Genomic DNA, 71,917 nt, shown 5'->3' with positions numbered 1-71,917 from the left:
GACAAATATTTGTAGTATTTGAGGGATTATGAATAGATTAAATGGAATTTAGTTATCAGAAATAGGATTTGATACGGTTCTTGTACCCAGGTTTTAACTTTTGATGCCTGAAAAGCTCTTTGTTTAGGAAACAGTGCTGTGGAAGCTTGGGGCAAACCTACGGAGCAAGGCTGGCCAGGAGGTACATCAGGTGTGTTCCTGTGGCTGGGAGTACAAAACCAGGTTGGGTCATGGGTTGTACCTCTGGTGTGGTCCTGAACAAGAACATAAAAGATCTCCTGTGCTTTGATTAAGTAGTCCCCAGATGTTGAGCCAAATAGTAGATCTGGTTGGATTATTTTCCTTTATTTCTAATCTTACAAAAAGACTAAATAATATTATGGGCTGGAATGTGATACTGCAAACAAAAAACATGGGAATGAAATGTAGTGTGTGGCATACCAAATTCATGTGTAGAAGATCTTTGGCTATCCGTCCTCCAGCCAGCTGCATTTAGTCTCACTAATATAGCACTTCCTCTCTTTAGCTTGTTTTGAAGTTATCTTTGGAGCATTTTGTACTGTTGTTAGCATTCATCATAGCCGAGTAAGTTATAAGCAGGCTAGGTGCATGTTTCTTCCTCATCCATCCTTGTTTGAGTGGAGTACTGGAATGAGACTGTTCCCAAGGCAGGATAGGAGTGAATAGCAAACCCCCGGGAGGGGAATCAAGACCAGAAAATAAGCTCTAATATTAGGGTTTTAGTTGAGACCAGAAACGTGCTTTTTGAATGGAATCTCTATCTCACCTGCTTAAATGTTGTTTTGGTTCGTATAATCAAGCAGTTACAGAGCATATGAACTGAATATTTCATTTGACTAAGACTGAGCTGAAAAGCATAAGCTAGCAATGCACCAAATACGTTCAAGCTGTTTAAGGCATTTGGGCTGTGGCAGCAAATTAAAGCTAATGTGAAATAAAACCCCCTGAATGGCATATGGTGCGGGGGGGGGGCTAGGTCCTCAGCACCCTTTCACCCTAAAGATGGGCCCTTGATCCACTACCATTACCCATTAACATAGCCATTTCTGTGTCTTTAATTTCCTATTAGAGCAGAAAACTACCAGCAGAAGATCGAACTACAAAAACCCCTTCTCTGTTGCCCATGTTAGATACAGCATCATTTGGCCTTCATTAATTGGTGGTTTATTGCTTTATAGCCCAAGATTTAGGGAGTGTGCAATAGGTTCTTGACTACAAACAAGTAAAACCAATGAAAAGTAAATATGTCATATGTTCTTATGTTCCTTTTTCTGACAAAACACCTATTTCTTTGTTTCCTTTGCTAGCTAAATAACAATGCAGCAATTATTAGGAAACACTGGTTACTGCAATTTTACAGCATGTCTTGTAGAAAATTTTTTTCAGCTTATAAGGACAGGAATCCTCGAAAAAAATTTCTTTAATTTGGAAGAGCATTTTCTAGCCCATTGAACAGAAGATTTAAACTGCCTTGTACGTTATGAGCAAAAGGGTGCAAACCTAGTTTACCTCTGTCTCTTTAGAGATGGGTAGGTGGCTCTAACAAATGTGTGATGACAGGGTCTTTCTAAAGCCCTCTTTTGTCACTGAACACACCAAACAAAACTCTGGAGCTCTTTATTTTTCACCGAAGATGGGACAATTTGCCTGCCTAATGGCCAGTTAAGACAGTGAATACCTGGCTAAATATACTGCCTTGTTACATGCAAAAGCTACGATTTGGGACAATCATCGTTAAACAATTCAAGCATTATTGTAGCAGATGCTTCCTGAAAGGGAAACATTGAAGAGAACATCTAACGAGGTAAACTCTTCTGGTCAAATTCTTGTAAACCTGCAGCACTCCTGACTCTTTAAAGACCTCTAATCTTCCCAATGCTTCTTTTTCTCAAACTTAAAAAAGATTTTTCTAAAGTTAAAACTGTGGGGGTTTTTTGTAATGCAATACAAATCTGTTCTTGTCTTATCCGCTGAACCTAGAGAACAGATTACCCCTTTAGAAATCTATAGAGGACTCTTACTGGATTAGACTGCTAATAACTGGTACAGATTTTAGGTAGTCTTTTTTGCCGTTTATAGCATCTGGGCCAATAGGATCCACAGGTTAACTATCTGCTTAGGGAAAATTTATCTGCTCTTTATTTTGAACTTACAAACTTATTTCACTTGAGGGCTCCTCTCTCTTACATCATGAGAGAAAAGGAAGAATTGTTCCCTTTATTAATGCAAAGCTTTTTATGGATTTTTTTTTTAAATGGACTTACCATCTACCTATTGTTTAAATTCACTTGTTTTAAATAACTAGTTTTTCCATTCTTTTTCATAGGTCTTTTTTCATGCCTTTGAACATTCTTTTTAATTTCCCCTGAAGACTCTGAACAGGCCGTGTTGTTTTTTTTTCTTGAAGTGAAGTATCTCCAACAGGAAATAAAGTTCCAGGGAAGCTTTACCAGCATTGCCTAGTGAACATCTCCCCCTCTCTGGGATTATGAAATACAGGGATTAATGTAATGCTTATTTCTTTCTCAAAAAAATTCTAAAGATCCAGCTTTTCAATGGAAGATTTCAGTAGTCAAAGAACTAGCAATGGGGAAAACACCTGTTTTGGAGAACCAGTTCAAATCTATTTTAGATACTTGGAAGGATCAATTAGATATGATTTAATGTGTTAAAACACCTGCTTGGTGTATTATACCTGTCTTAGGGCTGAGGACTTTCTATTCTGGCAGAATGAAACCTGTCTTTCCATAAATTAGCATGTGACTTTACACATTTCATGCCAATAGTATTCTAGTTCTATAGGGCCAGCAGGGACTTACAGAAAGGGAAAAGTAGATGGGACTCAGCTGAAAGTTCAGTCAAAGCCCTAGAATATCTAAACTATTCGAGGCATCTAAAATAGCATTAGATTTCCCTCTATTTTAGGCAAATCATGTTCAATATAAAGGATATACTTGAAACTAAAGCTATAGTATGTACTTTCTCACTAGTGTGCATGCCAGAAGTCCACAGAAAATATTGAGGTGTATTTTCATCATAAGGAAAAAAAAAAGAAAAAGATGTGACATCTGACTTTGGACTTTAGTATCCACTTTATTTCTTTGCTGAGTTTTTTTCCTTCTGCTTAAAAGTGATGTTTTAGCAGGTTGTAACAGTAGAAGTCATGTTTCAGCAAGATAACAAGTGTGATATGCTTAAAGAATAGCGTTATCTTATTTGACCAGGTATTGTCATGTATTGAATAGCATTTTAAACCAACTATACAAACCAAGAACGTTTCTAATTAGAATATTAAAGATAGCTTGTGTGGAACAATGAATGTCATAAAAATAGGAGAGTTTTATGTAGGGAAGCTGGGAGTTTTTACCATATAAATGCCAAGATCCATGTATCCCTTCTTTCCAGTTGTTCTAAGTATGATAGGATATTGTTTTGTGTTTTATTTTCTGCTTAACTGCTACCTCAATGTATGCTTGGATTTCCAACAAAGAGAGATTTCCTTTGTGGTATACTAAATTAGTGGTGAACTAAATTAGTTTAGAAATTGATACTCCGAAGAAAAGGTTTTCCCAAAAATTTCAATCTGCTGACCCATCACTTTAAGGTAGATTTCAATTATATTAGCTTATAGCCTTCTTCAAGATACAGATTAGAAGGTGGTGGCCCAGGCTTTCCTCAGGTTACAGCATGACCTGAGATGTGGTGGGCCATGTCTTAACCACGGGGAAAAGTGCTTTTTTATTGTATTGCATTGAGCTGATTTGAAGAAAAATGAATGAAAAAGGGTTTTTTGTCTTTTAACTTGTTGAAACACACCAAAGAGACTTTATATCTGCTTTTGCGTATTAGCAGTCACAGAACATACTGGCTCCATTTCTACTGCTGTTACTGTGATAAGTAGTCTTTGAAACAGGAGTCTTTGTCAACTGTTAGCAACAAAGAAAACACTGCAGTGCCAGTTTCTGGTTTCTGGAAAAATCCTAATATTTCTTTGTAAAACCACATGTTTCAAAGCAATCTGGCTGAAATCTACAGGGCACCAATCCAAAAATATTTTTAATACTGCTCGGAGGGGTCCTATATCCAGAGTGAGCTATGTGTCTATCTGTCTCCTTAGTAAAGGAACCCTGCATCCCAGGGGAAGAAGGAAAAAAAAAAAAAAAACCAAACCCCACACCCGGAACCAAAAACAACCAACCACAACTCTTATTTCCACTCTGTGTGCTATGTTGCATGCCTGCTATAAGGATTTAGATGGGCAAAGTCTTGATCGCTACTATTTATTATTGCCTGTGTGTATTTGGTGTGGCATTGCAACTCCTAATCCCTCTCATTAGATTAAAAGATATGGAGTGAAATGCTGTCTCAATAAAATCAGTAAGGTGAAACTCTCTCACTGAAATGATGAGGTTTATTATGAACTCCTGGGGGGACCAAGGCTTCATTACTGAGGCTTCTGATTTCCACTGGAGGAGCTCACTGTAGTTAGCCTGTTTAAACAGAAGATTAAGAGCAGTACTAATGTCTATTACTATCTACGTGAACAAATTCCTGCTACCATAAGGGATTTCTAATATAGCAGGTGTGATAAGGAAAGGATGGAAGTCTGAGCAGGACAAATTAAACCTGGAAGTATGTAGACATGACTAATGGCAATGTGAGTTGTTATCAAGCAAGTTATCAAAGATAGGCATTTTTTAATTGCCTGTAATGTAAGTCATCGGGAGCACCTAGAATCTGTAGTTCTGTCACCAATACTGCATTTTTTGCTGACCTATGAGAGAACAAAAAAAACCGCCCATGGCCTTGAGAAGATGAGCACTACATGCAGCAGAAAGGTGACTGTGGGCAGACTCTAATCTTCCATTAGTGTCACCTCCCTCCCTCCCTGGTCATGCATGCAGAGCAGGTGGAGAGTGAGCCTAGAGACAGCTGCAGAAAGAAGCTGTGAAGGCACTCAGTAAATGGTGGCTACCTAGAGCCAAAAACTTCATTTTGACTCTCAGTTACTTGGGGAGGATGTTATGGGTTCGGTTGTGCTGACTTTATCCTACTTTGCCTAAAGCTGCATCTTTTAATAATGCTTTTTACTCTTGATGCTGTAGCTGTTGGGTAAAAATCAGATGATCACAGTAAGTGATTTTCCTGATGGAATTAAAGGGCGTGATATGAGTAATGAGTATACATGGATGGTTGACTTTTGTCCTCAATCTATTCAAATGCCAACAGAACTAAGTTGAGCTGACATTGGTGACAGATGATAATATAGTCTATTCTTTTGTATTATACAGGAACTGAATACAGACCTTACTTGGAGACAGTATCTTGGAATTAATTTTTGAAGTTAAACATTATCAGGCAATTCAAATACTGTACTGGTGATTCAACAGATAGTCAGATCCAGATAAATGTGCTAATATCCTATAATATGTATGAAAAAAAGCGTATCCAATGAAAACTCTTTAATGATATTCTAAAATATTATTTCCATGCAGATCTAGTAAATTGGATAAAACCTTGTTGTCCTTTAAGGAAAAACAGAAGCCAAGAGTTATTCTCAAGGCTTACATTAAGGGGGTAAAAATAAGGCCAAATATGTCTTAGTCCTAAAATTATATTTCGGAATTGTTTATATGTACGTGTTCCCTGGATATCAAATGAAAGTATTTCCTTTGGAAATGAGATCTTAACACTTTATATTCTTTTGAATGTGACCTCTTTCCAATGGTCTACTCAATCTTCTGTTGACTTCAGCAGTTTAGGATTTGGTCCACATCAAACAGTTTGTAAGAACAGAGCACCTTCAAAATACTCCATTTCATGCTATTATTGCTGTGTTGAAGGTCTCAATTTCCATACAGGCTTAAAAGAAATTGGATAAAATAAATGTTCGATAATACAGAAATGTACGCAATTGCCTACTAGGGGAATCAAACAACTGGATCTGATGTCATGTTCTCAGCTAGTAATTGGATATAATTTATCTTTCTTACAGTTCTGTGAGGGAAATAATGTTGCATATGACTTTGCGCGTTTTATGAGCAATGAGTGGCAATGGCATAATTGGGCTATCAGCTCACAGAGATTGCAGCAGAATTCTGTGTACACATGCTCTAGCAAAGATATTTAGTTACAAGCAGTACAATAATAACAGCTATTCAGAGTGCTTCATGCTTACAAAGCCCTAGTTAATTAGTCAATACCTAGTTAATAATTTAATTAAATGTAATTGTCAGCAGCAGTATCATTAGAAGATAATTAGTACTTCAGTGACACTTCGAACATTTTTGCCCTTCCTCCTTTTAAGGGTTGAGTCAAAGGAAATACTTAACTGTGATTGTAATATGTATTAGACTTACACAGTTATTAAAACAGTTATATTTGCTGGGGGTTTTTATTCTGCTTAATGTTGTTGGTATTTTCTCTTCATTTTTTCTGTATATTTATTCAGGTCCTATACCCAAACATGTGGAAATATTAATGAATGTGTATATTTATATGTTGAAATTGCTGTCAGGATCAAAGATGATGTTCCTGAAATTTTGAAGTAGGTTAATGCTTATTAAAGCTATGGTCTTTGTAGTTTGTCTCATCAACAGCTTCGGCACAGGCAGCAACATTACATATATACTGCTCAGCAAGTCAGTCTGTGTCTGAGAGGAGACTATTTTAGGTATAGTAACTCTGCATAAACTATCTATAGAGTAGTCTTAAAGATCTTTCACAAGATATGCAAGTTATTTCCTGGTGCAGTAAAGAGATTAAGTTGGATTACAATCAAAACAATAAAACTTTTGTATTCTAAAACATGGAGTGAATGCAATTCTTAATAACCATGTGATGCTTTTGCTTCTTGTGTTCCATTTGGAATAGACATGATTATGTGAGTTACAAAGTTTTTAATGTATAAACAATAAAAACACAATGAAGCAAACCACTGAGTTTTGGTTTCCAGCAGCATGTAATGCCTTACGTTCAGCTTCTTACAAAAGTGGAATACAGGCTTGTGTCTACACAGTGTTACTCATTTGCTGTCAATATATCTGATACGGAGCGTTTCGCATTGTTTATTTAGGAGTTCAACTCTCATGCCAAGCCAAAGGAGACAGAAGAGGCTCATGATCTGAATTCTGTCTCCTTTCTCAGTACATAGGAAGCAGAAAAGTCAGGCTCCTAACTCAGGAGCTGGTAAAGTTAGAAGCTTAAACTACAAACCAAAAGTAATATCCTTATAATTCACTTTCCATCACCATTCAATTTGTTGTGGAAAGCATGTGCTGCTGCTGCAGAAAATGTCAGTCAAGCTCAGCTTAGCAAAGTGGTCATGGCACATCACGTGAATACAGTAGGGGGAACTGAACTGTGATTGCTATCAGATGAAGCACTTCACGAACTAGGTTAGAAAAACTTGCCTTCCGGGTGCACAGTGATGGGGAAAAAGGTGAACCACCAGAAGAAACTGTCCTACTCTTACCCAGAGCTCTCGGGGAACGGGGGTGGGCAGGGAGCCCCAAGTAGACATCCCAAGTTCATTTTGTGCTTTCTACTGAGAATGGGTGTGGTGTGGTGAAAGAGCAGTGCTGCTGCTCCAGGATGTGAGGCTGCACTGGGGAGTCTTAGCGATAACATCTTACACTGTGTAAGAAGCCACACAGAGGTCTAAAGTAGAAAAGAGTCATCTTATCTGTGGCTTATGGGTTATTGGAGCAATCAAGAGGACTACTTGTAACAAAGCAAATCTTTTTTTTTTTTTTTTTAGTCCTGTCATGGTTCTTGAACACATTCCTGAGTCCCACCTGAGGTCAGAAGGAAGTATCCATTCACAGAGAAAGCATGAAAGTTCCAAGACCTGCAGGATAACTGAAGCCCCACAAAGCACTCTTTAAATAAAAATAAATCCTAATTTACACATAGCCATGGATTCACATAACTGAGTTATGTACGGTGGAAAGGAGAGAAGATCAATGGTCCCAGTACCAGCTTATTCTTTCTAATCCAACTGGAATTAATCCAGTTCACTCTCTTGATTACTAGCCATTGAAACAAACTCTTTATATTCACTACTTACTGCCTTACTTAAGTAAAAACTCTTGGTTTTGCTAACTAAAAGTACTTGGCTAACTAAAGTAGAATCCTGTCATCTGTGCTTGTTCTTTGAGTACTATCTTAATTCGTTCCTGACAGAGTTATGTTCAATGCTGCATTTGACCCTGTTAATGGCAATTTATAGGGCTTTTGAAATATGAGGACAGTGTCTTCAAACAGTGTCTTCAAACTGCCTTCAAAGTATGAAAATTCTCATTCAGCAGGCTTGTTCTGCCTTTCTCTGCTTTTATGTACAGGAGAATTACGATCATCACCTTGGACTGTCTTGATAGCAGTTGAGGGAGGTACTGCTTTGATTTTATTACCAAAGATTATTACGAGCAGCAAAACTTGAGAAATATATGCTAAATACATTGCTTAATTATACATAATAATTCTGTAAAATGACTGAGCATCTTCTAGTGCATGAAAGTTAAATACAGACCTTAATTAAGCAAACCAGGAGCTAAAGGTGACATCTGGCAGGGGCAATGACATCACCCACCAGGGTGCCATCCCACAGCACCCAAACAAGAAGAGCTGAGCAGGTCCCAGTGATGGTAACGGAGTTCAGTTAACAGCCTAGTAATTAGCAGTCAGGTCTATAGTAATGAGGCAGGTTGAAAGTCAAGGCAAGGTAGCAAGGCCAGGCTGTGATCTGCAAGGCTGGATGCAGCCAACCTACCAGAGCGCTCAGGCAAGGGCAGGGACCTGAGCCCATGTCCAGCTCCTTGCCTGGGGGGGGGCGGGGGCAGAAGGTGCAGAGAATTTTCTCACCGCTTACCTATTTTCACAAAATCTCTACAGCTGTGGCATATTAGTGCTTGTCTTGGATACTGGCAGCTAAAGACTGAGGAGAGAAGTGGAAGGGATTGCAAAGGAGAATTATGGAGGAAGGTGGACACAGGCTGGTGAGAGCAATTGGACCTGGTCTAACTGTGTTGGTGTGTTCAGTGCCCTGAGGACAGCATGCTGTTAAGGTTGGGAGCTAAGGTAAGAAGACTGTTATCTAGCACCAAAGTATCTAGCAGCTGGGAAAATCCTGCTGAAGTTAAAAATAAATTCATGTTTAACACAAAATAAGGAGTCACGCTACTGTTTTTTTAAGGAGTAACAAAAAATTCCTCTCTACAGTAGAGTTTTTGTGTATGCAAGTATGTGATTGCCATCCCATAAGAGCTGTATCCCACAGTTTAGGCTCTGGGATTAAGAAAGATCTCTGCTATCTTGCCATTACCAAATGTGAGGACTAAGAACAGGCCTGCCTTGGCTAATAAGAATATTCTGCTACATCTATCCTCATTTTTAGACACATTCACTAATTTTGTGTCTTAATTTCACGCTACTAGTTTTGCAATGTCTCACAAATTACTTTCAATACTCTGAAAACCTACTGGTTTTCCTGATTTTATTGCTGTGACTCCTGAACCCTCCACTGAACAAAGGCAAGCAAGATTGATACAATCAGTTTGCAAAGACAAGCCCCCGTGTAATTTTTGCAAAGGTCAACCAATTCAAGAATTTGTTGCAAAGCATAGCTGTGATCTCTGTGAAGACAAGGCCTTGAATTTTTGAAGGTCTAATTCTCACACAGCTTCTGAATCCAAAGAGTTAACTGCTGTCACCTGTAGGATCATATTTTATCCGTGGCCTTCCTTTCTAGTGATTTTCCATTTGTGCTGGAGATTATCTCACTGCACTATGTACGTTTCAGGGCTTTAAGTCAACAGATGAATCATTTCATCAGCCTTCACTTCATTTTGGAGGATTGTTTTGAAATTAAGACAGACCTAATATTATTTTAACCTTGTTATTGTTTGCATGTGTGGAGAAACAGCTTGATAGCATGAATCTTCAAGTTTAAAAAAGCACAAACTGTCTCGGATAACATTTGAAACATTTTTCTTGCAATATCTGCCGTGTAAGATCTTGCGTTATAAAAACACGTAGTGCTTGGGTTTGGTTTTTAGGTATCACTGACATAAGACAGGGTGTGAACTATCACAATAGATGAGTTATTACTGCAGATCACCTATTCAAACTAACGTATAGCCACTGATATGGGGTTCGTAGTTGCTGTGGTCAGACTACTCGGAGTCAAAAAGCAGAGTTGCTGGCCTAGGGGGAAACTGCTGGAAATGCACTGCGTATTCTCCAGGGGCAGTAATTCTAATGCAAGTGTTATTAAGTGTTTGAGGTGCACACGTACTATCTGTTTGATCGTCGTGTAATCTGATGCTATTCCTCTGAGCCAGGAATTCTTAGCTTGGTGCCTTAGAAAAGAGCATGGGTGAGAACTAAAAGGCTGAGGCAAAATCTCTTTGGGAGTGATGCTGCCAAGCTAGGGGAACTGATAGAAAAGTGTGGAGAGGATGCTGACTCCCTGTATAATATTAGATATTTGTCCTTTGCAATTCACGCCTTGCAAGTTCTTTTGCTCATCAGTGATTGTTAGATGAGCGTACAAAATTGTGTCTGTGGACACTTTTTGTTGTCTGCCCGCAGCAAAGAAGTAACAGTTCGGTCTTTCAGATGCAACCTTTGCAGCTATGATCTTTTCCATTCTCAAACTGAAGCTTCGTTATCAGAGCACACTATTATAGAAGTTATATTTCAAATCTGTCTGTGATATTGAATGGCTCCCAGAGGAAAGGGAACCTTCAGCTCATAAACCAGGTATGTGTCATTTTCTGTTCTTTGTGGCTGTATACATTTTTTTTCACACGGTCACTGAAAAGTATTTTGGTATGTGGTAGGTAAAATGCAATATCTCACTCACAGCTTTGTTAACTGGCACTACCTAAATTGTGATGAACAAAACCAGGTAGTTGAAGTTGATGCAGCTGAAAAGTAATCTGGAAGAAGAATAATTCTGTTTTAGCCACATCAGATAACATGGTCAGATACGGAGAAGTATGAAAACCCTTAACTAGGGGTGGGCTGGATGTAGACTGGGTTATGCTTCTATGCCTAGCCCTTCTCATTCCAAATGGCCACAACTGAAAACAGTAGGAGGCTGATTAGCTAACTGGCTCTTGTTCCCCACTTCCCTCTCTGACGAGAATGAACACACAGGAATGTCTGGTATTTCTTACAGAAAATATACTACCCTACATTAAGAAGCCCATTTTGATTCAGTATCAAAGAGGACAGAATTAACAAGTTTCTTGTGATTTAACTATGCTTGTTAGTTTGTTGTTTTGTTTTGTTTTTTAAATAAAAGACATTTCTTGTTAACTCATATTTGAAGGCTGTTTCAGAACCTTCATGCATGATTAGAAAATTCCAACCAGAACTCCAGTAGCAGTTTATGCCTATTTTGTGCACACCAGTATTATTTTTTAGCCTTAGTAGATCTTTTCCCTTCAGGATGCATCTGTGCTGAAACTTTTGTGATGGGTGGTTCTGTCCACACACAGCTTTTCTTGTGCTGGATGGAACTAGCCAAGCTCCAGACTTCTCTTCCAAGAGAATGGGGGTCTCTATTTACCTAGTCATGTTATTATCCTTTATCCATACCTGGTTTGGTTTTTAATATACGGGACCAGAATTGTATGTGGTATTTCAGATGAGGCCTCAACACTGCTTTGTACTGTAATTCCCCTCCTTCTGTATCCCTCTGTATTTGTAGGTAGTCCCAGCAGGGACTATCTTGCCTGATACATCCTAGGATTCCTTTTGCCTTTTCGACAAGAATGCTGTATTCATACGACAAAGTTTATAAAAGCAGAATAATGCCCTATCAGGGTGCAATTATAAAAATAGAGGTGTAGAAACTAAAAGCTAATCTATGTGTGATCTACACATGCAGCACTAGTAGGTACACAGCTGGGCTTGTGTACGAAAAAACCACTGGGAATTACGCAGAGTCCTCTGCTGAGGAAATCCAGGTCCTCGGTCCCTGAAGGGCTGGGGAGCTCACTGAGAGAGCGGAAAGGCTCGATGGTGGCAGAACTCCCTCTTTCTCCCAGACCACTACGTCGATGTGCAGCAGCACGTGTTCGGAATACTCAATGTAGAAATAGGGTCTAATTCTTTATGGAGCACCAAGCTAAGAAATTAAAGATGGCTATGTTAATGTTTTAACACACTTTTGAATATATATATGCAATGCAATACATTGTTCTCGCTAAGAATTTCTACTTGTGTGCTTGCAGGCCTTGTGGGTTTCCACCAAGGACAACAAAAATAATCCGATGCCAGATGATATCAGTGATCTGCTCTTCTCTTATAAGCGGTATCCAAGAACTAGAGGCTTCCAAAAATAGGTGAACATATTCTAATATTCCCTAAAAATATACACAGTGCAATAATAAAGTTTGGAGGAAAAAAATTCCCTCCTGACTTTGGCCAATTGAGTTTATACTCTACAAGAATAAGATTTAATTGCCCTTATCTTAATTATCCTTAACTTGGTACGTGCAGTAACTGCAGGTATTATTATCAGTCATAAAATTATTCAGCCAAAAAATTCACCTAAACTGCCCAAAGCACTATTTTCCATATGCCTATCTCAGTTAAAAATGCTTTTCTTTAATTTATTCCAAATTCATTGGACATAAGTTTTATTGGAGTGAATTCCATGTTTTTCTGATAAGGGACATAAAAGTAGTGATTAGTTTTTGAAACAGGTTTCCATAGGCTATGTCTGTGGAAACAGCTTATCATATTTTTGAAATGCCTGTACTGCTTTCACTCACCTTGTATCCACACAGAAACATCTTTTGCTCACATAAAACTGGAATTAACTTCAGGGTTTTGTAAAATGGGGTCAAAGACATAAGAAGTTCATCTCCACAGCTACTTCTGGGCCTGTTTCAGCTGCTTGTTGTTGAGCCTAAGCTTCTCTATCATGCAGTTTTTGTATTATTTCTTTTTTTTTTCTTTCCTAAAATTAAGATTGTGTTTCTCGATACAGTATTCAAAAAACCCAAACCCTGTACATTTCATTTTCTAACATTTTCTGATCTTGTTTATGCTTTCAGCAACTGCATCAAGAGTGTGCTTTGTTCTTGTATTTGTGTTCTGCTCTGTGATCCTTCCCATATGAAACTCAGATTTTGCCAGATTCTTTTGCCAGGTAAAACCTCTTATTTGCGAGCTTTTCTTTCTAAGAGAAGCCTCACTCTTTTTATGGAAACATCTAATGAATTATGAGGATCGGATTTGAACAGCTAGCTGAGGAAAGAATGCTGAAAAACACCACAAAGATAAAAAAGGGAAAGTTGAAATATACCAGAGAAGAGCAGAAACCCAGAATATTTCTGGAAGCAATTAAAGAGTTTGCTTTATAAAACAGTAAGCAAGGGAGATGTTATTGTAAGAGAAAATATTTTCTGCCAGAGGTTTGGTTTCTGGCATCAACTTTCATATACAAACATGAACACTTTTCTTAGTGGAAAAGTTTTCCTCCTTGGTAGAGGAAAAATAAATTCCTGACTGGCAGAAAGTGAACTACAAATAAGCTATGACCTTAAATTCATCAGAGGGTTTTGAAGGTGATTTTTTTTTTTTTTTTAAGGGTTCTGAAGGTTCAAACATCTGGGTTTATTCTACTTTCTTCATGACAGGTCTATGTGTGGTACTGGCTTATAAGATAGGCGCTGGTTGAGGCTGTGGCAGAGTTGGTTTGGGGACGCTTTAGGGATCACATAGAAGTTGACCTTGAACCAATGACTTTATGCGACTTAAAGCAAAGCAAGACAATGATTTATGGAACTAGAAGTGACCATCAGAGAAGAGCGATCCCATGAGTTCCACTTGTCCACCGCTAAGGATCTATGCATGGTATTGCAGGTGTTTTTATAAATACATAATTCTGGGCAATTAGTCCATGCGAATGTAGGATCAGTTGATCTACCTTTCAAACACTCCTTCAGTATTTCTGCTTTTGTATACTTGTTTTTTTCTACTGCTTAAAGCTTCCTGTTCCCAAAGACAGTGGGAAACAAATACTTGTAAAGATGAGCAAGGAGTTCAATGTTTGTGGTGGCATAAGGGTTTGGAAATGTTTTTGTTGTTCACTCATCGTAAAAAGACCAGGGACAGCTTTTGGCATGGCTCTTAGTGATACATTTGATTACATGATCAATAACTGCATAGTAATGACTTCCCACTGTTTCTTTCCAACGTAGGTAGTTGCTGTTGGTGCCAGAAAGATTATTGCTGGTAAAAAACGGAAAAAAAACCAACAAAAAACAAAAAAAAACCCTCAAAAAAAACCCCAAAAGGAAAGATGATTATCGGGAAAACCTATTAGCATATAAACCACTCTAAGAGAAACTAAAAAAAATCCCTCACTGTTCCCTACTTTTTTGCATTACAATATTGTAACAGTCATTCAGAAAAGCTACTAACTGGCTGCTTTGCTTACTCTAAGCATTCCTTTAATTCTGTAGATAAAATAAATACATTGCTGCAAATCATGAGAAACTGAGGGGGTTTTCTTATTACAGAAGAGGGAGTTGGATTAGAAAGTCATTCCCTTGAGAAGTAACATCTCCAAAATAATCTTGCAATGCAAAAAAAAAAAAAAAAAGACAAAATGAGTGATAATTAACAGAGCTAGTTGACATGGTGTTCTTTAAAAGTTAAAGATGTACATCAGTTGGAGACAGGATATCAAATATCAGTAGGGAGAGCAGCAGGAAACTTTTTCCACTGGATGAAAGGGGTAAAAAGAAGAAAAACAAGTCTCAGTTGCAGTAACAGCTGACTAAGCTCCTGACATACTCCAAGCACAGCCAATTGTAATGAATACTAGGGAAAACAGTATCTTCTAAACAAAAATGCTGTTCACTTAGAAACTTAAAGTCAAGATAAAAATGTAAATCTCAGAATAACATTGAGGCAGAAGATACATGGATCACGGAAGTGAAACAAAATGCTGCAGTTGCGACCTGCTTGCAAAAGATTTTCTGCTGTACTCTGAGTGAACCTCAGCCTTTAGGGATTGTGGGCAGGGAGGCCCAGCTGACATAGAAATGCAAAATTCCAGTGTGTGAGAAAGAAACAGAGGCATTACGCACCTCTGGTGCTTTGGAGAGAGGAGGTGAAGCCCGAATGAATATTCTTTCCCTTTCACATGTTAAAAGCCTTGCGGATTCCAACAAACCAGAAAAGTTGCCACATGTTCAAGTGTAAAGACTGCAGAGTTGAATCCGCTGCACAAACCAAAATATTTTAAGGCAAGATAAGAAAGCAACAGAATTTAGGAAAGCTGGTAATGATTAAGAATATGTGTTTGCTTACACTGCAGTGAGGCTTCCAGTTCTCTTTCAACATGTTTTGATAAAACTTAAACTCTGAATTCCACTTGCACTGGGAGCTCCTAAGAAAGAGACAATGTTCTTGTAGTAGTAACTCTTGCTACCTTTCTCCTTGATTACCCTCCTGCTTGCTTACTGCTTGTCGTCCAAGCTGGCAGGAGACAGGGAAGCAATTCTACTCCCCTGCAGTCCTCTGTGCTTCGGTGGTTGTTGAGCCCTACAACCCCATGGAGGGGAAGATAGAGACTTTGGCAAAGTTTGGCCCTTTACCTTTGGTATATTTGCTATCATTTTATTGTATTCTATTTATTTTTTTATTGTATTATCGTTTGACTTTTCCAAGGGGAATACATAACTTTATTATCCCTAAACTTGAAGTGTAATTTAATTAATGTGTCAAGTTCTCTCTTAGCAAAAATACAAATGAAGCTGACTAATTCAGTAATTTCCCATGCTTAGCAACAGTTGCAAACAGAGAAGTCTGTAAAAGATATTTACGGCCTATGATTAAATATCAGGCTGTTCTGAGCCATTCTTATGCCCACTGTACTTCTTTGGCAAGCCCCCTAAGATTCCCTGTCTTGGGAGTAAATAAAACCTGTATGACAAATAATGAAATAAACAGTAATGAAAAAAAAATAAAATCTGTAGGACTTTCAAAAGCAGCCTGAGATGGTGACGTACAGCTTGTAGGTTCAAAATGGAAACATGAGCCTGCCCCTCTGAAAGTCAGATTTTCTTTTCCCCTACCCCCTCGAGAGCAGGTTGTTTTGTTCCAGAGTGGAACCAGGGGGCTGCTGCCAGGTTCTGAGGCACTCATGGGCTTTGATGGCCCTGTCCAGCCTCCCCAGGACCCCATTTCAGCCCTGCCCTGACGCCCCAGGGGGATACCTACCCCCCCCCCCATATCCCCCTGTCCCTCTGGGCACCTCTGGCTGCATCTCACCCCAAGAGGCGGGTGGAATGTGCACCCTCACTGGGTGAGGAGTGACGGTAGCAAGGGAGCAGCGCTCCGCTCTGAACTTTAATCCAAGCTCATGTGACCGTACAGACGTTCATCGCCTGTTTCACTTCATTTGGCTCCTAATGAAGTAAACGGTGGTGGTTTTCCTGGTGACGGCAACGGAAGCTGAACAAGCTGCTCAAAGGTCTGCTCCTCTGGCGTAAGTGATTTTAACCAGGTTGGTATACAACAAAAGAAGGAGAAGACCACAAGGAAACAGGAATCGGCTTAAAAAAACCCAACCAACCAACCAAAAAAAAAAAAAAAAGAGGCAGTGAAAAAAAAAAGAAGAAACAAGCAAAAAGAAGTGTGTCTATTTTAGAACAAAAAGAAGAGCTCTGGAAAGGAAAATTACCTTCCATGGCCTAATTTGAGGTGCTGTTGCTTGTTTCTTGGATGCAGTGCAAGTCGTTCATTAAGGAGTTACGTACTTCCACTCTACCAGCAGGAAAGGACTAAAGCATGAAAACACTACATGAGAAACAAGGCAAGGAGATCGAAAGAAAGCAGAGGCAAAGTCTGAGCAGGGGATACTAAACTAGGTTATGCTAGTCAATTTTAATCCAGAGAAACTGGGACTACGCACCTGTCAAAAGAGAAGGGACCCCTCCCTCCTATCCAGCTGAGAAGTGGCAAATACAAAGACCAAACAAGCTACTTCATTGGCAGCAAGCGAATGGATAAATCTTAGCTTGACTATCCTTTCTTTCAGTGAGAAATAAGTGATTCTTTCCACCTGTTCAGTAATTCCCAGTTACAGGACTTAAAACTATCTTTGGGATTTAAAGTCCCAGTGAAATTCTAAAGTCTCTCCTCCTCAAGTTATTAAGGGAGGACTGACACAAACTCCGGTCACATTAACCTTAATTCTTACAGAATTAAGGCTACAAACAAGAATGGAAGTAAGGCTTAATGAAAAGATGCTCACAGGGACACCAAAAGAGTATCCAGCTTGGAGTCTATGGGGCACGTGGGCCTCGGCATGCAAGCTCCAATACTTACGAAAAGGATGCAGTTGGTGTTGCCCCACAGTCCTCCTGCTTATCTGTCAACTTGATGTAAAGGAACTGGATACAAGCACAAGAGAGCAGCATAATTTCTGTGTAATTTCTATGGGGTTTTTTTCAGTCCTTGACTTCTTGAAACTGCCAAGAAGGTTGCTGGGAATGGTGGTTTTGTGAGGAAGACGCTTAAGCCAGTTTAGTAGTTTCTTCTCTCATTGGCACAACATCACAACAACTCCTTGCTCTTTCCTTCCCAGTGTCTCTCTCATTTCCCCTCTTTGCCACCCTTCTTTGCCTTTCCTCCTTCTTTATTATCGATTCAGGTTGAATGTGAATTGGCAGTCTTTTATGTGTGATAACCATACTCTCAGTCTCTCAAGATAATTCTGTACACAGTTTTTAATTGTTTTAATTTAGCTCAGCTAACTCCCTCCACGCTTTTTATGCTGTAAAATTGATTAGAGATTTCACTGGAGAATATAGAATGGCATTCTGATAGTACCTTAAAAATAGGAAGAAGTATTCTAGGCTTTTTTTACAAGCTTACATAACATTTAAATGCACATTTGATACTGTCTTTGTTCACAGAGAATGTTTCAAATTGCTGAGGTTTATAACTTTTCTTCATAGGAGGATGTTTGGTTAGTCAATAAAATGTTAGAAAGCTTAAATTTCTAGAAGATATAAAAGCCATTCAACTTCTCTTATATTGCTGCAGGTGAATTTATTCTTGCATGCAAGCCATCCTAAATCTGCCTAAGTAGACTCTTTCTGGGTACTTACACAGTATGTGTATTTGTTGCCCTTGAGAAAAACACCAGGTTATGGTAAATCATTGGATGCAAGTACAGTTCAAGTTTAGTCAAGGATCAGTCAACTGGTAATTACTCTTCACATTTTAAAATACAGATGTGTCTGTGAAAATAAATGTAGGTGCTGGCCTTAATTACGATTTTGTACTGCTTTATTTAACCTGTATTTTTGAGTAGTGTAATTAGTACAAAGATTTTCTCTTCTTTCTTTATACCCAGTGGCAATAATGTTTTATAAATAGCCCTAAACAAATGTACAGTTTAGCTCCACCAGCGTGGAGACATAGCAGAATTCCTTGCTAAGCTGCTCATTTTCATTTAGCACCTGCTTAATGGTAAGCCTGACTTAAGCAGGTTTTGTCTCTTCACTGAACTGAGATTAATTAACATGCACGTTTAAGTGTTTTGCTTAGTTTGCTCAGATTTCCTGCAGGACGCGTGACCGGGTAACGACTCAGGGCAGTTCAGCCTGCAGTTCATGGACTGAGCCAGGGACAGCACAGCAGGAAGAGACCTGCGCCTTCCTCTGAACCGAGGTAACCAAGCCTATTGGCACAGATGTCCCGACTTCCACTAGAAACTTCTGAGGTTTCCGGGTGAAACCCTGAAAAGCTGAAAGAGCTGGAAACCACTGAGCTATTTCACATCTAATCACATCTGTTATCACATTACATTATGTACTGCACCACTCCTATGTTGGGAAAAAAATAGGGGTTAGATAGGCAGGAACTATGTTATCACATGGAATGTGTCAAATGAGAGTCACTAATTGGTAGGCTACTAGAAAATTAAGCCATAAAACTGCAGTGAGTATTGAGGCTTTTAGTCTGCCACCGTATGTAGCTTTGAAAAAGCTATAACCTATTATTCTGTCAAGCAACTTGCACAAGAGAAGGGTTTTTACCATTTCAACAACATACCAAGCAGTATCCATCTTAGACAAATTTGTAAACTGTCAAGATTTTTATAAAATAATCTATTTCAAGCTAGTCTTCACCAAGATTAAAATGAAATCTGTTTATAGACTACAATAAACATAAGACAGAACTATCAACTTTGTGTGTTGGGAGTTGTTGCTGGTAAATCGATATGGATGCTAGGGCACCAGGCACTTTAAAAATCGATATAATAAATAAATAAATATAAGAGTTGAATTACAGTTTAACACTGTGTGCACAGAGACGTGATTCATCTTGACACAAATAATACATGGTGGATAATCAACAGAGATGACATTCTTTAAAGCACTGAAGAAAGCCTGCGATCGAAGGACTGGACTGGAAGTAAAAATTATTTCCAGGCCTCCTGACTGACTGGTCTGATGGCAGGTTTAACCTTCTGGTGACTCAAGTTTTGTATTTGTGAGATTAGGACAATAGAAAGTATTTTGAGACTCTCTGCTATGCAAAATGTTATTAAAATTAATTATGGCTAGAAGGGGTACATTTCCCATTTACAGTAACATTTATGCACTGCGTTACTCTGCAGCAATTACTGAATTACTGGGTTTGGAAAGCAGCCAGGAGAACTGCACCTGGGAAGTTAAAACTGGTTCTGAACCTGATGTTGCTCTTTCCTTTGTGCTTTTTTTTTTTTTTTTTTTAAAGAGCTTATAAAGCATCCAGCACTGACCTAAAGGTAAGGTGAAAAATGTAGGAATAAATGAAATGGCACAACCTGGTTTCTGATTAGCAGAAGAAGGAAAAGAGAATGGGAGAACAGTGAGGATAAACAGGTCAGACGGGCTATATGTACTCAGTACCCAGACTGCCTGGTAGCACACAGGCCTGGGAGAGAACTAAAGCACCCTGGTTTTGTCAGTTCCATGTTGTGTACATCTATGGATAGCCTTTAGAATTACTTTAATTTAGTATGATGTACCTACAAAACTATCAGGCATTAAAAGAAAACACATTCTCTTTATTCCTGAGCCTTTACTTCATGTAACATCAGGTCTTCCTAAGAACAAATCTATAGCTGACCTGAACACTTTGTAGCCTGTGAGGAACCCACTAGAGTTCTTATTTATTAATGAATTTCACAGTTTGTAGGGTACAGGTGTCAGGTGCAGAGAAAAGCAAAAGGAAAATAAATTTTTCAAAAAGGAAAAAAATACTATTCTTGGAAACTTGAGAAAGAGTCCCAGTCTTCAGAAGATGTTTTCTGGGGTTTCCTTTGAACATAGTAAATATTTGCAGGAAACAAAAGGTAAAAAGGAAAGGAAACTGAGTGAGTAGCTAGCTATAACTTTTATTGAACTGTTTTAAAACAAGAACTAAGAATTCCCAATACACCATGAGGATAAGCAAAAAGGGTGTGCCTTTATACCGTGACCAGAAAGATGAAGGTGCTATTGCCTAACTGTTCTTGATCCTTTCATCTATTTGATAAATATTTAGCTGGCAGAAGTTCAGTTCCCTTAATTCCCAAACAATCTAAGCACCATAACTGCTCCAACTTCCCCCCTTTATATTTAAAATATATTCACAGCAAACTTCTGGAAATTTAGTCAGATTTGGGTAAGTTAGCCAGGCTTCTCAGAGTTAACAACTGAAAGCTTCTGGTAGGACTGTTATGTTCAGCATTGGCAAGATTGAATCTCTGTTTAGACCAGTTCTTGTTGAAATTAACATACGGAAGCTGGAGCATTCAACCTTTGATATTTCATTTCAACCAAAATGTCACTTTGCCCTTAATCCATAAATAAGTCTTAGTTTATCATCTACCAAAGTGCCTGAGCAGAAGCAGAGGGCACCATGTATGACATGCTTCATCAGACAGAGTGATACCATGCTGCTATGGTGATACCAACTTATAGGACTGAACAATGTATAAAGGTGAGTGTGTTTAAAGAAATAAAAGTTTAACTTTCAAAATGTCGTTACTTTTAAAGAAGAAAAAGGGGAGTGGGCTAATGGAAGAAATGGCTAGGTCCAGTCAGGTGAGATGGAGAAAGAAGATTTTAAGTGGTAAGTCAGTGTATATAAAAGATAGATGCAAAATCACAGGAAAGAGGGTTATAAAGCTTGAAACAGTTTTGGGGGTTTTTTAGGTAACAGATTTAAACAAAGGCAAACAAAAAAAACATATTACCACTAGAAATGTACTCAAGCTATAATATTTAGATCTGGAAATTTTATGACATTTGAAATTTGATTCAGACCCCTATATTCTTACTGTTTTAATCCTTGATAGAAAAAAAGCTATTAATATACATAATAAATACATTTACACTAATAACACCAACCTATAATCATTACATTTTCATTTAAAATACCACAGAAGGAAATTTTGTGTATTGAACTCTCACAAAGATAGATTCCTGGCTCTAAAGATTTTAAACACTTGGTCTGAACCAGAGTTTAGATGGAAGAGAATACTAAGATTAAGGATCATGAGGAATGAGAGAAAAAAGATTTAAAAAGGAAATTACTTGAAAATTTTTGCAGACTATTCTAAATGTTTAATCGTGTCTGAGGGGAAAGGTGAGTTAACAAGAAATACTGGGATAAGGTGAGGTGTTCAACAGAAATAATAGAAATGATGATGCACTTACACAGTGAAGTCATGCACAACCCTTCGGTGACAAGAGGGCAGCAATTCTGGGTAAAAGAGACTCACAAGTAGATGGTCGTGGATGACACAATGGAAAGGTTACTAATGCACTACACTTTTGGAGAGGAACGCGTATGAAATTAATGAGAACTAAACCTGTAGAACTAGCTGTTTCCCCCATGGCGTTGTTCATTTTGAGAGTAAATTATGCCCCTTTCCCCTGACCCGGGTCTATTTAGAATAACAACTCTTCAGGGAAGAGACTGACCATTATTCTGTTTGCGTAGTTCTTGTGTCTTCAGCTGACTTAAACTTGCTTCATAACAGAGGAACTTCTTGAGTCTTCAGTGTTTCCTGTGTGGGAAGATCACAGAATGTGACAGGAAGTAGGTACCTGTAGGAATACTAGGGCTAGCCTCAAAATATTTCTAAAAAAGACAGGATCATTTGTTCCTTTTTTTTCTTTTTCTTTTTTTCCTTTGATTGGTAAAATGCCCTAGTGTAATCTGGCCTTCTCCCCCTCCTTCCCCCCCTGCCCCCCCCCCCCCCCGAAAATAACTTCAAGGCAGCAAGGTTTTCAGCCAGGGGAAAGAAAAAGAACGTAACTGTTCTGTACTGCTTATGCAAAGGATGATCTTTATGAAGATGTTTGAATCAGGGCGGGCGCGCAGCGTGGTATTTTCCGGGTGCCCTGAGGGACCACAAACGGTATCGAACTGCAACTGGCTCAAACTGGAAAGTAGAGCAAAGCATAGACCCTGCAGGGGAATGGGGGAAACAAAAGCGGAGTGTATGTGTGTGTGTGTGTGGGGGGGGGGGGTGTTGCGATGGCTGGCACAGAAATTAAAGACAAAAATTAACCGCAGCAGATAACTCAAAGCCTGATTAAAATCAGTCATTTGCCCGGTGATTGACTGGGCGGCGCCGCGGCAGCTGCCGGCCGCATTCCTTCACGCCCCGCTCGCCCGGGGAGCGGGTGGCGGCCGGGGGCCTCCCTCTGGCACCGACTGCCTTCAAGGCTCCCTCTCCACAGCCGCCAGGAGCTTTTGTTAATCACCTCCCCGGCGGCCTCACGACCGTGGGCTCCGGCGGGGAGCAGGCGGGAGGCGCGGCAGGGCGCTGAGAAAGGCGGCGGAGGCCAGGCAGTCACCTGCCCGCGGGGGAGGCGGAGGGCAGGGCGCCGCTCGGCCCCGCCCGCTTTCCCAGGCTGCACCGCGCCGCAGCCGTGGGTAGGTGGAGCCGCTTTATCGAGAGCCGAAGTGGAAATTTCCCCCTCAGTTGCCGGCTCCGTCGCGGAGGAGACGCTAGTGAAAGCTGTCCGCTCCTGTCGCCCCGTCCGACCGACCGACCGACTGCCGCCATGTCCAACTATATCCACGTCCCGCCCGGCTCTCCGGAGGTGCCCAAGCTGGACATCACTGTCAGCGAGCGGGAGGGGCCCGGCTACCGCCAGGGCGCCCTGCAGCTCCTGCGTCGCCTGCGGCCTCATTGGAGACCCGAGGAGGTGACGCTGCAGGTACGGGGGAGGCCGGGCGTGTCGCGGGGCCTTGCGCCCCGGGTCCCTGGCGGGGGATGCGGCAGCCCGAACTTGGGGAGGGAAGGGAGGGAGGGAGGGTGAGAGGAAGGAAGGGGGGGGGGAGGGCGGGCGGCCATTGTGCGGGGGAGCTGCCGCCTCGCTTCCTTCCCCCTCCCCCTCCTTTCTCGCTCTCCAAACGCAGCCCCCTGCGCTGAGCCCCATTTGCCAGGCAGCCTGGCGGCGGGGCGTGTCGGCGCGGCAGCATCCCCTGCCCCCTCCCGGCCCTCTCCCGGCCCTCCTCCTTCCCCATCGCTCGTTTTCCTCCTTTCGTGCCCTCCCCGCTGAAACTTGGCTCCCCCCGCTAGCGGAGGGGAAAGCTCTTCCACCCGCTCTCGGCTGGCGGCCCCTCCGCCCTGCCGCACGCACGACGCCCGCTGCTAGCCCCGGGACCGAGGGTTGCGATGCCGGTGAGGGAGGGGAAGGAGAGGGCCCCGTCAGGTTCGTCCTCGCCGGATCCGTGCCGAGCAGGATGTGTTCATAAAGCGTTGGGGGACTTCCCCCATCCCCGGGGCAGAGGAGGGGAAAGGCAGCCGGAGGCGGCTGGCTGCTGCCGCCTGTGCTGCCGTTGCGCGGAGGGGGGCGGCCGCTGAGGTAACGGCCGTCGGGCCGCCGCGCGGGGCTGGGGCGCACCCCTGGGCGCCATGGGCGGCGGAACCCTTGTCAGGCTCTGCCCACGCCGTACGTGTAGTAAATAAATATAAATACATGCCTTGGATCAGGGTTTGATTTTAGACTGACGCTATCTCGGTAAGTATCAGCCCCTTAACGTCCTTGCTTGCATCTGTTAGCCTTGACCGTGTGCACAAGTATCGCTGCTTCGTCTGTGGTATTCTCTAGGTGAGCGTTCATTCATATTTATGACGAGTCATCTGCTTGAGGATTGGCTGCTTTTGTGCTTCTAGAATATACTTAACCTGGCCCCATACAAGTCTTTGGTCAATTTACCTGGCTAAAATAGCAGTTCACTTGCAGCCTGTGTTTAGTTGAGCGTTTTAGTATGTGCTTTTAAACTGTTATTCAGCAGCTGGAAGTGACTCATTTAGTGAAGTTCCTCTGAAGCTGCTGGAACTAATTTGTGTAGAAAAACTGAGCACATAAATTCACTGATGTTTTCTGAAGATTCTTGATAGAAAAACCTCATTAGCTTTATTTTTGTACTAAGTGGATTGGCATATTTCAAGTCTCTTTTTCTAAGTAATTTCCTTGAGGGCTGTAGCCATAAGTTAGGCACAGTCCCGACATCTTGAGGTGCAATGAAAATAGCTTTGCAACATGTAATGCTAAACAGTGTTGTCAGAGTTCATAGAAGCATAGAATATCTTGAGTTGAAAGGGATGCATGAAGATCATCAAGTCCAACTCCCGGCTCCTTGCAGTTCTACATAAAATTATCATGGTTGGTTTTGTTCTTTTAGCTCTCTGATAAGGGTACTTCTCAACAGAATATTTTTCTTTCATATAGGAAAGCTAATAAATGAAAAAGAAACATTTTTTTATTGAGGAGGGATGACTAACCTTTTGGGAAAGTTCTAGTAGTTTTAAGGAAAAAATACTGCTTCCTTCCTCTGACACCCTCTTCAGAAGAAGCTACTAATAGAAATACCCACCTGTACCATTGTGGAATAAGGACTCATTTGACTGGTCATGCAATAGTAAAGTAATAGACTGCTGTCTGTGGTTAGAGGTTTCTGACTAAAAATTGTCTGAATTTTGTTTCAACCAAGTTACTTTAAGACCAAAACTTTTCAACTAATTTTTTTTTTCCTTTGAACAGCAGAAGAACATCCTATTCATGAAGCTCTTTAGTCTCTGTTTTAATTGCCGTGTGTATGTAACATGCAAGAATTGCATGTAGTTTGAAACGTTGTATTACCACCATTGGTCATGCAATCTGTTAGTTACGCATGCCTCGTACAGTAAGATGCTGAAATGAGAGATGACTGTTAAGGGGATGGAGTGAACAGAAGGTCTGCCTTGGAGTTCCCTCATTAGAGGGGCATATATTTAGGAGAGAGATGAAAATGAGAATCAGTATTGCATGGAAAAGATGTTTGACTAATCTGAAACAGCAGCATCATAACAAAGTAGACAAATAACATTGATAGGTGGAACAAACTACTATTCCTCTGTTGAACTCTGCTGTTAGTTACTTTTGCTCTTAGTACTTCTTGGGTCAAAACAATTAGTAAGAAGTTGAAGAGGCCAAGGTTTAGCTTTAAAAAGTTAATCTAACTTCTCTTGCAAAAATTTACTGTTTTGTGTCAAGTTGTTAGTCAGCTAAACAGTTTTGAAACAGTGTAGTTAGAAAATTTTAATGCTCAATTCTCACTTTCTGTAAGATTTATAATTAGCTAAAATCATGAATATATTTTCACATTTTGAATTTTTTTGCATCAGAGCGTGGAACATGTGTGGAACGGAGGATGAAAATAACTTACACCTTCAGTGCTTAAATAATTCTTTTATTAGACTATCAGAAAGCCTATAGAATCCATAAGTGTTGCCAATTATTTGCTGAATCACAAGCAGGTCTACTGTGATGCATCTCCTCTATCTGAAGTTACATGTGAATATTATTACTACCAAAAAAGTACAAATATTCATGTTTTTGCATTGGTGAGGAGAAACATTTTTCCTGTCTATACACTGTTCTTCATGTGGATATCTTGTGCAGTTGTCATCTGAGGGTGTACTAGGAGCTGGGTAGAATTAAGTGTCATTTTCTAAGTCTTAAATTCTCGAGGTTTTCTTTCTCTGGTTTACAGTAATACAAAGCAATGTCATTTAAAACAAATCTGTGCTTTTTGCAGTAGTCACCTTTGATTCTGTAACAGCTGATTTTAGTAATAAAATCATAGAGTAGTTCAGGTTGGAAGGGATCTCTGGAGGCTTCCCAACCTGCAGCTGAAAAGCTCACTGCTTTCACTAAATTCAGAAACTGGTTGTGTTGGACATGAGAAACAGGGTTTTTTTATTTCATAAGCAAAAATGCTCTTCAAAACTCAATCAACCCTGTTTTGAGTTGGTAAACAGTTCGAATTGTGACCGTGGACGTTCCAATTTTTATATTCACTACAGTTCTTTATTAGTGAAAGATAAAAACTTAATTGCTTTCACCCTTTATTGTCCTAAAGAGGTTGTGTCACCCTTCCTAATGTAAAAATACAATCACAGTTCGGAGTCTGTTGCCCATCTTAATTTTTTTTCTTATTTTTCCTCTTTTGTGGAGATTAATTTGTGTTAGTATTTGCAGGAGAAGGATCAGTGTTTGATTACAGTATGGGAAGGTTAGTTACCGCTTCAGTAAGTGCAGATTCAGGATTCTTTTATCCCATGACCTGTTCTACACTGTGTAGGTTTGGTCATAACGAAGGATTCAGTAGGTTAATACATAGTTTCCTGTCTGCACTGTAGTGTTACGGTGCAGGAAAAGCAATCTATTTCTTCCCATTCTGAAGTAATGTTTAACATTGAGAATAAAAGCTCTTGTTCTTATTGGTGAAAAGGCTTAATATTAATAGTGTTAACTTACACCATTATTTGGGTAGACCAACATGATATGTGCACAGAAAATCAACTGCAAAATTATCCAGGGATCTAAAATGGTATCCTGGCAAGCAGTGCTTTTGTCCTGACCCCAAACCTGAGCAGAGAGGGGGGAAAAAAAGATCAGTTTTGCAAAGGGATCAAATTCTTCAATAAGATTTTACTTCCCATTCCCCCGGCCCCCATCATGCAGGTTCCTATCAGAAACTTCATTCCAGATCATCTCCAAATAAGTGTAATGAAGTTTTTAGGTGGTTTTTTTAATTCTCTGGAATAATTAGACCTTCCTTGTTTACTGGTACTGTGTCTTTGTTGGCAAGATACATGTATTTTTGCATTTATCAACACTTTGCATGACTTTACTACTGCAGCATTTTATAATTCTTTGCAAAAACTTACTCCTGTAGCTATGAAATGTGAACACACAAGACACAGCCATGCTTTTAAAGAACTGTACATTTATCAGCAAAACACACCCCCTCCAGTCTTTTTTAATGTACCAGGTTAGCTTTTCTCCCTGTCTCTTTGCTTTTTCTTCCTGACTTGCTCCCAGTAGCTTTTCAGGCAGTATTTTCTGGCTGTTCTAATTTCTTTGCTTGTGTCAATTCTGGTATTTTTTTTAAAACAAGCTATAATTAGATTCAGATTTCTGAACTAGTTAAAATATTTCACAATTTATTTAAACAGACTGTGGGATTTAAAGCATTGAAATAATTGAATGGAAACTGAAAATGTTAATCTCTGGGAAACAAACTAACTTTTTATTTTGTATCTCAGTGTCATTATATTTGTCAAGAGAGATTTTTATTGCTAGGTGTGTTTTACAACATCATGCTTTTCAGCAGTTGTGAAAGTAGTTGTCACATGAAGAGGAAGGACTGAGTTCACAGATTAATGTCCTGAAGTGCTAATATCTCTAAATGGAATTGATGAGCAAAGGAAAGAATAGGAAAAGTTACGAGTTGCAGAATGGGCTGCATTGCTGATGTGTAAACTGTAATTTGCAATATGCCTTGGAACACAATGTCACAGTAAGTGGGAAATGTAGGCAGTTGGTTTCTCCATTTTTGTTAAGCTTCTAATGAAACTTGATAATCTCAATCCCTTGTTGTAAAGGGGTTTTTGTAGTATCAGTGGGTGGGGTAGCAATTGTGCCTGTGGTGACATTTTATGTAATTGATATATTAGTAGTGCATGATGTAATCCGATTGTGCATGCTATAGGCGTGTTTGTATTGATGACTGGTTCTAATTACGGAGAATGGATATTTACTTAGACACAGCTTGGATCTGGCTCTGTAATGGCATATAACTTATGCTATAGATTCACTGGAAAGGAAGGGAATGTGGCTATCTACGATGTTTTAGTTTCTGGGTTTTTTTCCCCTTACTGTTATATGGCCATTCTATGTCAATATCTTCTGGGGGGAAGATGGGGGGAGCTCAAGTTAGAAAAGAAACATAGATTTGATGCTATTAGCTTAATTTTTTTTTTTATTTATCTGTAACTGTTTTCATCAGTATCACAAAATCTGTAGAAAGATCTAAAACAATTCACTACTTTAGAAGTCTTAACTAGTTACCTGATGTTGACTGTTTTCAGCTAGGAGAGTATTCTTCAGAAACAAGATAAATATGTAATTTCTCTTCAAGGGTTTCTTCTGACTTAAAAAGCTTTCTCATCTTGTCACACGTTTAGATCAGAAACAACTCTTGCAAGGGGTGACATATAGCATTTTATAATAGACTACTGAATGTCACTTTAAATGGTCTTTATATTGAGAATATGGAGGATGTGAAACTTATGTTAAAACCCAACAACAAAAAAACCCCACCCTATTAAACTTCCCCCTGAGTTCTTCCTTGAAGCTGCAATGTTGATAGTTTAGTTGCAAAAAAAAAGTTTAATACTGTATAGCATAGGTAGTGGTGGTGTTGCTTTCTCCATGCTGCTGTCATGGATGAGCACCCCAAGAGTTCAGTGGAAAACTGCTAATTCAGCCTACGGCCAAGCTTAGTGTAGAACGGTGCCATTAACTTACTGGCTCCCTGCTAGCCTGGGTCACTTTTAACACCAAATGGTCTTGTTGATGATCATCTGACCACCAAAACCATGTAGACAATGGCTTTCACCTGCTGAGTGCAGTGATCTAGAGGATATGGCTTCAGAGCCTGGAGACCTTTGAATGATGTTTCTTGTAAGCCCTGTTGAATATATAAGAATTTACCTAACGCTCGCATTTTCTATTAGTTGTGCTTTGTCCTCCTTTTAGGAATAGCTACAGAAAGAGATGGAGAAATAACTAGCCTTGTTTCAAGAAATGAAACATATATACTTTTCCAGAAGAAACAAAGTAATATCTGACAATACAAACTTGAAGTTTTTGTGAGCATTAAAAAAGAATGTATTAAAAGTCTAGTCCCTTCTGGAGACCTTAGTGTGCAATATGGGGTTCAGTAGCAGAATAGGGGAATTCCTACTTGTGTATGCTGAAACTATACATCACTGTTTCTACAGCAGTACAATACTGCTTTCTATATTTCTCCTCCTATGGATGTAATAACAGTCCAAAAGGAAAAATCTGCTTTGTTTTATAGCTGAGTGATAAGTGCTTTCTACTTTGATGCTGTGACACTATTTCTGCCTGTTCGTGCTTATGTGTGAGTGTAACTTTTTTCTTGTTCTTCTCATTCTTTTGAACATCTGGAACAATAGGATCAGATAGAAACTTTTCTTGAACCACCTACTTATGAGATGGGAACACATCCATCATATGCCCTTTTCAGGAATGCTGATAATAGTGCTTTTTAGGGTAAACTCTCTCTCAAAGATACTTCATGTCTTGGTTGAGTTTTCTCTGCTGTTTGTGGACTCATTTGGCCTGTATTGTTTCTACCATGTGCTGCTTTCTGAGACTGCATTTGAGTGACTCAAGCTTATTTGTAGCATTCTCACCTTCACTCTGCATTTCAGTAAACAGTTTATATTTGTTCCCAAGAGCTTAGAAAGCCTTGACTTCAAGCTAGATCTCTGACTGGATTGTGGGACAGTATAAATACCATTTCCAGAAATGTTTTTAGTTTTGTGTCACTTGACCTGAAAGTGCTTACTACAATGTGATACGCATGTATCATGATAATTTTAATTTAATTATAATATTTAGAGTACTGGAATCTTGGTGCTGGATTTTTTTGTGTTGCATTGTGTTCTTGACTTCTGTTGGCTCTCTGTATTTCTTGACTTCTAGAATTTTCTACCTGCTATTGATAACATTTTGTAGATTCTTCAGTTGTCTTCCATGTGGCCTTGAGAGTTTGCTGATTATCTGGTCCATGTCATCAGGGTCCATTCTCTGTTTATGCTGGTCAACTGATGCTTTTGTTATAGGATTCCTGTTTTGCTCTGCTGTATCTCAGGTTATGTTTCAGGCAAGGCATTCTAAGCTGATTCTTTTAATGCTACAGTAAAGGCATTCTGAATAACAGAATACAGTAACTTATGTTCTTTCACTGGGAGAAAACATCAGATGTTTTCTTATGTTGGAATATGGAAATTGTTAGTCTGGATAATGTTACTAGAAAAGCACACTCTTCTGCCTTTTTTAAGAAGCAATAACTAAAATGCTCCTGGGTGTAAATAATTACTTATAGCAGCATGTTACAAATAGATGCTAATAACTAGAGTTCCTAAATTATCAGTTGAGGGAGTCCAATTTCCTTGTTGTTGATTCCTTTTTATTAACACTAATGAGTGTGCAGTATGAGAAAAGCTGTACAATGGCCAGAAGTTTTTGTTTAACAGCATCAGCAAATCAAATTCTTACTGATCTTTGTATCAGTACTACTTAATGTCCTGGTTTTTGGCGGTATCACTATTTCTGATGACCTTAAGAGTCTTGTCTTTTATATAGTACAATTTTGTATGGAGAAAAAAGCAAGCTTCATTAGAGGGTTGTTTTATAAGTAGTAGAAAACAGTAGCACAGGTTCCAGTGATTTGAAATGGTGCCATTATATGTTGGGAATTAGTGCCTATTTTGCTGCCTTTGCCATTCAATAAAGACAATAGGCTTCCTTCAGAGGCGACAGTGGATTTTATACTTGCTGGTTTTGATCCTTAATTCAATAGAACTTTCACTTTCCTTTTGGCCCTGCAATGCCAGGATAAGAGCTTTTTCTAATGTTACATTTCAGAAGTTTTCATTTACATATGGCACACAAGATACTTTAACCTGATTGACAGCTCAACACAAATAATTTCTGCAAAGTGCTCTTTAAACTCTTAAATGAATTAGTTCTGGTTTTATGCAAAAATGTATGAGAATCAGTATTTCTACATTGATTTGCCATATTAGAGTGCTGTGTTCTGTGCTTGGCTCCCCAGTATGAGAAAGACACAGGCTCACTGGAGCAAGCCCAGCAAAGGGCCGTGAAGATGACTAAAGGACTGAAGCATCTTTATATGAGGGGGAGGCTGGGAGGGCTGGGGCTGTTTGGACTGGAGAAAAGAGGGCTTGCAGGGGTCTTACCAATATGTGTAAATACCTAGGGGGGAGTGTGTGTGTGAAGAAGAGGTATCTAGACTCTTCTCAGTGCACAGTGACAGGCAAGGCAATGGGCAGAAAATAAAATGCATGTGAAATTCCATTTTTTACATTTTTTACTGTGAGGGTGGTCAAACACTGGAGAAGGTTGCCCAAACAGGTTTTAGTCTCCAGAATTCCTGGAGATTTCACAGTCCTGGGCAACTGGCTCTAGTTGGCCCTGCTTGAGCAGGGGGGTTGAACTAGATGATCACAGAAGGTCCCTTCTGATCTAAATAGTTCTGTCACAATACACTTAGAAGGGGGAAGATTATGAATGAATACATTATATTAAAAGGTGTAATTTGTGATTTACAAACCATACTTGAAATAGCTAAGTACTCCCTGTTGAAATTAGGTAACACTGTTCAAGTACATAATCCTTCTCTTGATACAGCATGTGTGTTGTTGCAACAGTGTGCTTATGTACATAGAGGACACTTAAAACATCTGTGTAAGTGTCAAGCAAAAGAATAGGGTAGTGTTAGAGTACAGATGTATTAATTTTAATGTGAAAACCAGTATCTGTGTTGCTAAATGGTATAGTTTTCTTAGTTGCACTGATTAACATTGTAACATTTAGTTGCTGTGAAGAATTCTTCATTACTTTAATTCTGGGTTATTAAAATAGTAGCTAGTAATAAAATGTGTCCATAAATTGTAAAGCCTCAATTTTGAGTCAATCAAGGAGGCTTTGGAAGCAGGTTTATTTGAATTTATGGTTGCCCCTTGTAGATGAAAGGTATGTGATTTGCTGAACCTACTTCTGCAATATCAAATGTCTAGGAAAATGGAGTGCCTTCATATCCTCTGCTATTCTGCATCTCTCCTCAGGAACCATGAGCTATTTCTTGAGTTTGTTCACCTCGAAGTGTAGGGGTGCTGAGGAAAGCAAGGCATAATAGCTGAAATACAGCATCTTCCACTGTGGAAGTCTTTTTTTCCTAAATGAGGAGACTTGACCCAACTTCAGATTTTTCTTTTAATTTAGGAATTAAAAAAAGGTTCCTGATGTTTGATTTCTCCAAATTCCTCAGATTTTGAAATAAGCTGTCACTTGTGTTTGTATGATACTACTTTACTTTTCAAAATAAAGGCTACCTCTTGGAGGAGGGTGGGGGAAGTCAAAGTTTCTGAATTGTGTTTGGCTTTAAAAAAACCCACACCACCACACAAACCAACCAAAAAAAACCCAACAAAAAACCCACTCACTCAAGGTGTCCAACGTTCTAAGGAATGATGCCTGTAGAGAAGTTGCCTGTCGTTGACAAATATTTTAATAAAAGAAAAAAGTATGCTTTATTTAAACATTAATGTTTAATATAAGGTCTGAAATGCAATGGCCCTCTCCATTTGTCAGTGGTTTTGTTCTGGGTCTGACTTATGGTTTGAGGGAGAAGAAATGCAGGAGGGTACGTGAATAAGGAATTCAAACTGTTGTCATTGAACACTTAGTATTCTAATTCTGATAAGTAGGTTTCAATTTTCACCTGATTTTCTGACTTCTATTACAATTATGAATTAAATTCTATCCGGAGTCTTCAGGCTGCCTTTGAAAGCTGCTTGCAGCTTCAAGGACCTACATAGTTTAAAAAAGTTCTAATAAAGGTGATCAGACCATATCTCCATTTGTCTCTTGTGCATATGCACAAAGGAGTTGAGTAAATGAGAATTTTAAAGATGAAAGCACTTCTTAAAGAAAAGTGTTAAGTTAAACTTGAAGGATGTCCACCCAAGGGAAAACTGTGTATGTCTGACTGTATGTTAGCCAACTAGAAGCTACTTCTTGCTGCTTGCTTGTTTTAGTGTAAGGTCCTGAAAGGAGATTTTGTGCTTTGTGGGAGGGTTTATACTTTTTAAATTAAGTTTTAAACAGGATTTTGGGGGCAACAGAGTGGGAAAAGAGGCATGACTGTAAAGACTAAAAAATTATACTTGAATATAAATTACAGTTGCTGTGACTTTGAATTGTTTACTTATGCTTAAGACTGCAGGAGACTATTTGCTAGTTAGGAAAACATTGGTGTTCTTGCTTGTGATGTTGCTTGTCACCTGAGAATGTCAATGGCTTGTCCTTCAGCCACTTATCTAACAGAGTTAATATGAGTAGTGCTCATCTGGCAGTTCTTAAGCATTGAGTCTGAGTTGACAGAGTTCAAAGAGTTTGAAAGTGCCAAACATCTGTTTTCTGAGCTGTAAAACTGTCCCAGATTGTAGGAGGAGATTAAGAACTGCTGTGTTACTTTTGCAGGCATCGAGTGAGATTTCAGATGCTTAACTACATGCAACTGGGTACACGCAGTAACTCAGGATCTAATCTGCTTGTCAGGTAGCATATGCAAGAGTTCAGCCTGTATAATCACTATTTTAGGCCTTGTCATCAAATGTGAAAGGAGAAGCACCAGTTAATGAGTAGGGGTTTTCTGGTCTGCGGCCTGCCCCCTATCCCACTCCCCCTTCCATAGCTGGGAACTTGTAGTATCCATACCTCCATCATTATTTGAAAGGCAGTAAGTATGTTGGCATTAGATGTAAACATGATGCTCAAATAATGCTCTTGCTTATTTTTATAGAAAGTTACTGGCTTCATCTTCAGTATGTTCAGGCATCAGTGACTAGACTGGTCAAAGTCTAGTAAATTGCAGGGCTTTAAAAATTGCATTTATATACATCTTCATGATAAGGACTTAAAATGCTTTTTTAATCTTTTAGGTGACATGTACCAGTTATGAAGTAAAAAAAGGATAGTGGGTATTGTCGGAAACTTTTAAATTTGGAATGGTACTAAGACTGAAGTCTAGGGTCTTGAATCTTAAGTACTGTCTCAAAATTGTAGAGGAGCCAAAGTGACTTTAGGAATTATTCTCAATCAGTAAAACGCCAAGGCTAGTGGGAAGATAACCACCGAACTTGAAACTGTTTCTGACCTGAATTTTGCTTTTTAAAAAGAGTAGTTTAGAACTCCATGAGTATCTTTTACTAGTTGTGCTCTGATCAGCAAATAGTGAAATTCCGAAGTGCATCAAAATAATTTTTGTTTTCATGCTGCCTGTATTCATGACTGTTTTCATACTGATTTAGGATTACTCCCTTGTTGGGGCTTTAGTTTCAGCAATTTTAATCCATCAGTTTGGTTATGTGGAAACTCATTTTACAATATTGAGCTTTCAGTTACGGCCTTTTACAGGTAGTATTTCTGTAGTTCACTGTAGCATGTTCTCACATTTCCCTCTTCATGTGTTACCGGTAAAACTTCTTGCAATTTTCTTTAAAATTTTTCTGTATCTTAAAGCTTTCTTCTGTTAATTCTCAATCTAGTAAACATTTGTGTTTTGTGAACGAAAGAATAACCCTGTGTGCTTTACTGCATGTTGAAAACGCAGGTTTGAGTTGCTTATGCATTACTTTTACTTTTCAGCTGTTCACCGATGGAATCACCAATAAATTAATTGGCTGCTATGTGGGTGACATAACAGATGATGTCGTTCTAGTTAGAATCTACGGAAATAAGACCGAGCTCTTAGTAGATCGAGATGAGGAAGTGAAGAGTTTCCGTGTATTGCAGGCCCACGGCTGTGCACCTCAACTATACTGTACTTTCAATAATGGTCTGTGCTACGAGTTCATGCAGGGAGAAGCACTGGATCCAGAGCATGTATGCAATCCAGATATTTTCAGGTAAGCATCTTTTTTTTTTATTATTATTACTTCATTACTCAAGTTCTATGATGCATTTATGGTGTTCTGTCAGGCCTGAACGATCTCAAGCTTAGTTTAGGAGCAGGCAGAAAAGAAGTATTTCTATAAGCCTGCACTAAGTTGATGCTCACACTCTTGACAGCTCACTGTCCTCTATCTTAGTTATCATGGTATTTCAGTGTTGAACAAATGATCCTTGCTGCCTCACCAGAAGACTATATACTCCTCATTAAAGGTCTGCTTATTGTATTTAACACTCAGCATGTTACCGTTAGGGAGATCATTTGACATGATGGTGTTGTAGGAGGCTGGACCTGATTAAAGCAAGTACTCCTAGCTCTGTTTCTAGTACATTCCTTTTGTGAATAGCTTCAAGAGTCTTCCACTGAGACACAGGGGTTTTTGAACTATTAGTAGTGAATAGAAAGTGCTGATGTCTTAAGATCGTAACTTTTCACGTATACACTGAAATGTATTTGCCTAACAATGGCAGTTAATTTGAGTCAACTCCTTCTAAAGATAAGCAAGTTGAAGAGTAGACTGTAAATACAGGTCAAGTATGCATGCTGTAACTGAACTCTAGTCCCTTCTGCCTCCCCTACCTCAAGTAGCACTGCTAATAACCTTTTGAATCTTGAAAGATGCTACCCTATAGCTGTGCTGCTCTCGTTTAAACCCTCTTCAGATTCCCTTGCTGCATTTTTTACAATTACTCTGTTAAATATATTGTAGTTTTCTTTCCTTTTTGCTAGGAAAAATATGATACTATCAGATATACATTAAATGTAACATTAACTTAAACTTTTTTTTTAGACTCATTGCCAGACAGCTTGCTAAAATCCATACTATTCATGCACACAATGGATGGATCCCTAAATCTAATCTGTGGCTGAAGATGGGGAAATACTTCTCTCTCATACCCACGGAATTTGCAGATGAGGAAGTAAATAAAAGGTAGGTAATTTATTATGTGCTTTCCTGACTTCCTCTTCTTTCTGGTTGAGGGGTAGAAGAATATTTAAAAAAATTAGGTTTGTGTTACCACATAATGTTATGTTTGTAGAATTTTGAGTTTTGTCATACTCTTGTATACTGAAGTAGCTATGTATATGTCAAATATGAGTCTTTTAATTCATTTGGTATATTGTGTATATAAACATAGCCCTTTGGACACTTAAATGATGGTAGTCCTCTTTACTCTTTTTAAAGAATCAAGGTCAAGCCACAAACTACTTCAGGTAGTCGTCCCAACAGTTTTAAAGAGAACCATCAGTCTCAAACTGAGACCTGTATTCTGGGGTGAATACTAAAAGCGTATTTCCTGGGGTTGCAGGAGTACTGTTTGGTTTTTCATCCTAACCTGCACCTCTTAGCTGTCTTATATTTGTTCAGTTTATAAATTTCTCCAAAATCAGGTGATGCAAAAGTAAAGTTAATGAAAGGCTCTTCTGGGTGTTGGGAAGAATTTCTACAGTGTTTTCCAGAGGAGGAAAGGGTATTCACACAGTCATTCTAGACCTGTGCTATCATGAAGTATGAATAATGGGCTCACCTGGGTTTAAAGGTTTAATTACATTTTGTTTTTAGCATCCCAGTATAGCTCTTGAGTTGTAAAGCAAATTGTGGTGTTTTTTCTTAGGAGCTTAACAAAGTAAGATATTTCCAAAGGGTTCTAGCAACAGTCGCTGGAAGATTGGGATGAGAGGAACTGCAAAACTAGGAGCAATGTTTAACCTAAATTTTCTATGCTGTAATCTAAGGCTTCAATTAAAGACAATGTTTCTCGGGAGTGGAGATCAAACTTTTAACTTAAAACTGTAATTTAGAAGTGTTTGTACAATATCATCACGCTTATATCACTCCGGAAGCAGATTCTAGCTTAAAAACATTCATAGAATCATAGAATGGTTTGGATTGGAAGGGACCTCAAAGATCATCTAGTTATAACCCCTGCCATTCTTCATGGAACTTCTTGGAAGTCACTGATGCTAACAGCCCTTCTTGCTGCATTGTAATTAAAGAATGTTCTAGCAAGTTTGTTTGAATTTTTTTTCTTCTACAACATAAAATTCCTAAGAAAACAGAATACTTCAGTAGTTAATGGAAAATCTAGAAGATAAAATGACTACTTAAGCAAATTTACTGTGACTACAATGAAAAATGAGTGTTTTGTTTACTCTGTACAGATATGTACAGCCCTTAGTACTTACTGTTGTGTATCCTTCTTAAAAGAAGTAATGTGAGTAAAAAGTGAATGAAATTTCATGCTATAATCCTTTTAATCTTTACTCCTTTAAAAATGCACAGGATTGTATTCAAGGTCTACCCCTGATTTTTGGACTACTGTCATGTTTACAGCACAGAAAATGAACTGGGTTTAGGGAAGGACAGAGGGAAATAAAGGTCGTAATTTGAGTGCTGTAGTGCCAGGGGAAAGAGTGCCCTGGTTAGGGAGAGGGTGTATTGAATTACTTGCAATAGGAAGGTAGAAGAAAGTAAGGTTTTTCATTACAAACCTGTGGTATGGAACACACAGTACTAAATATTAACCCTCAAACTTCTTGTACCTGAAAAGGTTTTTAAGTGACATTCCAAGTCCTCAAGTTCTTCAGGAAGAGATGGCCTGGATGAAGGAAAGATTGTCAAATTTAGGATCACCAGTGGTACTCTGTCACAATGACCTGTTGTGTAAGAATATTATTTACAACAAGAAACGAGGTAGGTATTGAACTAAACAGTAAGTAGTGAGTGGCTTTGTTTATGCTGTAGTTGCATTTGCTACATCAGTGGTGTCATTTTACTAACTTCAAGTGAACTGAGTTTGAGCTTTTAAGACCCAGTGTAATGGTAGTGATAATCTCTGCAGATACCAAGTTGCTTAATTATCATCTGTATGTTACTGTATATAGAAGAATGTTGGTGTTCCTTGCTTTTCTTTAATGAATTTGTTAATCCCTATAGCCTGCCTGTATGACTAGGCTTCAAAGTATGTAATTGTTCGTGTTAGTTCGATTGCAGTTGTATAAAGCTTTTAGGAAGAGAAAAAAAAGAAATGCAAGTATAGAAAATAACCTTGAAGACATTATCTCCTATATGTGTATTGTTCTGGCTCGTGATTGCAGGAGGATGCTTTCATGATGAAGTATCTTAGTGTTACTTAATAATATATTCAGTGACTCTTATCTTCTGCATGAGGTACACAGGCATCCTGAAGATTTCTTTTGTAAATACAGCCTTTATTTAAACAGTTGTAGGCAGCATACGTCTTGGCAAAGGTGAATTAATTTTTTGGTTTTATTGTAATATGTTTATCTCATAATTCATGTTATTAAAGAATGCCTTTATTAAAATCTATAAAGTTTCTGTATAAACCCACAGTTTCTCTTACTCTTGATTTTAGTGGTTTGAGGTTCAGTTACTAAATGAATGAACTAAACAAGGTATTAAACAAAAAAGGCAAACTTGCAACACTAAAATGGCTATCGTGCAGTAAAAATGCACAGCTTTCCTCACATTTCAAATATCTGAGGTCAGCTGAGTGCAACAATTTAATTAGATTAGATCAAGAATTTCTTTTGAAGTGAGAATGACATTTCTTCTAGTAGCTTCATATTTGTCTGTGACAGCTTGATAAGACTGTTGGTATGTAAGCCACAGATGTGTGAAGTAAATGACTGTGAATGGAACTGAAGTCTTCTCCATCAGTCATCATTGGTCTTTGACCTCTTAAGCTTTTGTGCCTTAAGTTCTAAATAAAAACTACTAAAAACTAACAAAAACATGCTGGAATTGGTTCCGGTATGGAAACTGGCTGTTTCTGTGTCAGATATGCACTGAATGCATGTGAACTGAGAAAATAAAGTCTTTCAGTGGTTTGTATACAAGTTTCCCTCTGAGTAATACCACTTTTGAAAGGAGTTGCTAGTACTTCTAGTTATATAGGGGAAAAAAAAAAGCATGGAAGATATGCAAAAGAATCAGCTTGTGGTCTTAAACACATTGGAGTTGTGATATTGTAGTACCAAAAATAAATCCGTATTAGCTGTGTGGGTTTTTTCAGTGCTGAAACCACCTTGAGTTTTTGCATTCCAGAACAGACCCATTGAGGTAAAAGTAATTTTTACAGTTGCTTTTCATAGTAGAACTATGCTGCAAAAAAAAAAAAAATCAGAGGAATTCCTTTAAAAGGTTCACTATCACAGTCAATAGGCTTGAAGTTCCTACATTTAAAACAAATGCTATATGCTTTTCTTTTTGTAAACAGAATGGAGGAAAAAACAATGCCAGCAGTGCATCACTTATGAGCAATCCTACAATAACAAGTGTGTGAGTGCTTAGTGTTTGGGGACAGGGTTGGGAGGAGGGAGGTATGTAAAGTACTTTGGCTTCAAACTAGCTGTCAACGGGGGGGGAAAAAGACTTGGAAATATGAAACTTATTAAATATATTAAAGTTGTGTTTGAATGTGCACGTGTACTATGTTGTAAAACTTCTGCAATCGGGGTACTGCAGGTACCATTTTCATAGTAACCAAACCTCAATGCCATCTGTGGAAAGAATATTTGTCATTTGAAAGCTGTTTGTTACAGTGTACTTCTTACAAAGCACAAAATATCAATCTATTAGTACAATCTTAAGATGAGGTACATGATTTTAGAAGTGGAAGCTCAAATTTAACTGTAAATGAACATGTATTGCTGGAATCCTGTTTAGCAGAGCAAAAGCTTTTATTGATATGCAAACGATTTTGCAGGAGCACAAAATAGAATCTTTAAAGATGCACTTTGTTAGGAATGGTGTCAAACTATATGAAGATAGTTGCCAGCTTTGGTGATGCTGTGCTCTTACTAAATTTACTCTTCCATCTAGAAAGGCTTCTGTGTATCAAAAAAGACTGTGGTGACCCTAAACTGAAATTAATAGAATTGGTCTTCTGGCTTAACTGCCTTTTTTCTTCTCAGTAAAGTTTGCGCAGAGCTGTTAGTGTTTAGCTTTTCAGAAGGTGGCACAAGTGAAACAACTCATTTATTGGTTTTAGCCACACTGTTTATCATGTTGGTGAATGCTTAGTTTGCGCATTTACTAGGCACTGGGTGGGTATGTGTTTAAGCTACAGACTATCAACAGATATACTAGGACTCCTGTCCAATGCAGTTAGAATGATTATGGCTTGTCCCAGTGCTTTGCTTTAGGCTTGTCCTCTGCAATAAATTCATATTAAGTTTTCAGACTTGAAAGAAAAATCGTAGTTGTGCCACGTACTCTTCTTAAGAAGAATCAGTCTCATGTCTTTACATTTTATTTATGAGACTGGAATAGCATGTTGAGTGCTAGCTTCATTTAGTGGAGTTTCACTCATCTGATTTGAATTTGTTCATGCTGTGGCTGAGAGAACTCTGCCTCTTGCTGTTTTGTTAATGTCCATTTTCAATCACTCAGGATATAAAAAATTGCAAGTGTTATTTTTACATAACTTATTATCAGTGTCATCTACTCTTTGAAGGACATAACTCGGAGCTTCATGTTGCTTTTAATTACATTTTGGACATCAAGATAGTCAAAATATGCTTGATGCTCGGTACTGCTTATTTATAGACCTTGTGTTCTGATGCTCTTAAAGTTTGGGGTGGTTTTTTTCCCCAATGTGACCTGGGAGTTGCCAAAAATACCTGATGTTTTAAGAGTATTCAAATATTTGCTATTCAGTAAGACCAAATATCAGTATTCTTTTGCCTGTATCTGTGTATGCTCTTTTTGAATGTATTAAATCACCTGCCAGGAAGTTAAATATGTAGGTAGATAGCAGGTTTTGTTCTGTTTATTCCCTCTGCCTACCCAATGTTTTCTATGATCTTTGGTAGGAGTCTGTGGGTGCTCAGTGCTTCTGAAGACTGAGGTATGTTTAAGGCTTCTGGTTTTGATCTAAAAACCTATTTTGTTTTGCAAAGCTATCCTGGGTATTTATAGCTAAAATTACTCTTTGGGTATATGACCCGTTTGTGAATTTTCAAGTATGTTTATAGCATACATCACTGTCTTTACTAAAGCTGTCTTCTAGGGCCTCAGTGGCTCACCTGATGAGCAGGATGGGATGGAACTCTGGATACGTCATTCTGCTGTGATAACTCCAGCTAGGACTTGCACGTCCAAAGTGCTTACCTTATTAAACCATTAAAAGTGAAGAGCAGCTAGAAAGAGAGGTGTCATCACCCTCCTACCTTTCGGTCCCCTGAGGAGATCCAGCAGATGCTCTATTATTGACTACTACTTGATCTATTTAAGAAATTAATTTCCGGTGTATGGACCACAACATGTATTCCATTTTGTGTCTTTATGTGTTTTTTGTAGATTACACTGCATGTTGTCTATGCTAGGAGACCCCTGGAAGAAAGGAATGTGTTTCAACTTGAGACATCAAGAGTATTGAGTATTTCCATTCCGTTGATAACAGTAGCTTCTCCAGAGAGATGATAGAGCTTAGTTTTAAATCACGTCTCACTTCAATAAGATACAAATGCACTTAGACTAGTCTCTCTGGTCTGCCTGCTCCCATTGATATCAGTGGGTTGTACAAATTCTTTGCACTTCTGAGAAGCCTCAAAACAAAAGTTAGCTGCTTAACTACTAGTGTAAGCCATATCTTTCAGAAGTGGCTTTCTCATATGAGCTGCAGTAAATCTTAAAAGTAACTTCTAATACTATGGATATTTAAACAATTAATACAAAGCCTCTTCTGTTTCTAAAACAAGGTAGCTGGGACATGTATGTGTTATGCATTTATGAAGTGGCAAACTTAAAAGTTTTTGCTGTCTTCCACTTTCAGAGAAAGAACTGGGTGTTTATTTTGAGCCTTCAGGCAAAAATTAAATTTAAGGTTGAGTTCCACAGTAGCATGAGTCTGAAAGATTGGTAAAAATGCAGGACTCTTTCACTTTGAACTTTAATTAAATGTGAGATTGCCAAATTTTCTTCATCTGCTACAGATTAGGTATGCCGTTGTTGCTGCCTTGTGGTGTCATGCACAGTGCTACTTGTGCACCGACTGAAGGTTTATCGCATCTCTTGTTCACATGCATTTCCCCATAGTAGAATGTCTAATGACAGCCTCACCTGTATCTTGTTAGATTCAATTTCATACTGTATGAACTATTACCTATATTTGGAAGTAAGTTTTAGATGTTAGCTTTGCTTAAAAATGCATAATAGCATGTAGGTATGTTTAAGATGAAATATACATATGAAAGATAGAGAATTACTTCTTACATTGATATTTGCAAGCAGACTTTTACCTGCTATGTTTGTATTTTATGTGAGGGAGGAAGAAAAAACCCATCTCTAAATACAAGCAATATTAAATGTTTGGGGTGCAGGGAGGTTCAGGAGATCAGTTATGTAGCAGAATACTAACCAGGGTTGGGCTGTGCATTTTTGACTGGCTTGTAATTTACAGGCGTTTCTCCTTAAAAGTAGTACTAGAGAACCAGTGGGAAGCGCAAGTGTATGAATCTGCTGGTCAAGCAGTGACAGAAGTTAATCTGTGACAATATTATAAGACCTTGGCTGCAGCTGCTGTAAAATTTCTTAACCTCTCAGAGCTCTAGAGAACCTCAGTTTTTTCCGTTGCCAACAAGATTTTCCTAGGAGGAGCTTGCCATTTTCATGTTGGTTTGTTGGAGCCTGAAAGAAAGGTTTAACCTCATAACCTTGGTAAACAGTGCTCTTTTGGTGAAAGTAAGGGTAAGCTTTGATTTGGAGGATTGTGACTAAGTGATTTTGTTTGTGTTGTGGGGTTTAATTTCCATTAGAAGACAAGAAGATTTATCTGTCTGGAAAAGATTAATGTGTTAGTATTTCAAATACAGTAAAGATGAACTGCATAGGAAGGAACACTTCTAACAAAGCTGTTCTTGACAGGTCAGTTGGTCAGGATATTTATCTGGTGAAATTATTGTTTTTGATATGTGTGATATCCATAACTCTTAAGGAGGCAGTATATTAGACACTTAAAATGCTTAGTCTAGGAAATATATAACACACTTCAACATTATTATCTATTTACTTTTTTATTTTTACCTGGAATTCTGATAGTTAGCATCTGTATGATGTTTTAAGTCATGCTAAGATGATTGTTCATTGTAATAGAAAGAATATGTTTTTATTGTGTAAACATGCAGCTAGTCATCAAAAGAATGGGTATGGAGAAGAAGGATGCAACTGAAAATTACTCATTTCAGCATAGTAGTGGGAAATGAAGGTTTTACATCTTAATATTCTAGTACAGACAGCTCTTAAGTTAACTCATTGCTTCCTTTTCTGATGTTTTTAGAATACAAGAGCTCTAGTTTTACCTAATCCATCTTGTTAATGTTTTTAACTGTTTGATGTGGTGTAGAGATTCTTGAGCAGCCTCAATGCTGTATTAACTTCAGTGAAGCTTCTTCCCCAGCTTCACTATAAGTAAATGTAATTTGGAAGCACTTGGGGCTGTTTGCTGCTTTATCAGTCCTTGTTTACATAACACTGCATAGTGTCATAGTTTTGAGTATTGTCTGATGGTTTCTTGAGACTAGTTTAAGCCAGCTAAAAAAAGCAACAATTAAGAATAGTCTTGCTTTGTAAGTGTGGTCGGAGGAAGCAGGAAATATCAACATGTTAAAGGAAATACCAACATGTTGCAATGTGTTAGTCCACTGTGGTTGCACACTTGTGTGAGAATAAACAGGACTGTCAGGGAAAAATTGATCTGCTATTTCTGCATAAAGCTTAAATAAAGGATCCTCTACTGTGTTTTTTTGTTTTGAAGGTAAGGGATGCCCTCATGTGGTAGAAGTTGAAATTTTGCTATTCAGAGTTTAAAAATAGAGAATTGTAAGTTCTAAGTAATTAAGAGCTTTCTTGAATATTCAAGGGAATCTTGTATCATAAAAATCACAGCCTTACCCTGGAATCTCTGAGTGCACAGAACTGGGCACAAAGATGGGTGTGTGGTTTTGTTGTGTTTTTCCCAAAAAGCTTCAAAGGACACCAAAGAATTAGGGCTGTGACTTCATTTGGTATGGACTCTGATGTTGCTGCTTTTGTGTCTCACATAGGTGATGTGCAGTTCATAGACTATGAGTACTCTGGATACAACTACCTGGCTTATGACATTGGAAATCATTTCAATGAATTTGCAGGTAAGAACTGGATTTCTGAGGTAAACTAGTTTTATAAAAAAAACCCTTATTTTGCACATACCTAGATGCCATCAGATGAACAGCTATATACATGTATCAAAATGTCTTGATGGCTCATCTTGACAGGCCAGTTATGCCCTTCCTTTGTAGTTCTACTAACCTGGAAGTGGGAACATCATGTCCTAAGTCTTGTTAGAGTTAGATAAATACAGAACTCTCAGCTCTCACAGTATCCTTTTGTGAAATAACACAGCAGAGACAGCCTGCTGTAATGAAATACTGCGAGTGTATCTTTTACAGCATAGGTATATATTGAGAATATGCTGTGTGGTTCCACAGTTCCAAATGGCAGGCTTATGTGGGGTTTTTGGTGACTTTGAATGTGTGTTCTAAGTACTTGCCCTTGAGTCATGTCCTAAAATGAGAAGTAAAGGCTAAGTGTATGTGGTAGGAAAAAGGTGTGATTTTGGAACAGTATGTCGGTAGGCTGATTCATTGAGTTCATTGATGTTCTATCTACATTGAGTTCAAGTTTTTTCAGTGAATGCCCATACAGTTTACTCCAGAAGAGAGAAATAACCTTGAGCGTATGCTGTGTTATTTCAAAAGATGGGGCAACAGGAAAAACCTACATAATGATTAATACAGATGGAAAGCACAGTATGGTAAAATTAGGACCCTTAATCTGCCAGTTGCTGTTTCACTAACTGAATCTTAAGTCTAGAAAACTTAAAAAAAAAACAAACCCAACAAACAGACAAACACCCCCCCCAAACACAAACAAAAAACCACCACCACCATGAAAACCAAATACCAACAGAGTATATACTTAGTAATTTAAGTATTTAGAAAGCAGGTAAAATTCCTTACAAAATAAATTTGAAACCTTTTGATTTTTCATCTGGGACTTCTTCTCAGAGTCTGACTACATTTTTCAGGAGTTAAGTACAATAAGAAGAATAAAAAGAAAAATGTGTCTTTTTCCCCTATAAAGAGCAGTTGTGCTTCACCACTGCTATTCTGTTTTGGTTTTTTAAGCTAAATTTTAGTGGATCTGACACAGGAATGACTTTAGGTGCTAGGGGATTGCACTGTTCATAAAATAAGTCTTGAGAATTCCCAAATCCTCTGGGAATGATAGCTAGTGGGAGTGAACTCCCACTCCTGGCAGACTCCATATGGCCTGTGACTCAGCATCTCCAGTATAGGAAGAAAAATAAGACAAAAAGAATGGTTATGGAGATAAGACTTAAATTCCATAGTAACTTGTGGAAGAGGGAGGTAGACTTTTAATAAATTTCTCAAATATGGGCTTAGATGGTGAGAATGTGAATACATCTGGATTCAGCTTTGGCTATTGTGTACAAGTCCCTTTTCCTATGAAATGTAATGTTTGATATGTTTGGGAGGGCTTTTGTTTGATAATGCAGATATTTTTTTCTTGAGGCTTCTCTCAAAGCCAAACTTGTTGAATCTCAAAATGCAAGTAGAATATGCATGTGGCTGAAAACATAGACAGTACAAATATTTCTACATTGAATACTGATTCATGTGTGTGAGAAATTCTTGCCAACGTGTAACTGATTAAGTCAGGTCAAAGTAAAACCAGTGATGTTTGTCCACATCAAGTTGTGCACGTGTGTTGGGGGGGGGGGGAAGTAGTCCAGTAACGTGGGTCTTTTCAGACACCGTAATGTTCTAATAGGTATTTTTTTCTTTTTCTAGGAGTAAATGAGGTAGATTACAGCCTTTATCCTAACAGAAAATTACAGGAACAATGGCTGAGATCTTACCTTGAAGCCTACAAAGAATATAAAGGATTTGGTGCAGAAGTCAGTGAAAAAGAAGTTGAAATTCTATATGTCCAAGTCAATCAGTTTGCACTGGTAAATAACAAACTGTTGATTAGAGTATATTAAATTCTATAGAGAAGTCTGCTACTCTATAGCCAATGTAGTTGCAAGGTTCTTACTCTGAGTGCTGTGGCATGTAAAGAAAAACTTCCTTAGCCTAACTTTCTGTTAGACTGCGTGTTAAAAATTCTCTGTAGAATATTCCTAGTGAAAGCATCAGTGAGCATTCAGAAAACAAGGAGAGGAGCTTTTAGTGAGTGTTTCTATTGGCTGTTTATTGCTCTGACAAGTTCCCAAGTTGGCTAGAGCTTATGGTGGGTCTGTGAACTTTTTCTTGTAATGGTAAGATGACAGAAGAGAAGGGTAGCGCTTCATAAAGATGTATGAATCTTCTGACTTTAAAAGCCTTTTTAAAATAAGATGATAAAATTTGTTGGAATAAAACTAGGATACTTTAATTTTTAAAAAAATCTTTTTTAAACGGATAATTAGGTCACTTGAGTCTTTCAATACTACCTTAACTCTTTCCTTGCCTGCAGCATCTTGGCAAGCAGGGAGTAGCTTTCAGATTTGGTTTTGGTCACCTTAGTGGTTTAAATTGTAGTAAAGTGCACATGTAGTCTCCTCTGGTTCCCTGGTGGTTCTGCCTTTCTGTAGAGTGTGAGAGCTGGCTGTGTGAGTCTGCTTCTCCTGTATCTTGCATGTTATAAGCCATCTCCTGTCTGTCAGTCTGTCTTTCGCGGACTCTGGATGTACATGCTTTACTCCATTGTTCTTTCCCTTTGAAAGGATGGAGGGTGGTCCGTTTTGATCTGGGTTTGGTGCCTTCTCCTTCAGGAGAAAAAAACCACATCAATGTAATTCATGAAGGTAGAATAAGAAGTCAAACAGGTGTGGCATTATGTCTTTAAATGTCCCAATTATTTATACTGTTAGAAGGCATTTGAAGATATCTTTTTTCTTTTTTTCCCCAAGCTTTATCTCTGTGTGATTTCTGAAGATACTTTACAGCTTCACACTATTTTTATTATGTTTTCCAACTAGCCCTGATCTTGCTTTGCGTAGAGGACGTGATGGGAAATGTTGGAGCAAAAGTGCCTTTTACCCAATAGCTTGATAACTTTGCTTTCTCCTGAAGAATAACATGCCAAGCTATTCATAGGAGGACTAAGGCTAAGCAGCCAGTTTGGCCTTATTTCAGTCCTCGGACTAATCCAAACATACCTCTGTTACTGTAATACTTTCAGTTTTCTGGTTAAAGCTAGTGGTTGCAGTGAGGAAATACAGTTTGCATTCTAGGAAGATGATTATTATGCAAGCCCTTAAAAATACTGGTTTGTTTGCTGTTACCTTTTTAAAATCTATTACCAACTGTTACTGTTAAATTCAGCTGTCCTATTCGTTTAGGAAAGTTAGATCTGCAATTAATTAGGCTGGTGGTCTGATTTAAAATATATAGCATTGTTTTGTCAGTTTTAAACCATGATCATACTAATGGTTAAGAAGATAGAGTTCTGTTTAGAGAAGAGCTCAAGACCTGCCTATGGACCACACATGATGCACAAATACTGCCAAACACTTTTGTGTCAGTTAATGTGGGAAGCTTTGTTAGAGAAAACACGAACTAAAGTTAGTGGTTGCTGATGTAAAATGCCAAACTGCTGACTATCAGGAGAAGTTATCTAAACTCGAGGTACGAGATTAATTCACATGTACACACAGTAGTTGCCATTTTACAGTGTTTTCAGGCATATATGCATGCATGCATCTTCTAGACTTCTGGTAAAGTGTTACATGCAAGCTTCAGGAAGCAATTTTGGTAATTACCTTAAGCAGTTATTTACTGAACAGAAGTCTGAAGTATATCACTTGTAACATGGGTGGTCCAGAAATGTCTTCCACAAGGAGACTATCAAGCTCATGGCCATTACGTGTATTTGTTCATTTTAAGTATACTAACAATCGTATCATTAATGTAATCCATAGTTTCAATCCAAAACTGGACATAGGCCTCCAGGCTACTTATCTGGACTTGTAATGGAAGTAAGTTTGGAACAGATGCGAAATTTGTGTAAATGCTGTTGAGTTAGAGGTTCTCTTCTATAGCTACAGATGATATCTTTGTCCAAGTCAGTAGTGAAAGTGAGTTGTAGTTATAATCAAAGATTCTAAAGGAATTTAAGATTTGCACTGGAGTTGAATACATGTAGAACTATAAATATTTGAGTAGCAGAAGTAGAAATGAGTTAGTTGTATTTATGTGCATTGTACAGCAGTTTACTTAATAGGTGCCCTATTTCATAAATGCATTATTTTTCTTGAAAACAACACAGAGAGGAGTCAGGAGGCCAATAGATTTACTCTTCCAGTTCAGTTGCCAGTAGTTAATTCTACAGTACTTGTTTACCAATCTCTTTGGTAAAAAGGTATCAAATAACTTTGTAAAAAGATTGGATTTTGAGAGTTGTCTCGTAGATAACTTTTTTGTCTCAATGTGAGAATGTTTACATGTTGGATTTTATATAATGTTAATCTCTTACTAATAATTTTTTTCTTTCAGGCTTCCCACTTCTTTTGGGGGTTGTGGGCTCTAATTCAAGCCAAATATTCCACCATTGATTTTGATTTTCTAGGGTAAGTGTGCTTGCTACAATATAATCATAGAATACTTGAGGCTGGAAGGGACCTGTGGGGCCATCTAGTCACAACACCCCAGCTATCAGAAACTGTAAGGTGTGAGCAACAGACCTGATCTGTGATCATACTATGACTCTTTTTAAGAGAAAACAAGGCGGCAAAAGCTGTCTGTGCTTTTTGTTGCTGACAGTTCTCTAAATGAGCATGTGCCCCTGGGCTAAAACACGTGGTATAACAAGGCAAGGAACATAACTAGAGGAGTAAATGGTTTTGGGCATTTGAGGCATAAAAGCCTAGGTTGATCAGTGTGGTGTACTATCCATCAGACACAGGACCTGCATTTCCAACTGCAAGAGTCAAGAGATGGGGCTCTTTTGTACAAAAGAGCTTGCTTCTTACTGCATGGAGTTTTGGTCTTGGAAATTCCTAATCTTCTTAAAGAGTCTTTGTAATGCCAAAGAATTTTAAGTTCTGTTTCCTGAGACACTGGGCAATGGTGTTCTGTTTCAGGTAGATGTGTCTTTGGCATTTTCTTAAAAGTCTTTCATGGCAACGAGCAGAGGAACTCGTCTCTCCACTGGGGACTGGGTGAGGTGATAAAATTAATCATTTTGCTTGGTAAAAGATCCCATGTTAGAATTCCTTGCACTGACTAAGCCAGTTTACTAGGCTTAGTTGTGTCATTTTGTAAATGAGACAAATGTGAATTTCTTCTTGTGACGAATTATTCTCAAGTAGAAGTACTTGTTAGTAACCACTAGATGGCACAAAAACCCAGGTAAAAACCCAGATGGTAGAACCCAAAAACTTTTCAGTTTTGAAACAAATGTCATTCTTGAAATGATCAAGATGAGATTTCTCTGGAATTGTAGTTGTCATTTGTTGGATAGACTATTAAGAACTGTTAAACACAAAACCACCACCTTTGATAATCCCAGAACAGCATCTGGTTTGCAGACTGTAGAAAGCTGGGAGTGGGGGGTGGTGAGGGAATACCATAATATGGTTGCTGTGTTCTTAATTTCTTCCTTTGGCAGCTGCTAAGGGTCAGTGTCGGAAACAGGGTACTGGGGTAGATGTACTTTTGACTAGTCCTACCTAGCATGGCTGTTTTCATATAAGGTGCTATCTGGTCGTAACTTCAAGTGTCTCTCTCTCCCTTTGAATAGGTATGCAATTGTTCGGTTTAACCAGTATTTCAGAATGAAGCTGGAGGTCATGACATTAACTCTTCCTGAGTAATGAAGAGGAAGAAACTTACCAAGTGGATAGACAACCCCTGAATCTTTTCTGAGAACAGATACTGGAAAAAAGCTAAACATTTGTTGAAGTTCTGTAATGCTCACTTGGTGGTTCTTGCTTTATAAATAATGCCTCTAAACAGTCCTTCAATGTTAAATTTAATATGAAGAGCATACCTACTGCTGTTGATATAAAACGGATTAGAAACTTGCTAAATCTATAAAAAGTTGTAGAAATGGCAATTTAATCCTTCTCTGTAATTTAACATATGTTGTATGTGAATTATTTATTATAAGTTTAACATGATTCCATTGCTGCTTTCATCAGTTTTTGTAAAAGTTGGGTGCAGACAGTGAAGTTGTTCCAAAGGATTTGTTTAACAGCTTATTTTATCGAAGTTGCGTTAACTTATATTAAAGACAAAGTGGTCAGAGAATACTAACCTTTTAGAGGTATACAAACAAAATGAGTGATAATAGACTTGTGAGATCACCAGTGTGCTGTAACTAGGGAAAAAGGTTAGGATGATCCATATTTTTTTCCCCCCTCTCTTTTAAAAAAAGAAAAAAGTAGCTTTCCATATGATGGTACTTTTCTCTTGTATGAGAATCAACCAGCTTGCTGAAATGATAAATAAAATTTTGATTTTTCTTTCTTGATTCATTAAGCTGTAGAAATGTGAAAGTTCTATGTCCGTCATTCTTTGACAATATGTACCATCATAGTGTTAGGTGGACAATGTACCATCTCTAACTTCTGAGGGAAAGCTGCTTGTTTATTAAGTGTACTTTGAAAGCAAAAGACCACTATTCCAAATCTGTATTCCTTTTTGAAACTTGATTCTAAATTTGAACACTATTTAGGTGTCTGTATTTGATGTGCTTCAGCAGTATCTAGTGGAATGGACTATTGAACTGCAGATTAGTGAACAGAGATCCTGTTGCACTGGGGAGCAAGACACTTAAGTTTACAGTTCGTGTATTATTGACATCTTTCTGCTTTGTCATCTTCTAACCTTAGATTCTAGTCTTAAATGCTTGGTCCTATAGTTGCAGATTCTGGTATGTCTGGGTTTGTTTTTTTTATTCTGTGGCAGCAAATTACTTTGAAAAGCCTCCAGTTTGAACGATAATATGAAAAAGTATATAACTTGAACAATGGGGCTTTGATCATCACACACATTTTCTTATTTCTTGAAGCTATTATACCAAGAATGGTCTGGATTACAAAATGTGAATTGAAAAGAAAATGTTTACTTAAAAAGTTTGCGTGGAAAAGAGGCTTTAAATCTGGAAAGGGGGGGTGGAAGGGGGGAGGCGGTGGGAGGGGAAGAAACCCACACCAGAAGAGTAAAACCCAACAGTGCAGTGTGGAGTTGGGCAGGCACGTACTCAACTCTGACTATAATCTGAAAAACTTTGCACTTTGGTCACATAAGTGCCCACATGTACAAAGTCTGTGTGCATATACATGTGCAAACACAAACTTACCTGAAGAGTAAATATTATGGGGAGTCTGTTGTACAGACTGCAGCAAAGATATTTATTCAAAATTGCTTTATGGCACACTGCTCTGTGTGTGTGTATGTGTATATATACACACACACATATACACATGTGCTTTACAAAGGCTTGGATTGATTCAGGACAAAGGAAATTGATGTGAATGAAAAATTTTCACCTTGAAAGACCATTTTGAATGGCATTCTGTTATTTTACAAAAGCAAGGTTTGGGATTTTTTCCTCTTAATTTTTTTATATTCATCGCTGGGCATTTCCAATGTCTTTTTTTTTATTTCCTTCAGTCAAAACCTTAAAAATCCTAATACAAATAGGAGAACTGGGATTTTTTTTTTGTAACTTGAAATTAGTTAACAATTTTTGTTAGCATGTTAGCTGGAGGCTACTATACTGGACGGACTTTCTTGGTAATTAAATAGAAAGACATAGCTAAAATAGGCATTTATATCTTCCTTTGTAGCAGTTATCAAGGATGTTGCTAGAGCTCATGAAAGCACTGAAGACTTTAGTTTTCTGTACTTTCTCCCTGTTGACATTATTGATGTATGTTGAATAATACCCCACTGTCTTGGAGTCCCTTTAAGTTCAGCAAGATCTGCTTGGAAGCAAGATTGATAAAGACTTTTGAACTCTTATTACTATTTTTAAGTGATGGCTTTATTTTTGGCAGTGTTGCTTTGTATTTGTGAAATATTTGAAAAAGGCTGTGAAGTTCATGTGGTCTTGGGAAATCAACGCTTGACAACTCCTAACTTTCCCACCAGTTGGCAAAACACATTCCCTGTTCAGGTACCAGTACGATTTAGGTTTGGAGTTTGTGTAAATTTTTCTCAGTAGTATTTTTGTTTGTACAGCTCGAGTAGCAATAACTGTAGGAGTGGAAGCTTGCTTCTGCAGAACCAAAGCTCTTTGTGAGTGCAGCTCAATCTCGTTCTTGTGGAGTAAAGTTCCACTGAATATCCCGTAAAGGCACTTTGAAGCAGATAGTAAATACTGCAAGCTTTTCCTGAGCCACTTGGAAGAAGCACAAGGATTGTTGCAGGTTACAGCGGTTGACTTTGCAGTACTGGTAGAGGCTTTCATTTTGCATGTTGAAATTCCTTTTACACACTTAAATGCTGCTTTGCATCAGCTTTCTTTAAAGACAAGTGCAGATTAAAACAATTCCTGACAAGTTCTGAGGAAATACTGTAAAACATTTTCCAAAATGAAAAATACCAGTTACCTTGAGCCTTGTTCAACATCCGTTTGAGCCAGTAGCACTTGGATATTCTCACTTGCTAAGGAGTATCTACAGATGTGTTAAGTTTGAAGCAGTAGTTTGCAGTAGCGTTGCAGATTATAAGGTAGCTTGAAACTGTGAATACAGGACGTTCTGAATGTAAGTTAGGTACTAGAGCACCAAACTAGAGAATGTGTACTCATTTCAATTAATTTATCTCAGTCTCTTTAATAGCAATGTTAAGATGTTTGAAGGAGGACAAAACATGACTGAGCTCTAGAAACATCCTGTAGTAGTTTTGACTGTGACTTGCCAAGAAGATACTCTGTTGCCTTTATGTTAAGCTAAGGGCATGAATGCCCAAATTAATAATTCTTACTGTAGTTAAACCTATATTGTAAATATAAAGAGGATTATTAGTGATGGCATTCTTGCATAAATAGCATCAAGTCAATAGACCATAGTGGCCTGGTTGCTTTTGTAAAGCAGAATAGTGTGAATTTTTTTCTTCTCATTTTTGCAGTCAGATCTGGCTAATCCATGCCTAATTTCTTGGGTCACCTAAGCATTAAAGATTTCTTAATGATAACTAGTCTCTTGTCACATCATTTTAAATTCCTTCATTATGCTTCTTGATTTGCATTTTAAAAGGACTTACCAAATTTGCATTAACCAGGTCTGACTGTATATGTATATACAACAGTGTAAATAACCATTTGTAAATTAGTGTGAATTGTACTGTATCTTGCATTTATGGACTTGTGTATTGCATTGTATTCTCTCCTATTTTGTAGAAATTTTGATGTAAAGAAGAAATCTAACTCTGTGTGTGGACTTTTTTGTTAAATTGACCTGTAACAGAGCATAATAGGTTTATGTCAAGGTATATCCATTCATAGCCTTGGGCATGTGTCTTTTTTCCCCCATTAGCTTTTTTGACATCTTGCTCTTGGGAATGATTCTGGGAATAAAGGAATTTATACAGTACTAAGATGAGAAAATCTATTCTAACAATAGGGCAAACTGTGTCAGAAGTACATGTAGTACCTGTGGTATAGGGAAAGCTGTTAAAATTGTCTACTCAAACTTTCAAAAATTTCCTATACGTTCTAGAATGCTGGAGACTTCTAAACATAAGCATGTTGAATTCAAGTACTCCCATGGTGACAGCAATTGAGTAGTTGTGATGGAAGTCCCCCACTTAAATGTTTTTGGTGGATATAGCCTTATAATAGGATTAGTTGCTAACTTGTAAATGCTCATAATAAATGCCCAAATCGCTTTCCTCAACACTAGAACTATTGGTAGCCCCTTTAGACTATTTGAGACTTACCTGAGGTATTTTCCCCTGTGTGCCATTCCCTCCCCCTCTTCCCTCTACTCACAACCTTATTTCATTAGGGGAAACGGGAGTATAAAAGCTTCCTTTCCATATGTAATCATCACTATTTCCTTTTCAACTAAAATTGTGTTCTCTTGTCAATATGTGACTTCTCAACAGAATTCTTTTGTGTAGGAAGTTTCTTTTTGAAGAGGCCTTTAATCTTTGAAGCATAGACGTAATGAAGGATAGTTTTCCCCAAATGCCCAACTATATTGCATTACTGTTGCCTTTCACTGTCTGTTTTTGAACTCCATAGTGTCCTTCAAGCTGTTAAGTTTATTTGTCACCGCTGTCTTTAATTCTGCGGGAAAGTACCGGTGTGCAAATCTCCTTGTCTGCCTGACAAATTGGTGACGATACAGCTTTACCTGCACTGGTGGAAAGGTATGCATGCTTATCAGTGGTGACACTTGGTTACTAGGGTCCTAGGAAGTGAGTTTATCAGCGAAGTATTAGTCAAGAGGAGGCATGGGCTCAGTAAATACAAGTAAAAGCAAATCATTCATGTGGAAACTAAAGCTTTTGATATAGCAAGGTATTGGATATGCTTATTTACTTGCATGGTTTAAGAACAAGAGCAAATTGTAAAGGGTAAAGTTTGCTTCTAAATGAAGTCCAGATACATTTTTTTAAAGCCTTTGGTAGCTAACAAAAGCTTACAAAATACTTCCATGGAAAGAAATCTTAAATTTGGGTAACTTTCTGATTAAACACCACTTTTGTTCTGTAACCCATCAAAATATAATCTCTTGCTTGGGGCAGGCCTTCCTGTAGTTAGCAGAGGAGGCTGAGCACATGTTAACTGTCTGCGTCTGAGGTGGCTGTCTATTCTTGATTTAATGTTTGTGTATTGTTTACAGTGTTTTTGGATGCCTTCTAAGGTATGCTAGATTACTAAACTACTGGAATGAGCTACTGTCTCCTATCATCTCTCACACCAGGCAGGTTGCAATTATAGTGGAACAGAAAGCATTGGATAAAACCTTGAGGTAATGCGAGGCTGATGTTGAGCAGTCCTCCAGCTGATTCTTCTCTCTTTTTATTACTGTGGGCTGCAAGCTGATTGTTTTCATTAGTCATGAAAGATAGGAAAAGCCATGACCTCTGGTCTTGTGCAGAGTAGGTGTTCTGTTAGCCAACCACACAACTTTTAAGGGGCACTCAACGGTGAGAAACAATATAAATCCAGGTGGGATGTGTCAGAAGAAACTGAACTTTCTGTTGCTTAGACCTGTGGAGTGGAAAGAGAAAATGTGTGAAAGGTTTGCATGTGCCAGTTGTATGGAGGTGCGCCATCTAAGTAATGAGACGCTAAAAAAAAAATTAGCAATGCTTTTTTCCAAAGTAGCTTTTCCAATTGGTCTGATCTGCAGAGATTTTCTGTGATCAGGAAACCAGTCAACCTGGGAGGGGAGAGAGGGAAGAAATGTTCCAAAAGATTATTTAAAAAAAACCCCACCCCTGAAATAATGCTGAAATAACTTCAGGTACTGCACCACCCTATTTTTTGTGGTATTGCAACTGTGTTTTTTCTAAGTTGTTTTTTCCCCTACATGGAGATCCATGTAAATCACCAGATGAAAGAGACCATGGAGGAAAAATACGAAAAACCTTGTATACAATGCCATAAAATGCAGCATGAACTGGGAAAAAAGTATATGTTTCTAAGCTTTTGGTAGTAGTAATTCTTAAGTGTTACCAAAAAATGGTAGGTGTTAAGTCCTCAGTGTGTGAAAATTATTTTGCTAGATATACTCCTTTTAACATTTTGTATCTCGGATGCAGTCTGTGGTAGTTAATAATGCTGCTTTGTACACAAGTGCTTTGAATAGTCTCAGCACCAAGAATGTATCCAGTCTTTCTTAAATATGACAAAGTTAGTCATTAGTTCTGTCTCAAGCCTCTTGATCCAGCTATCTAAACCCCTTTAAATACTTGCAGAAACAGGGCCATAGCATAGTAGGGATATATTGTTATACATTTTTTATTTTGTTACTGCATATTTTTCAGTGTTATTTTAAATGTGAGTCCATTTATGTCCCATGAGTAAAAGAAGCTCAATTTACAAATAAGCCTTTGTCATCTTCCAGCACTGTCATCCCCCCCCCAGAAGTCCCCGTGACCCTTCTTGTATGTTGTGGAGTTTAGATGCATCATTTATCCATTGGAGTGAATTGTATTTCTTTTGAAGTAAATGTTATTGAAGCTATTATAAGGCCTTCTACCACTGATTAAATGAAGTAATGTACCTTTCAAAGAGATTTATATTGTAAATAATTTCAAACTGCAACAATAAAGTTTGTTTCTAACTGCACCGTTATCACATAATTGTGATGATTTTGCTTTCCCCATGTTTTGAAAGCATTCCATGTTTGATATGGAATACTTAAGAGTTCTTAAAGGCTTTTGACTTGTGTTCAAATGCATACCTCTTTCTGGGATTAACAACCCAGCTAAAAAGAAATACTTTGAGCTGGTATTTGGCTTGCACAAAGCTAACTCTTTTAATGTTTTTGCATATTAAATAGTCTCAGTCATTGATCATGCAAATGTCATATCTGGAGGCAGGAATTAGGTGGAGCATGGCTGTTGGTTGGGGATTGTTACCATTGAGGAATTGAAAGAAAATTTGCAGAAAGTTTGGGCTGCTCTGAAGTTTAGTATCTGCACAACAACGGCTGTGTTAACTGCGTGGGACCCATCTACAGCTGATCCATGATGCTGAAGAAAGGCTCTGCAGCCAGCACTAGTGGCACAATGTTAAGATACTTGGGGGCTAACTGGAGTGTTAGGATGTACAGCAACAAAACTGCTTCTTCCATCTTTCTGCACCCTAGAGAGAATGATTTCACCAAGATACAGATTTTACTTGGGCTTGAGTTGCCCTGTGCAGTTGCCTGCAGTGAATTTGAGAAAAACATTCTTTGGGCCAAAGTCTGTGCTCCATTACCTACCTGCCATCTTTGTCACCGAAAACAGGCCTTTCCTGCATACATTAAATACAAAATTTTGGTCTCTGTAGTGGGCTCCACTAAGGAATTACCAGAGTTTGCGTGTATGTAGTAAGGGACAGATAGAAGAAGCAAATAAAGCAAAACCTCAAAAAAAAAAGTTCTGCTGGGTGCAAAAGTAGGCTAACCTTTGGGCTAAGAGAAAACATTGACCCAACATTGTAGGAGACTGGGGACTTGAACCCCCTGTGCCTAAGTAGGCTTTTGTATATAATAATTTCTTCTTAACTTGCAAGGCCTCCACCTTTTAACTCTGTTTTCCAGAAGTGTGGTGACCACATAGTAGTACTCTACACACACACAACTTCTGAGGACAAGTATTCTCAAACGCTCCAAGCATCGCTGTCTCTCAACCTAAACACATGGCCTATTTCCATAGGGCTTTTTGCTCCTGAGGTAATACTACTACAGAATAGGTGAGTCAATTATTTTTCAATTTAATAGAAAATACTTAGGCTATGACTGGATATCTAGGGTTACTCTTCCCTACGGCATTGCTGCTTGGAGCCAAGAGGCAGTGTTTCCCCAGCTTCCACTGCCCAAATCCTCAAAGCTTTCCACAGGGCTAAGTTGTGGCTAGTCTGTTCGCTGTTGTAACTGCAGTGAAAAGGAGATCTGCTGTGCAGATGAACTAATCCATTGTAACGTGGAATCTTTCTCTTCCTCCCTGGGTAAAAACCCTTCTTCATCCACAACTTGGCCTTGTTATTGCAGAAAATGCAAAGCAAGTTCTTGCAGAGCTAGAAATTGCCAGTGGAAAGTAGTAGAGGAGGGGTGGTTTGAGGGTTTGGTTTTGGGGTTTGGGGTTTTTTTTGAAAAAATGTGGTCTTGAATAGGGTACTTACCTCAAGATAAGAACAAACTACAGACATATAATAGGAGAGAAAACAATGGTATGTGTAGTGGACTTCAATATGTAATGTATTCAAATGCCAGCTATGTAAAATGTTTATGTCTAGGAGTTTCCCTGAGTGAATTAAAAATAGCACATTTATCCTTAATAACAATAGAAAGCTGATTTGTGTTACCTAGAATGTATATAGGTTAATAGATGTATTAAATAGAAGGCTTTACTTCTGTTAGCACTGCAGTCAAGCTGTGTGAGAGCGCACTGGAGTCTGTTTTGTGCACGGGTGCATGCTGCCCATGGTCCACTTTCAGAACCCACACTTTCTACTGAACAGGTAAAGGAGACTTTCTTAAACCCCACAGTGCTTTTATTGCTGTTATGTAGGGACAAAAACATTTCTTTCACCAGACCTGGCTTTGAGACAGGCGTATGAACCTCTTGTTGCGTGCTTTTTTTTGGAAGCCTACCTTGAGACTCCAGACTTAAGCTGCTAACTGTGACTTGTTTCCTTCCCGTGCCCTGTTAATCTTGACTACAATTAATCTGCAGTTCATCCTTATCCCGGTCTCTTGCCATGTGATTTAGAATAAAGCTGCTTGTCTGGTTTTTACATTTTTAGGAGCGTGAAAGGAGCAAAACATAGGCTTGTTCGTACGGTGGCAGTCACCTGAGAGGCCAATGGTGGTGTCTACTTCAGATGACTTTGGCTGGGGCAAGTCAGAAACATGGCTCTTGCTTTACTGTTGTTATTTTCTGGTGATACCTTAATTTCACTGTGCGCTGTGAAACAGAGCAGGATGACAGACTCCAGCACTTACCCGCAGGTGGCAATGGAGCTGCAGACTGCGTCTCGTTGAAGAAGCTTTTCAAGACAGCTTATTTTTGTAGTACAGCATGTCATACATTGAGTTAAACAGGAAAAGGGTATTCTTTTATCTCTCAATGAGTTGCAGCCAAGATCTGTAATTGCCTTGCTCTTAATGTTGCGTAACTGTTAGCAAGACTCAAGCCAAGCATTAATGAATTTCATCAGAACTTCATTTTTTAATGAGCATCATTAATCGTTAGTCATGCGTGCTACAACCTACAGTTCTCTAAAGTGGGGGTTTGCCAATCGTGTTGCACTATAAAAACAGCAGCATATTTCCCCCAGATTTTTATCAGTAAAATAACAACAAGAAAAGACAATAGAGGGAACAAGACCAAAAAAAAATAAATTAATCATTTATCTGAGCTTTTATATACTTACAATGCCCTCCAAAAGTTGGTCTGAGGCTTCAGCTTGTGAGCAGCTGCTGTCCCGCTTTTCTCTGGGCTGCGAGAGCTGGTGGGGACTGAAATGGATCTTGCCTAGCAAACTTGAGCTGCTTTAAGCTAGTGTTCATCTGGCCTCTTAAGTGGGACTCACTGGGCTTCCTTTGGCCCTTGTTACAAAATTCAGTTAAGCTTTTAAGGTAAAACTTCTTTTCAGACTTGGAAAAATGATGACTAGTGGTCTACCAGCTAGTCTTTACTCCTTTGGATTGTGCAACTGGATGTGTCTAAAAGCTAGAGAAGGAGTGTTGGATTCCTGGCTGTCCTCGTCCAGGTTTAGCAATTCCAATAATGAGTGAGTGGTGACTTTTCACCTGCATCAAACTGTCTTGCAGCTCGTTCGTACTTCCTCTATAATCAATTGGAGCTGACTAGTTTGTAGAGGTGGGTGAATTAAGTTGTCGTACAGATGTCAGACTTAGAGCTGTACAAGAAACAAAGGCTTTTCCCTCTTGTGTGTATTAGAGATGTACAACTAATTGTAACTCTGGCCCAAATAGTTCAGTCTCTCACTGCAGATGCTGATTAGTACCAAGATTTCAGAAGCAGGTTAAAGCAAACAAAACTAATCAAATTGTGCATAATAGTTCTGCACAACAATGAAAAAGTACTTTGGGTATCTTATACACTAGACCAAGAAAATATTTTACCCTAATCTTAACCTATGTCAATGCTAATGTTTGTGGTTAAAATGGAGGAGTTGTCTAAGGTAGTGGTAGTATACAAGGGGAAGAGTAAAAGAAGGGATCTTCCTTTGTAGGGATGAGAAAGAGGAGTGGGCTTCTCTGATGAGGGAAGGAGGAGGAGCTAGCAGTATGGAGTACAAAGATGAGGAAAGGATTATGGGGAAAGAATGGAATACAAATGGGAAAAGAGAATGGAAAAAAGAGTGATTAGTGAAAATGTGGGGGACTGGAGGGCTGAAAAATGTGGTCACGAAATAAAGGGAGCACCCAAGATGAGGAGGAGAAGATATTTAATAGAGTGGCAAGAATAAACAGAAGCGTGCTGCAAATAATCAGTTTGCAGCAGACAAAAAAATGGAGATCTCCTTATGAAGGTGTCACAGTTAATTTACTTTGTTGTTTCTGTGGCACATATTATCAAAAGCAGTAGTGATTTTAGATATTTTGTTTGAATGTCTAACTGGAGACCCAGCAGTGTTCTGGGCAGCTTGCTTCAGTGTCCCAAAACCGGGTCTACTTGCAAGTTCTGTTTCATGTTTGGGAAGTGTATTTATTCATTAGATGTAGGGTTCATTTCAACTGCTTATGATTCTCTAGGCCAAAAATCTGAGAGGAAAAAAAAAGGCATGCAGTAGATAATTCTCCAGTGTGGGTGCACATTTATTACCAGAACTACTCATTGAATAAAACTCAATTGCTGCTATTTATATTGTGCTAATGTGAGTCTGAAGATCTGTACCCAACCTTTACCTAGTCCAGCTGTTTATGCAGAATTTTGAGGAGGAAAGGCAAAAAGTGACGTCACGGGCCACCTCGAACAAAACAGGGATATTTGGGATAAAAGAGTTTCAATGTTAACTGGTTTTGGCTTGAGGCACAGAGTAGCGGTGCAGAATTCCACCTAGCCTATTTTCTGTGGTTACGATTAGCAAAACCTGCTGCAGTTGACTTGACAGGCTGTGAATCAGACTGAGATTTTTTCAAAGTTGTTGGTTAATGCCCATTCTGGTGTGTGTGCAGTGAGAGCACTGTAAATGCTGCCTCTTACTTTGTATAACCTCCTCGGCAAGGGAGGCCAGAGAAAACTGGCAAGGGGAGATGGCTGAGAGATTCAGTTTACAAAAAATAATACATAGATTGTATCAATGAATTAGTGAGATGGAGGCTGCCGAGATCACTTCTTCGTGCCAAGTTTTTGTAAGTTGTGTCATTCAATATCCTGATTTATGGCTGCTTCGCTTGAGAAGTGCATGCTTGTGTCAGGATATTGCAGGCGGAGAATTACTTTGAGTGGCAAAAATAAGTGATATTTTAAACTTTGCCACTGAGTAATATTATCGTTGCTATATTACGTTCCATAATGCTGGACCAAATAGGGTGTTACTGCTGCATCAAGTCTTCCTTTGGGCTGTGAACAAAAATACGTATCGACAGCTGGGTTCACTAGCAGGAATGTGTATCTGAGCAACTGATTTGGTTTAATACCTTGCTCTGCTACTAACCTCTTAACTAACCTGATTTGGGCCAATCTTGTTTTCTCCATTTCTCTTCTCCTGCTGTATTCTGTGTATTTAGATTGCCACAGTCCTAGGTTTGTCCTACATACTGATAAGCAATGGCTGGAGTCCTGTGTCAGAGATACAAGCAGCTACTACTGTCACAACTAAAACAAACAAATTCCTTTATGTATAATTCTGTATAACAAATATAATACACAAAATTAATACAAACAATGTTAATGTACTATACCTATAAATATATTAAGTACTAAACATTAATGTACAACATAGAATATATATTCTGTATGATACACTATCAGTATGCATTATATATTGTATAATGGTATGTATTATAATAACATGTAATTAGATTTATTAAAAGCCATCCTACTCTAAAAGCAAAACAATCAGACTTCTAAAACTGAAAAGTGTGATTAGATTTTGAGAGCTGAAAATACCAGAAGCTGATACACAATTTTCTATCATCGTATCAGTTATTAGACTTAGTTGAGAAGAATGTTCTACTAAAAACATCAGTCCTAACCAGTATCTATCATGTGTACATTAAATGGAGCAAAAAAACCCAGCTGGCTGGCAAATATAATTTCCTTGCCATGGGAAATGATCTGAAATTGCAAAATGTTATCTTACTGTCATATTGTTCTGCAAAGAAACACATGGCATAAAATAATTTAATTCCTTCAAATAATTCAATATTTTATTTAAATGTATAATATTCGAGTCATGGATGGCAGATAATATCTCTGAGTTGCACTTCCTAACTGTTGACTATATTTTTTTAAATAGAGCAGTAGAAGAACAAACGCTATCTATGCTACAAATGAGCTTAGACACCCAAAGCTGTGTTGCTTTTTACTTTGTGTGTAAACAAACGTGCACAGGGAAAGAGATAGTCTTCTGCCCAAGGACTTTACAATAGAAATGAAGATAGAAGGAGGTCATATTCCCATTTTACAAGTAGAGAAGAACATAATAGAAATATAAATTACAAACCTAGCTTCACACAATGAGTTTTGTAGCATGGACAGGAATTAAACACAGATATTAAATTGATCAAGCTTTTCAAAAACACCTCTCTCTTCCTGAGAAAACGGTGCTCACTGAGACTAAAATGTTTCTACAATTATGTTCTGTTTGATGAAAATTTCCTGAGATCTTGGGCAATATATGAGGCACCAATGAAGCATGAATCAGGAAGGAAAGCAGGTATCTCCCTCACATCTGCCTGAGTCTCCGTGCCATCAGGGCAGTGATTCTAGATCGGCTCTCTTCTTCCTCCCCCTAAAATGAAGGTTAAAAACTCAGTCTCGTTAGAGTTAGTACCAAAATTTTGAAAGCTGGAAATGCTTGTTGTGAAATGATGCCCAGGACAGCATTGTTGACAATGTTGATGATAAATTTGTGATTTTCAGCATAATTTAAATTCACTGACAATGTCCTGGCTATCTTCAGATTATCTACCACATGCGGATAATTAATGTGTAGATTCACATGGATTTTCAATCTAGTGAATATTAATACAACACTTACTCTGATCTTTTCTGTAACCCAGGTCATATAAATTTTTTCCCCCTGCTGCTAGGCTGAACCAAAATAACTTGTGCCTTCAGTAAACCAGCCATTCTCGATTTAGAGAGCCTGAAATGAGGAGTTCGCCGCTTTGACAGGTACCATGTTCTTATGGTCAGTCAGACTTGCTAGTAAAAACAGTTGCTACATTTTTCCTCTGATTTTTTCTTCCTTAACTTCCTTTTTAGAATTCTCTGCTTAGAAGAAAAGTGACCTTTTTACATCATTTTTCCCCCTGTCACCTTTCAGTCTTCTTTCTAACAGGCAAAACAATGAAGCATGCTAACTCAGCTTATAAATACTTTCCTCATTGTGCTTTTCCATGCTTCTAGTTTTACGCTGCTGATACTAGAGCGGGACACCGTGTTCCACTATTGGTCCCCTCTCAGTATCCTACTTGTTCCTCCCCTGCTTTCATTTACTGCTTAGTTATTTATCAATTAAAACTCATGGATCCCTTCCTGCCATGCCCGAGCTGCCGTCAAGCGTCTTTGTTTGTGGGGGCAACATCTAGATTTGCCTGATTTGAAACGCTTGACGTTTGAGTTGCCAGTCTCCCAAGGTGATCCCCATCACACTATGATGGCCCTGGCCACTCTGCCAAACTCCTTATTACCTAGAAATTTGTCAAAAGTGTTTTTATATTCATTTCAGGATCACAGATGGTAATATTAAATTGCACTGGGCCATGAACTGATCCCTTTCACCATATATCTGACACACAGTAATAATTCACCACTGATGACTGTTTTTTGAGATCTGTGAGTTAGCCAGTTTTTAATTAGAGCTCACTGAAACAATTCTTCTGTAAAAAAGAATTCTGTTTGTCAAAATCCAAATGTTTTGCAAGAACGTGTCAATTCTGACAAATATTTTTAACGAGAAAAAGTCAAAACATTTCATTTTTACTTTCTTGATTTATTTTAATAATATCAAAACATTTTGTTTTGATATAAGATACAATTGTTTTGACTTTATCATGTTTTCATTTCATTTTCTTTCTATATTAAAATATCTTTAACATGCTTCATATTAAATATACCAGCTAACACATCAGATTTAACATAAGAGAAGCTCAAATGAGATGGATAAACATTATCCAAATGATTTATTGGAAATATGTTGGTTGTTCTAAATCGACTTGGAAGCAATTTTTCAATCCATTGTTGATTTTGAAGTCACAAAATTTTGCTCTGATTTGGAAAACATTTCAGCCCCTCTCCATAGCTCTGAATTTTCTGCAAGGTAAGTTTGCATTCTGGATCCACTTAATGTCCACTGTATGAATGATAAGCAGTAACTGTTTTAATTGTAATGGTAGTATCATTGCTCCACCTATTAAAGTAAACTCATCTGGTCACTTTTTTAAAGGAAAAAATATATATTTTAAAGGTTTTGGGTTGGGTTTTGGTTTTTTTTTTTTTAGTTTTAGCTATGCAAGCTGTTGTCTTACAGTTCTTGGTCTGGGAGGGTCATGGTTTAAGATGTTGGAGCTGGACCCTCATACACTAGTACCCCAGACCAAGCATTTCAAAACTGGAGCCATTTCAATAAAGCACAGCAATAAGACTGGGGACTTCTCTTCCAAATCTCCTGGCAAATGTATGAACAACGTGCAGCAAAGGCTAGAGCTGTGCTGCTCACAATCTCCCCACCAACAGTAGTCCATCAGCAAAAAGCTGTTGGCAGAGGAAAGGGGGGAGGCCCCCAGCCCCAGTGCACCCCAAGCATGCAGCCGGGTGCCTGAAGGAGGAGGCAGTGTTGGAGCAGCCTGACCTCCAAAAACCCCAGAATCAACTTCTGGGAGCATTTAATTTTCAGCCAGGGCATTTTCGTGACCCATCTTATGCTGTGGCCATGGGGAGCCAACATGCAGGAAGGGCATGGTGTGGGGGACAGGATCAGGGCTACACTTTTGGGCAGCAGCCTTACCTAGCTTGCCTTGTAAGTCTTGGCAGCAACTGCTGTGCTGTAGCAGCTTTCTGGCCACCGAAATACAAACTCAGATATCCAGCTGAGTGTGGCAAGAAGATGGAGCCTGGCCTGTTGCAGACCTTTGGCCTGATGGGTAGCTGGGTAATAAGAGAACAATTTGTCTGAGAATGACTTTTCCGTGTTGACTGTGGCTGGAGTGGAAGAGAAGAAGAAAGAAGAGATAATAAATTGAAAGTCTGGGGAACGGAGTTTGAAATAGGGTTGTGAGTGGAAGGAATAACAGTAAGAAATGAAAGATGAAGGCACCAAGGAAAAGAAGAAAAAAAAAGACAGAAAAAAATGTCAAATATGAAGAAAAATATAAGAAAGTGGTAGTATTTTCCTTTGCAGTTAAATAATTAATTTGAGACTTACCATGAAAGCAGGGGAAAGATCTGTAGTGAACCCCACCATCAGGTATGTTTATGTAAGTAAAGGTGCAGCCATTGGGCTTCTGGGAAGGTGCTTGTGTGGCCAGGGTCATGATGAATTTGTGTATTTTGCTCCTCTTCTGTCCATCTGTCACCTCTTCCACAGCACATCTCCATTTTGGGCATAGAGAAATTAAGCTGGTCTGGATGAAACTAGGAGAAATGATCCAAAAATGTTGAACATATTTAATTTTTACAGGCTTCAAAACCAGATGATAATTTCTGAGTGCCTCACCTAGTTAAATATTTGTGTATGTGTCAAAGGAACAAATGAAAGTCTTCCAAGTCAATAGGGATGCTAAAAGTTATGGGCTTCCTTTGACCTGGAGGTTAGATAGCGTTTGTCATTTTGTGGTTCGTATACAGGTAAAGTGAGGCACAAAAGGTGGGTGGTTTGCCAAAGCTCGTTCCATGAATGAGTACAAATTAAAAGACAAATTCTGGCACAATGGACAGCCCATGGCCAGACTCCAGCCTGACATGCCCTTGCAGCCCTCCCTCCTCTTTGGATATCTTCCTTTCCCTTAGAACTAACAAAGCACAATAATTTTTATAACGAAGGGCCAGGTCTTCATCTTGTGTTGAGCCACCAAGCTGCTGTGCAATCGCTGGAGATTGGCAGGCTTTGTACCAGCTGAAGCTCTAATACCTGTCATTTCATGCCCAGTGCTCCGGGTTCCTTGTGGCAGCTGGAGACCAGTGCTGCTGGTTGGGAGTCTGAGCAGAAGCAAAAAATGAGGATTTGCACTGTTCTCCCCATCCCACAACTGTTTCTGGTTATAAGCTGGTACAGTATCCTTACCCAAACAACACATCAGATTCTTGTCAGCCAATTTAAAAATAGACTCCCAGACACAATCCTTTTCCCTGCAGTTTTTGGCTTACATATAGGTTCTTTATTTCAACCTTTCTTTCCCCTATCTTTTCTCTCTTGCTCCCCTCCTCCTGTCCCCGCTGCAGCGTGGCTGGATATCTGCCCGTGTGCAAGCGAATAATCCCATTGTTCAGTCCACATAGCACGGCAGCATCCGAATCCGAACCCGTCCCCGTGCAGCTGGTGCTGGCAGACAGCCACCCAGCAGCCTCCCTGGCATGGTCGTCACCCAAGGAGCCCCAGCCGCCTCTTTTCCTACCACTACATGACGTTGCAAGGGATGGCTGGAAAAAATCAGGTTAAGCCTCTTGTGGAATAGCTGACTTACCACGTGAGGCCCTATTGGTGGGGAAAAGCACGGCGAGGAGAGGCGAGGAAGTCCTGTACCTGCCTTTCTGGAGTAAATGGCATTTCAAATGACCGAGTGGCGTTAGGAATTGAGTGAAGATTTCGCTCCTACAGAGGAGCTGAAGGCATCTGCTCACTAATAAATGTGTGAAGGAAGCAATCGCTTTTATCGAGCTGTGGTGGAAGAGAGCTCGCTTTAAAACCAGTGAGTCATAAATGAACTGTAAGTGAAGCCTTTTTGTTCCCAGCAGGTAGCAGGCAGGTGCCTAAACCCAGTGGGGTGGGGGCAGCTAGGAGCGCTGTAACCCCAGCCCAAGGTGGGCATAATATAAAGACTACAAAATGATAACAGAGCTAATAGAGAAATGGTTATAAAACTCCTCGCCCACCTTGTGTGTAGAAATTTGTCTGAGAACAAAATTTTGTGTAGAAAAACAACCGCTTTGTTAAAATGGAAAAATGGATGAAATGGATGTTCCTAGGGGAAATGTCTGTTTTCAATTCTGTATCGCACACAAAGACTTAAATCTGATACTGTTTTGGTTTTCTCAAGAAAAAATAATTTCTTAAGAAAGTGCTTTTTCAAAAAAAAAAAGCAATTTCTTTCCAAAGTACAGCTAAACTTTAAAACTTTTTAATAATAGCCATTAAGTGTCCAAGCTGGTGAAATATTTGGCTAAAAAAAATCACACATACTATTTTCAGCTTCCATGTTTCAGCTTTTACATGTCCAAACCTTTATGGTTTGAGATTTTGGACAAAAGAAAATTTAAGAAAAAATGTTGAAGCAGGATTGTCTTCCTTGTCAACATTTTTCATAAAAACCCCAAATCTTTTACTGCATCTATGCAACTGTAGTCCCTGTATAGCAGGAAGTAACATTATACCCAAAAATATACTTTCCTTACTGTACAGTGGTGGTGTTACTGGCAATGACTAATCTCGCTAGAACTCAAAGTCCTTTCTCCATCTGTAAAATCGAGATGTCACCTCTTAAGGAGAAATAATCTTAACCCAGGCTACTTTTGACATGCAAACACTTACAGTGTTCCTAAACTCTTTGCAGGCTTAGATACTTAAGCCATTTTCCTTCATTAAGTAACTAGTTAATTAAATGAACAAAACCCCCTTTCCTAATGAGTAGATTGTCTGTCTCTTATTCTGAGTCATATTCCGAGTGACAAAAATGTATTGCTTTTTTCTCTCATTAACACTGCAGAGAAATAGTAGCAATGACTGACCTAGATGCTCTTTTGCATGAGGAAGAGAATTTTGCTAAACTTTATTCTATCATCTCCCATGCAAATTCAATAAAGCAGATTTTTAATAGACAACCTAATTTTGCTTGAAGAACCTTTAATGCTAGTGATGCATAAGGAAGATGCTTTGCTTACAGCACTTGGACAATAAAGAACACTGATAGGACAAGAAAAGTGGTCATATTTTGATTTGCCTTGAGATAGGTGCCTAAATGCTTGGTCCTTGGTGTTTAAGATAACATCTTTAGGGCTGATAGCAGTACACGTGAGCTTTCTGACAAACTCAGCATGGTTTATAAATACACAATACTATTTCTTTCTTTGATTGCTTTACAGAAGAGAAATATACTTTTAAGACAAATTATAAAAAAGGCAAAGGTGAAAAATATTTTGCTAAAATGTTCCTGTGGGGTATGTATGTGGAAAAAGACATAGTATGGATGTATGGAAAAATTAGTATGCATATACTTTTATGTATGTATACTATAGTATGTATAGTGTGGATGTATGCAAATAAGATGATTAGTCTCTATAAAATCTTCACAACTTATGTTTAGTTATTTTTTATTTTTCTGATAGATACTTTATGCCTTGTCTGGAAGATCTGGAAGTATTTTTTGGCTTGTATTCAAGTTCAATAAAATGTTGACTGAGAGTTTTTCACTGGGGGTATTGATTGACAAAAAGCTCAACATGGGCCAGCAGTGTGCGCTTGCAGCCCAGAAAGCCAACCCTGTCCTGGGCTGCATCAAAAGAGGTGTGACCAGCAGGTCAAGGGAGGTGATTCTGCCCCTCCACTCTGCTCTGGTGAGACCCCACCTGGAGTCCTGCGTTCAGCTCTGGAGTCTTCAGTACAGGAAAGACATTGACCTCTTGGACCAGGTCCAGAAGCGGGGCCATGAAGATACTAGAGGGCTGGAGCACCTCTCCTATGAAGACAGGCTGAGAGAGTTGGGATTGTTCAGCCTGGAGAAGACAAGGCTCTGGGGAGACCTTATTGCAGCCTTCCAGTATCTAAAGGGGGCCTACAGGAAAGATGGTGAGGGACTGTTTATCAGGGAGTGTAGTGATAGAATAAGGGATAATGGGTTTAAACTAAAAGAGGGTAGATTTAGATTAGATGTTAGGAAGAAATTCTTTACTGTGAGGGTGGTGAGGTACTGGAACAGGTTGCCCAGAGAAGTTGTGGATGCCCCATCCCTGGAAGTGTTTAAGACCAGGTTGGATGGGGCTTTGGGCGACCTGGTCTAGTGGAGGGTGTCCCTGCCCGCAGCAGGGGGGTTGGAACTAGATGATCTGTAAGGTCCCTTCCCATCCAAACCATTCTATGATTCCTTTGATCAACTAAAGTTTGTACCCAAAATTCTCCAGATTTTTGAGTCTTCTAACAAGTAACTCCTGTATCTGAAGAGGACACAAGCTCTGCTTTTCAAGCTACATTTTACAGAAACAGATAAAAACATACCTCACGGTATTTCCTGCTTAATTTGTGTCCCATAAAGCAATGCTTTAAAAAAAAAAAAAAGAGCGAAAGATAATTTTAAAATAATCCAACCTAAACAAAATAAGCCACTCAGGTAACAATAGATACTGAAGAAATACATAAGAAACAAGGTGCAAGCAGCAAGACGACATCAACATCTGTCAGCATTACACATACGAAACTCATGTACATTACCCAGTTTGTGCTTCAACCTCACTATAATATGAGCATGTAGATACCATTTTCTTCTTTTACTCAGGAAAACATCTAAAGAGGATGCTGTTCTCTAGCGGAGTCTTCACAGCTGGCCACGATACCGTTCAGTTCATTACTCCATCAGAGAAGACCCAACAGACAGCCTGTGGTGATCACTGTTACTTATCAGTTCTGTTTTTAGAAACAGTGCTTCTGCTGCCTTCATGCCTTTTGAGCCTGTCCTAGGAGAGTAAAAACATGAAACTAATATAAAATTAATTCTAAACAGAAACTCTGCCAGATGATCCCTAAGGTCTCTGGGCAGTTTAAGAGCAAGATCGGTATTTTTGAATGGACATAGAAAAGAGGAGTTACAAATCAGAGGATGTTTTCAGTTTAGTCAGTCTGAAATGCTGACTATGCCTGTATACGAGACCTTGTGATTGGGGGAGACATGAATATATATGGAGAGCTGGGCGGGCATAGCAGCTTGCTTCAGAAAGAGTATGCTTCCATACGCCGAGGGCTGCACGCAAGAACTGGGGCTCTTTGGCTTGGGCACGCTGTGTCGTGCGCTGCATTACGAATGTTGTGCCGACCTCACCTGGTTCCAGCAATACTCACCAGGTGTAAGAGAGATCGGTGAGCAGCAATCTCAACAAAGGAAATATTAATTTACTGTACAGTATGTCCACCTTTCTTGTGAGCCTCCACGGAATATGGCTTGTCCACCTAAGAAAATGGGTTTGACACCCTTGGATGAGAAGACTGGCTTCATCTGCCTGAGGTAGGGTTGAAAAGCTGGTTTCACCTCTAACTCCCTTGTTTCAAACGTCTCTAACTTTCTGAAACTTTCACCATTTGGACTGGAATTTTCCATGCCAGGTCTCCATCCAGAGGTTATTATATATTTTTAAAGACTGTTACAATCAAAGAAAGGACAAGGTTTTTCTGGTTTTTTTGTTTGGTTGGTTGGTTTGTGGGGTTTTTTTTCAAGATAGACAAGATTACTTTCACTTTTTGAGTGGATAGCTCTGCTGTCACTGTGTTTTTCCTCCTCCATGCAGACTTTTCTGGAGTTAGGTTTTTCACAGTTTCTCACTGCTAAAGCTTGTTCAGTGAGATGGTGAGTTCAATGTGCCCTAGGAGAAAACAGGACTAAAACCTGAGGAGGACTGGCTGCCACCCCCAAACTTCTGCAGCATTTAGACAGGAATCTTTCTTCCTACTTAATTTAAGATGCAACTCTGAACATGCTTTTCAAACTAATCTTTTATTCTACTCCACATATAATCTAATAATGGTTTGTGTCCTGCAGTGGCTTGAGCAGCAAGGACTGTGCTGGGCTAATACGCCACTATAATCATTTGCTCATGTGGCTTATTCACATTTCTTACCTGCCATCCACATGTCTTTTAGCTGGAAGCCTCCAGAGCGGGCTGAGCTTATGTAGGTATAGCAAGCTGCACGGCAAGGTCCCTTCCCAACTATTCCTTTGCATCTTAGCTGTTGTGGTTGAAAGTTATACACAAACACAATCAGAAATATAATGGTTTGTTGTCTTTCTATAGTAGCTTGTACTGTGTGTTAACTAATTGCTGTTGTCTCACATGCTTTTTTTTTTTTTTTTTTTTTGTAAGTCCATTTCCTTTGTGAGTTTGACTGCAACCACCTCAGTGGCTTTTTGACCAGTGTTACAATCTTGATGGTAGATTTGTTCATGACACAGCATCAAACGTGTATCCCCGCGTCTTCAGTTACTATGCTTTTTAACAGATTTTATTCTTCCTCTGAGCTATCAAGCTCCATGCTAGATTGCTTCAGAGTGGGGCCAATTATTATTATTTTTTAAAAAGTCTTTTAGATATCTATGGCAAAAATCTATTTATTCAGATTGTCAAATTAAAAATTCACTGCCTAAGTCTGATTATTAAAATTTATTGCAAATTTTCTGCAAAATTATTTTCTGATGCAAAATACAACTTTTAAAAAATTAGGAAAATGTTAGTATTGCAAAAGAGATTGAAAAAAATCAAAATATAGTTTTTAGCTGATTTGATCCAAGCGGAAATAATTAATGCATAACACTTTACTAGACTTACAAAGAACATTTAATTTTTCATCCCGCAATAAAACACTAAACTACATTTCTCTTTCAGCACATATTGTTTTTTTGAGACATTTGGTCTCTCTTCTATTCTATGAGCAAGGCTCCCACAA

General features: G+C 38.7%; 1 protein-coding gene across 2 annotated transcripts; it reads left to right on the top strand.

Moving 5' to 3' along the window:
* The first annotated feature begins 22,962 nt into the window (after positions 1-22,962).
* On the top strand, positions 22,963-56,497 carry ETNK1 (ethanolamine kinase 1). Of its 2 annotated transcripts, none has more exons than XM_075758587.1 (8): positions 22,963-23,264; positions 34,869-35,128; positions 35,963-36,103; positions 37,725-37,867; positions 44,242-44,325; positions 46,051-46,211; positions 48,739-48,812; positions 49,985-56,497. In XM_075758587.1, the coding sequence occupies exons 1-8, from the start codon at positions 23,109-23,111 to the stop codon at positions 50,055-50,057; spliced, it is 1,092 nt and encodes a 363-aa protein (XP_075614702.1). In that variant the 5' UTR covers positions 22,963-23,108; the 3' UTR covers positions 50,058-56,497. The 2 variants fall into 2 exon arrangements, with proteins under 2 accessions (XP_075614702.1, XP_075614711.1); XM_075758596.1 differs by having other exon boundaries at positions 23,053-23,264; positions 35,016-35,128.
* Positions 56,498-71,917: the final 15,420 nt, after the last annotated feature.

The sequence above is a fragment of the Balearica regulorum genome, chromosome 1 (assembly GCF_011004875.1).
Source record: "Balearica regulorum gibbericeps isolate bBalReg1 chromosome 1, bBalReg1.pri, whole genome shotgun sequence".
NCBI classification, from domain to species: Eukaryota; Metazoa; Chordata; class Aves; order Gruiformes; family Gruidae; genus Balearica; species Balearica regulorum.
Note: the sequence above shows the minus strand (reverse complement) of the source record. Positions and strands in the feature narration are given on the sequence as shown.

Excerpts from the sequence above, each read along its gene's own strand:
- ETNK1 (XM_075758587.1), top strand. The coding sequence starts at position 23,109 with ATGTCCAACTATATCCACGTCCCGCCCGGCTCTCCGGAGGTGCCCAAG. Across the intron at positions 36,104-37,724 it reads GATGAGGAAGTAAATAAAAG|GTTTTTAAGTGACATTCCAA; the intron begins GTAGGTAATTTA and ends GTACCTGAAAAG. Across the intron at positions 46,212-48,738 it reads AAGTCAATCAGTTTGCACTG|GCTTCCCACTTCTTTTGGGG; the intron begins GTAAATAACAAA and ends TTTTTCTTTCAG.